General features: G+C 44.3%; 3 protein-coding genes across 3 annotated transcripts in view; all 3 read left to right on the top strand.

Moving 5' to 3' along the window:
* The window catches only part of LOC121560370 (guanylyl cyclase-activating protein 2-like), a 5038-nt gene extending 4669 nt beyond the window's left edge, over nt 1-369 (top strand). Inside the window, exon 4 of the mRNA XM_041873373.2 lies at nt 1-369. This exon is cut by the window's left edge and continues 114 nt beyond it. Coding sequence (XP_041729307.2) covers nt 1-8 — 8 coding nt within the window. The 3' untranslated portion in view covers nt 9-369.
* A 3212-nt stretch (nt 370-3581) lies between these two features.
* Nucleotides 3582-9652, top strand: LOC121560367 (guanylyl cyclase-activating protein 2-like). The gene is made up of 4 exons (XM_045225391.1): nt 3582-4167; nt 4739-4888; nt 5600-5705; nt 8979-9652. Exons 1-4 carry the CDS (start codon nt 3967-3969, stop codon nt 9128-9130), a joined length of 609 nt encoding a protein of 202 aa, XP_045081326.1. The 5' UTR covers nt 3582-3966; the 3' UTR covers nt 9131-9652.
* A 3495-nt stretch (nt 9653-13147) lies between these two features.
* LOC121558392 (golgin subfamily B member 1) lies at nt 13148-71062 on the top strand. The gene is made up of 28 exons (XM_045225081.1): nt 13148-13294; nt 16860-16922; nt 18225-18392; nt 19911-20066; nt 20281-20394; nt 23814-23984; nt 24395-24583; nt 24946-25068; nt 25428-25541; nt 26478-26802; nt 27038-27153; nt 27458-27575; nt 28381-28472; nt 30216-30366; nt 33116-33231; nt 33681-33816; nt 34600-34733; nt 35997-36106; nt 36520-36688; nt 36777-36881; nt 37118-49159; nt 49438-49550; nt 51181-51385; nt 51538-51678; nt 51938-52038; nt 52418-52531; nt 54277-54391; nt 70173-71062. The coding sequence occupies exons 2-28, from the start codon at nt 16878-16880 to the stop codon at nt 70329-70331; spliced, it is 15642 nt and encodes a 5213-aa protein (XP_045081016.1). The 5' UTR covers nt 13148-13294; nt 16860-16877; the 3' UTR covers nt 70332-71062.
* The last annotated feature ends 656 nt before the right edge of the window (nt 71063-71718 follow it).

Raw genomic sequence — 71718 nt, 5'->3', positions numbered from 1 at the left:
TGACCTGAGCCCTCCAAACTAGGTCTCCCATCTACACAGAGAGGGGTTGTGTCTCGCAAATGACATCTGAGTTTTGTCTTTTTCGCACGAGAAACCTGATGCCTTGGGCCTTATGGTCTGGCTCTGCCTCCATGTTTGCTGCTTGCGATGGTTCAGACATATGCATGGAGCACTCTTCTCTGTATCACTTTTCCTCCGGTCATTGTTCTTTTAACATGCTGTCCATGCACTTTGATGCATGTCGGAACAACAGGCGTTCTCTTTTTGAGAGCTGACCAGCTGACAGGATGGAGTCTCATTCAGCAGGTGACTGTCATAGCTCACTGGAACTCGAGTTCAAAGCTCATATTGTGTGATATGATATTACAAAGGGTCACTATCTGCAGTTTGAGTATTTAGGTTACATTCAAGTTTAAAAGGTTATGGAATTCTATACTCAGTAATATTGTGACGATGGTTATGAAATTTTCTTATTAAGAATATTATGTAATCAAAATATACACAGTGATTATTTCACAACCTTATACTTTCAAGTACGAAGTAATCAACTATTTCAAAACATTATATCAATGCAAATATCATACCATTAGTAGCCTAAATGTGATATCATGTTATCCATATTTATTTTACCTATTATAATGTTTAAGGAATTGATATCACATCAGAGAACTTGGAATGGTGTATTATTCAATGTCAAGTACTTCAAATCCTTTAGTCATTTTACATTTTAATCATTTAGCAGACGCTCTTATCCAGAGCGACTTACAGTTAGTGAGTGCATACATTTTCATACTGGCCCCCCGTGGGAAACGAACCCACAACCCTGGCGTTGCAAGCGCCATTCTCTACCAACCGAGCTACAGGGGACCTGTTAAAAACAATTGGGCATCACAAAAAAACTTTAAGAACCTATAAATATCAGCAGAGTTTAAACTGTGTTGGTTGCCATTGTTGCCAGTTCCCAAAGAGGTTATTTTCAGTATTTTATGGTAATTGCTTTAATGTAGCCTACATTTTGGAATATCTTTACACATTTTTAAGCTTTACTATTATCCACACATCAAGCTTCCACAAATTGTATTTGAGATACTTACATTAACCCTTTGATGAAGAATGAACCTTTTGATCAAGAATGAACCTTTTGATCAAGAATTAACCTTTTGATCAACATCTAGTCAGCAAGTGGTGTGACATTTGATCCTAGTAATGACTAAAGATAACACAATAGATCACTCTAGATAGAGCAATCCTCATACCAAAAAAATATCATTTTGTATAGAATGCATTCAACTCATTTACTCCAAATATCTATATTTCCATTTTGTTTGATCTAATGCAAGCATGTCCCACTAAGTGGTCTCACCATAGCAACCATTCTTTGTTTATTTATTTGTCAAATGATACACCCATCATGACAAACCACAGTCTTATTTTTGTCACATAGATGAGAGGTGTACCTGTAAGTAAGCATTTCATTGTACTGTGTATGTACACCATGTGTATCCTGTGCATATGACAAATACACTTGATTTGATTTGCAAAGCCACCCAGCCATGTAGGCATACCTCAGGGAGAAATAAGCTTTCCACTAGTATTTGCATGGGTGGGGTGGCCCCATGGAAAAAGCTCCTTGCATCCATGACAAGGGTTCCCAGCATTGGTATTCATGTAGCCTACCACTCTAGGGTATCAATATCCACATCAATAGTCAGAGTGCCGTTATAAGAGTGGTTAGACTGAAAACCTGCATGCAAGGGGATACTGATGGACCATTATTTTGAACTCTTGATCCCCTCTGTTACATGATACTGTGATACATAACTTTTCTACGCACAAGGCATCGTTGTCTCAGAAGAGAGGTGTTTGTTCAAACAGTAAGGCACAAGAGTCCATGTTATATCATGAATATAGTCACAGGTAAATAGCGTTGTTCGTCCCGATGTGCTAGCAGAAGGTCTTTCAATCCATTTTTCCTGTGACTATATTCATTATAGTGTAGTGTCACGTGCCTTACTGCTTTTATAAAATGGTCACAACATGCATACAAATACTGAGCAATCAGCATCCAGGATCCAATCAGCATCCAGGATCCACACGACCCGTTTTATAACAAGAAATCCCACCCAGCTGTCTGATTCTCTGTGAGGATGGAAGAGTGAGAAAGAGGGGGAAGTGAGAGTTCAGGGTTCATGAACTGACTTCTCTATGCTCTCCAATGTGTGTACAGTACATTCACTGTCAACTTTTCAGATGCTCCAGATACACTGTATTGTGCGCTTACTTGTGATGACTTACTGTATTAAAATGCAATTTTATATGGATTCTCCGCCATGTCTCTCTTTATCCATATGTTTAGGGCTGTATGTCCATATGCAGAATGTCAAATGGATTTAGGTCACCTGTAGGTTTTTGTTTTTGATGACCACATTCTATTTTTATTCATATAATTAATTCCCTCTGCAATTAATGAAGGGATGTATCCTCCTAACACATACATACACACACGCATGCACACACACATTCTTATGCAACATGTGTTGTGTGTATTAAGGTGTTGTGAGACACCTCTGTAGCTTGGGCCTTTTAGGGGAAATGTCTGTCCGTCCGTCCGCCTGTCCGTCCGTCAGTCCGCCCCTAATCTGTTTCTTTAGGTGAATGATTCCCCTGAGATTAACTGTTCTTTTAAGGCCAGACTACAGAAGGTTGATAACTTGGTGAGAGGTGAGTGTTCAGCTAATACCTTAACTGGATCCCACAGCTATGGCTAATTATTACACAACACACACACACACACACACTATATTTTTTCAGTGTTGCTGCTAAATGCATATATGGGAAACAACGACTACTTCACATTTGTTTTTCTTGAATGTAAAGTTGGAGGCTTTGCCTTGTTCAGGTGTCAGTGAGCACAGGTGTGAGTTACATGATGACCCAGGGCACACACCTAAAGTGAATGAAATGCACTAAGTCAATTAGTAAATTAACTACTGGAAACTCTCTGAAACACACATACAAAGTGCTTGCTTATGCTATTCAATCATCTCAAATTTTTTATGAATGAATACAGTCAATTAATCCTAGCTATTTACCCTCATACCAGGTCATTGGCTTGTGGTATTCAGTGTTTAATGAATACATCCACCTGCTTAAACATTTATCTACTCAGGTCTCGCTTGCAAAATAGATTTATTCCAATGAGACTTGCCTGGACATAAATTAAGGTTGAATAAATACCAAGCAAATAAAGCGTCACGGTAGCTTTGGTGACTTGTGTCAGATAAAGAGCAGAGAGGCAAATTTGGAGTGGGTGACATAAGGCTAATTAAATGACTTCGACTTTGTGGTCTGAGTAGGCTATACCCTCTTAGAAAAAAAAAGTGCTATCTAGAACCTAAAAGGGTTATTCGGCTGTCCCCACAGGAGAACCCTTTTTGGTTCCAGGTAGAACCCTTTACACTGCGGGTTCTACATGGAACCCAAATGAGTGCTACCTGGAACCAAAAAGGGTTCTCTTATGGGGGCAGCCGAAGAACCCTTTTGGAACCCTTTTTTCTCAGGGTAGGGAGAGCAGTTGAGGTTGTGTGGCGAGTCGGCCGTTTGACTTCACTAGTCGTTAATCTTGGTGAGGTCCAGTGTTAAATAATCCCCTCAGATATCCAAAGAATGGAATAGTACCTGATCTAACACGGGCTTTGGCGCTTGATGCATCTTGATTTGTTCCGCCTGTCTCGATTGGATTTTTTAATAACGGATCTAAAATATTGACTAAAAATATCAACAATCAACAGTAGGCTAAGCCAAATGTTAGAATGTTGGGTTAATCCTCAAACTCATTGACTTGAGCGCAAACCTGTTTTGTGGTCTCTGAGAGCGTGGAAGGAATGGGTGTTGTAGATAACTTTTACCAGTTATTCGTTAAGAACTTCATAGACCACCTTTAAACGGACCTGGATCTGCTCAACCATGGGTCAATCACACAGTGAGCTAGACGACGAGGTGGCCCTCACACATATCCAGGAACTATACCGAAAATTCGCCAGCGAGTGTCCCAGTGGCAACCTGCATTTACACGAATTCAAGAAAATCTTTGGAATTAGCAGCGACTCGACGGAGGAGGAATCTGCATACATGGACAACGTATTTCGATCGTTTGACGCGAACCATGTACGTGTATATGTACCTTTGTACTGATTTATTAAGCTAAGCATATTTAGAGGAAGGGATAATGGACATAAGTAGGCTAGTAGCCTTTGCCAGAAGCTGAGACAGTTGTAGATTATAAAACAATTAATTCATTGTGATATTATCTTGGTTATATTGCCTAGAGAAATACACATTAAAGCTATGAATTAAAGGTAGGCAGGTAGCCTAGCTGATAAGAGCGTTGGACCAGTAACCGAAAGGTCGCTAGCCTGATTCGAATCCCCGAGCTGGTGAAAAATCTGTTGATGTGCCCTTGAGCAAGGCACTTAACCCTAATTGCTCTTGTAAGTCGCTATGGATAAGTGACTAAAATGTAAATGACTCAAATGTAAACGTCTGCCCTGGCTTATACACACGTAGATACACCCGCGCGCTGTCCGTGGTGCTGAAACGCTCAAATACGTAACAGCAATCAACATTCTCCGTGGTTACACACAAAAGGGACAATGATGTCTCCACATCACACAGAGATCATCACCTACATTACATTCGTTGGTGTTTAGTTGATTTAATTCCTTGTTTTTATCCATAGGACAACACACTAGACTTTATGGAGTATGTGGCAGCAGTGCACCTCGTTCTTAGAGGAAAGCTCGAGGACCGACTGAGGTGGTCTTTCAAATTATACGACAGAGATGGAAACGGACACCTCGACAAAAAGGAGCTAAAACAAGTTGTCAAAGTAAGTGTATAGATGCTTGTTGTTTAGATGTGTTTTTTCTCAATTTATTTTGAAGTCCTGACCTAAACACGTGGAAGCCTGTCAAATATGTTACTCTACAAACTGGCCTCCCGATGTTCTTGCTGGCTTTGTGTGGTTATAGGCCTACGTGTCGCCCACCCCGTGAATGGCCATACTAGCATTATATTTAAAGGAGCTTAATCTTGTTTAGACTATGGATTTGAAAGGTTTCCAGGAAGACATAGCCTAGTTTAGATAGTCACGTCGACCGATTAGATTGTCGACTTCTAGGGGATCAATTGTCAGAGACATTGTGGAGGGAGTTGGCTTGGAACATCCCGTATAAGTGCCCTTAAGCTAAAAAGCCTTGTATGCTGCCAGAGATCCCCTCTGAACATGATGTATGTAAACAAGATACTGGGTATGACCCTCTCATCAAATTGAGATGCCTTAACATTTTCCCATGCTAATTGTACTCCTTTTTAATGCACCATGCATACCAAAACTATATAGCCAGTAAGCCTAATTACATGCAGGGATATGAAACTATACGTTTGATATGAGATGACATACAGCATATTGAGCCATATAAAAAAACACCTTTCTGTCTGGTGTGCCATCCCCTGCTTCAATCTATACAACATGTGTGTACATAACCTGCTCCCACTCACCATAGTCAATCCATTTTCTCATGTCTTCCTCTCTCTGCAGATCATCTACAATATCAAGAGGCATGGGAACCCATCTGAAACTGACAACCTGACCCCTGATCAGATCACTGACCGGATCTTTGACCTGGTGGATAAGAATAAAGATGGTAAGTCTGTGTGAGGTGTCTGTCTTAGACATGTAGTATCTGTGTAGGCCTGTATGTGTGCAATATACTCATTACATTGTGGGTGTAGTAAGGTAGTACTAAAACATTTCAGCAAGGCAAATGAAGGTGTATGTATGCGCAGAGCCAGCATGTTGAGAAGACGAGAGCGCAAACGTTTCTGCCCACCATTGGTGTGTGTGGCCAAAGAGCTCTATTTTCATGCCATCTGACCATAGCACCACCAGGAGTTTGCTAAACGGCATTGGCACTTGGATTGGAACGGGTGCTATGGTCATATGACACGAAAATAGAGGTATTTGGCCTCGCTCACTAACGGTGGGTTTGGCATTCGAAAGAACAATGCAGAAAATACCTCATCCCTACTGTAAAATATGGTGGTGGGTCTTTTATGTTATGGGTCTATTTAGCTTCCACTGGTCCTGGGGTCCTTTAAGGTCAACGGTATCATGAACTTTACCAAGTACAAGAACATTTTAGTCAAAAACCTGGTTGCCTCTGCCAGGAGACTGAAACATCAAATAAAATAAAATTTTATTTGCCATATGCGCCGAATACAACAGGTGTAGACCTTACAGTGAAATGCTTACTTACAAGCCCTTAACCAACAATGCAGTTTTAAGAAAAATAAGTGTTAAGTAAAAAATAGATAAGTACAAAATAAAAATAACAAATAATTAAAGAGCAGCAGTAAAATGGGGTGGGGGGACAATGCAAATAGTCCAGGTAGCCATGATTAGCTGTTCAGGAGTCTTATGGCTTGGGGGTAGAAGCTGTTAAGAAGCCTTTTGGACCTAGACTTGGTGCTCTGGTACCGCTTGCTGTGCAGTAACAGAGAGAACAGTCTATAACTAGGGTGGCTTGAGTCTTTGACAATTTTTAGGGCCTTCCTCTGACACCGCCTGGTATAGAGGTCCTGGATGGCTGCAAGTGGATGTTCCAGCAGGACAATAACACCAAGCACACATCAAAATCCACAAAAAAGTGGTTAATTTACCACAAAATCGACATTTTGCATTGGCCATCTCAGTCTCAGACTTGACCCCATTGAACCTAAGGTTTGCATTGAAGAGGGCAGTCCATAAGCGCAGATGAAGGATATCAAGGATCTGGAAGGATTCTGTGTGGAGGAATGGTCTAAGATCCCTCCCAATGTGTTCTCCATCTCATATTTTTTGTTGTTGAAAAAGTAGCATTATCCTCTCAATTTTAAGGTATTCAAAGGTTTTGAAAACAGGGGTGTGAATAATTTTGACCCCTACCTTTTTGAGAAAAAAATATTACTTGTTAAACAAAATCGTTTTCTCTGAGCAATTATATTTCCCAAATGTTCTCTAGCATACAATCTAGCTCAGTATTTGAATTATTTATTTTATACAGTAATTTTTGCTCATCTTTATCGAGGGTGTCAATCATCACGGTACCCACTGTATAAATAAACTGAGTGTACAAAACATTAAGAACACCTGCTCTTTTCATGACATAGACTGACCAGGTGAAAGCTAGGATCCCTTATTGATGTCACTTGTTAAATCCACTTCGATCAGTGTAGATGAAGTGTAGCAGACAGGTTAAAGAAAGATTTTAAAGCCTTGAGACAATTGAGACATGGATTGTGTGGTTTGTGTTAAGAACTGCAACGCTGCTGGGTTTTTCACGCTCAACGGTTTCCCGTCTATCAAGAATGGTCCACCACCCAAAGGACATCCAGCCAACTTGACACAACTGTGGGAAGCATTGGAGTATTAGGTACACCCATCTAGTACCGGGTTGGACCCCCTTTTGCCTTCAGAACAGCCTGAATTCTTCAGGACATGGAAATGTTGCTCAATTGGTACTAAGGGACCTAACGTGTGCCAGGAAAACATTCCCCACACCATTACACCACCGCCACCAGCCTGTACCGTTGACACCAGGCAGGATGGGGCCATTGACTCATGTTGCTTACGCCAAATCCTGACTCTGCCATCAGCATGAGGCTACAGGAACAGGGATTTGTCGAACTAGGCAATGTTTTTCCACTCCTCAATTGTCCAGTGTTGGTGATCGCGTGCCCTCTGGAGCTTCTTCTTGTTTTTAGCTGATAGGAGTGGAACCCATGTGGTCGTCTGCTGCACTAGCCCTTCGTGACAAGGACCGACGAGTTGTGCTTTCCGAGATGCCGTTCTGTACACCGCTGTTGTACTGCACCGTTATTTGCCTGTTTGTGGCCCGCCTTTTAGCTTGCATGATTCTTGCCACACTCCTTCGACCCCTCATCAACAAGCTGTTTTCGCCCACAGGATTGCCGCTGACTGGATATTTTTGTTTATCGCACCATTCTTGGTAAACCCTAGACACTGTTGTGCGTGAAAAGCCCAGGAGGCCGTCCGTTTCTGAGATACTGGAACCGGCTTGCCTGGCACCGACTATCATACCACGCTCAAAGTCCCTTAGGTCACTCGTTTTGCCCATTCTAATGTTTAATCGAACAGTAACTGAATTCCTCGATACCTGTCTGCTTGCTTTATATAGCAAGCCACGGCCACGTGACTCACTGTCTGTAGGCGCGAACCATTTTTGTGTACCTAATAAACTGCCAACTGAGTGTATATACGGTATATACAGTACCAGTCAAAAGTTTGGACACACCTACTCATTCAAGGGTTTTTCTTTATTTTTACTATTTTCTACATTTTAGAATAATAGTGAAGACATCGAAACTATGAAATAACAAATATGGAATTATGTAGTAACCAAAAAAAGTGTTAAACAAATCAAAATATATTTTATATTTGAGATTCTTCAAAGTAGCCACCCTTTGCTTTGATGACAGCTTTGCACACTCTTGGCATTCTCTCAACCAGCTTCATGAGGTAGTCACCTGGAATGCATTTGAATTAACAAGTGTGCCTTATTAAAAGTTAATTTGTGGAATTTCTTTCCTTCTTAATGCGTTTGAGCCAATCAGTTGTGTTTTGATAAGGCAGGGGTGGTATACAGAAGATAGCCCTATTTGGTAAAAGACCAAGTCCATATTATGGCAAGAACAGCTCAAATAAGCAAAGAGAAATGACAGTCCACCATTACATTAAGATATGAAGGTCAGTCAATCCGGAAAACTACAAGAACTTTGAAAGTTTCTTCAAGTGCAGTCGCAAAAACCCTTGAATGAGTCGGTGTGACCAAACTTTTGACTGGTACTGTATGTACAGTATATATCTATACACACACATATATACAGGTATTCCTTTCATTCTCTCTCTCCGTTTCCAGGCCAGATTTCCTTGGAGGAGTTCATGGATGGGGCTCAGAAGGACCAGTGGGTGCTGGACCAGCTCAAGCTGGACGTGAGACCCTGCGGGTGGTTCCTAGAACAGCAGAGGAAGAACGTGGAGGAAGAACTGCAGAGGAAGAACAACAAGTGACCTTCAAGGGATTGGATTCCTACAATGATACTGTATATAATAGACAATATATTGATATGGACGAAGGCCCGATGAATTAACAAAACGTGTATTGGCGTATCGTACAATCCTGTGAAAGAGATGAGAGACATGTGGCCGGTTTTAAATTCGAGATGACGTGAAGATTTCCCCCTTTTTCATGACAATCAACTGCCAAAAGTTCTGCGTGATTTAAAATGATGGTAGGGATGACAAAATGGAGGTATGCAGAAAGAGCTGTCCCACCACCGACAGGTCATGATGTGTGATAGATGTTATTTGGAGGTCTCAATTGTTTCACTAAAGGGATCTCAGATCTACCCCACTTCAAAGATGGACGCACAAAATGGTGGCCAGAGACACTGAGGCCGAATCCCAAATGTACCCCTAGACACTACACCAGGGATCAGCAACTACATTCAGCCGCGTACCGATTTTTTCTGGAGCAGATGGTCAGGGGGCCGGAACATAGTAAAAAATCATTTGTAGACTGCAAAGCCCAAACAGATATAATGTTTGACTAAAACATAATCATTTCAAACCTTGCTTACATTTGAATACGATCACGTGTCTCTCTATTATTCATGGGAATATTTGGGAACAGATTTCTTAAATTAAAATCACTTGGAGCTGATTTCCTGGTGTTTTTACAGTATTATGTCCAACAATGAATATTCCACACAAAGAAATAAAAGTTTTTTTACTCAGAAAACTTGGGGGGCCAAATAAAACCATGGCCCGCGGGCCGCCAGTTGGGGAACCCTGCACTATGCTCCACGCACTTGTGGAGATCTGAGAGGATTTGACAGGTGTAAGTAATATGGTCAAAAGGTCCACCTTGCCCTCTGATTGGCTAGGTGTAAGTTTCACCATATTGCTTATACCAATCAAATCCTTTTTCAGATCTCCACAAGTGCATAGGGCGTAGGGTCTAGGGGTCCATTTGGGATTCGGCCTGACTGAACACTTGACACATGTCAGCGTATGCGTTCTATGTGCACTTCAGACACCTTGTGAGTGGAAAAAGGTTTCAACATCCTTTGGTTAAATGTTCTCCTCAGCATTATTAGAATCAGTTCTGTGAGGGATGGTCAGGGGGTAGGAAACCAGCTCCTTGAAGCCTGATTAGCTATCTTGGCTAATGGTCCCTGTCAAAACAACAAGGAGAAACTATAAGGTTTTTAGCTGAAGAGTCTTAAGAGCTGAATGCCTAAGGCCTCAGTGAGGAATAGGCATGGGTCATATTCATTTGAGCACACTGTAGCAAAACGTTTCAAAACCGTAGTGCAATGTTAAACTAAAATTATTTTAATTCTTATTGGACAAGTTCAGATAGTATCTCCAGGTTTCACTCTGTTTCTGACCATTTTTGTCCCGTTCCGTGACTGGTGAACAGGACCCTGGCCTACCACTAACCACTGGCTAGCCACTCAGTCTCAAAGACCAAGAGATGAACAAGGGAAGCAACTGAGGCTTACTATGTAAGAAGAGGTTTAGGGCTTTGACAATGTGTGAGCTACCGATCTCATGAAAGGTGACTTTTGAAACATTCCACAGGGTATCCACTTTTTCCCAGCTTTCTATGAGTGTCTTTGTCTTCAGTACGGTGTGTGTGTCTGTGTGTGTGTAATTGTTATGTTATTGTGTTTGGGAGCCTCCTTGTGTGTGTATCATGAAAATGTTTCACAATGCAATATCCCTTGTTTAGAATACTGTATATCTGTAGTAGTAAAGGAATAAAATGCCTTGAAAAAAATAAACACTCTCGATATTGCTATGAAGTTGCATGTTTAATGGCAAGTGAGATTCTGGCCACATTCAGTGTACACAAACAGCAGCATCTTCCCGTTACATGACTGGCTCTTATTCCTGTGTTAAAATATAAACAACAACAAATATTTAAGGTAAGAAAAGTAAGGAAGCTATCCTAAGCTCTTCCAAGTATAAAGAGAGGCATTACACTGATGTCCGACCAAAGCTGACCAACAAGGAAGAGAAGAGAATGGCATTTTTCTCAAAATGTAGTTATTGACATAGCTTTGTTCAGTTCAATGTTCTCTCCCTATATAGTACTGTAAATACTCCAATTCATGTTGTTAAGTTCAAAAGAATACAATATAAAAAAATCGCTGACACCATTCAAACCAATGAGGGGTCGTAACATTAAAGCCAATTATCTCAGAATCCTCTTTTTGCAGATAAAACCTCAGACCCAAGCTCTCGTAATGACACACATTTACTTTTCAAAGTCAAATATAAAACATAAAAACAATTATAAAAAATAGAATGCAATTATAACAAAGATATCAGTAGCAAAAATATAAACAATGGAGACATGGGTCCTTGTTTTCTGTGTGTGGTTATAAGAGAAATTCCACGGTAAGGGAATTATGCTGAGACTCCAATTTTTCACTTGAAAATGTATGCCAAACAAAAAACATTGATTTAAAAGTTTAACAAACCATACAACTATGCACAATGACTACTTTGACCAATTTATTCAGTAAAAAATAAGAATATATTTAGTGGGAAAACTGCAGATGGTAAATTTGGTTACAGTAAAATCTCCCTCAGTTTTATTATGTTACCAAACGTTGTATCTGCACAGTTCTTCCTGTTAATGTTTTCTTGTAAAATGTTCTGTGTAAATTGTTAAAAGTAGTCATTGTGCATAGAGCTCGATAGCTTGTTAAAAGGATACTTTGGGATTTTGGCAATGAAGACCTTTATCTACTTCCCCAGAGTCAGATGCCATTTTTATGTCTCTACCACAGGAGGTTGGTGGCACCTTAATTGGGGAGGACGGGCTCGTGGTAATGGCTGGAGTGGAATAAGTGGAATATTTGCGCCGTTCAGGTCATTATTATGAGCCGTCCAACCCCTCAGCAGCCTCCACTGGTCTCTACATCCAGTATGAAGAAAGTTAGAGGTAGTTTCACGAGCCATTGTTAATTAGCGTTAGCACAATGACTGGAAGTCTATGGTATTTACTAGCATGTTATCAGTTACCAAAGACTTCTAGTCATTGTGCTAATGCTAGTTAACAACTTCCTTCAAACTGCATGCAGAGACAAATGGTATCCACGAGTTCTTCTGACTCTAGGGAAGTAAAGGGCTTCATTGCCAAAATCCTGAAGTATCCCTTTAAACTTTGAAATCAATGGCTTTTGTTCAGTATACATTTGAAAGTAAAAAAATCGCAGTCTCAATGTAGGACGATTGTAGACTCCATCAATTTGGAATCAAATTCTTGAAAATCATACAATTTTAATTTGTTAAAATGACTGAAGATCTACAGTCTTCAGGTTTGATTTATTTCCTCCAACTTGAATTGATAGATTTTACACTGGGGTCTCGACTTACTGTTAAGAGTTAGAGTGGTAGAATACAAAAGGTGCAATTTCAAAATGTTGTTTGTTCATCAGCAGTTTTTCTCATCTTATGTTAGTCACTAATAGTCAGTCAATTAACCCATGTCAGCAAAACAAATTGGGATTGCTAAATTAGTTGTTTTCATGGTCGAATCATGGCTGGGGGGTCCCTATTGATTTTGTTAGTCAGTCTCACTCAGATATCACATTAAAAACTGCAATCATTTCACTCCATCAAATGGTAAAATGTGTACAACTGCAGGAAATGAACTTTTAAACGTTTATTTTTATTTTTTATCTCTGCTGTCAAGAGGGGGGCCACTAAAATGTTTCGCTAACAATGTGTTTGTGGGTGGTATTGATGTGGGTAAGCAGACCCGCGAGCAACTGTGGCCCCTCATGAGGAGTTCTGATTTTTTGTGGCACCCAAAGTTGCCCATCCCTGGGCTACACCAATGACTCACTGTATATATTATTATTATTAATAATTATTATATTATTATGAAGGGCTACACATACTGTCCTCCCTGATACATACCTTATTCGTGGGCACGCGGACCTCGGTGAAGCGCACGCACCATCGCAGTAGGAGCGTCGTTGCCGGCCTTCACAGCGCAAGCGTCGCTGTTATTATTCACCTGACGAACATGGCCGCTGATGATTGAAGGATACCTTGGATCTCTTGTGATTTCTTAACTTGAGCAATAAACATGCGCTTTTTGAAGATTTCATTATAGAATATGTGAACGAACATCTTTATGAAGCGATAAATTGGGTAAGCGTTTGGGTTTTGCTGTCTGACCAGTGTAAGCAGCTGCTAATGCTCGCTGAGTAGCTAGCTAACCAGCTAGCGTTAGCAAAATTGTCAGCTGCCAACTGGCTTAGATAAGGTTCCTAACCATTGACGTTATGCAGCTGACTTTAATTATATTATAATACACATTAGGTAGCCTTTAGTTAAATCGTGTAGGCAACGTTGTAGAACAGGTTTTGCATGCTGATACATTTGGCATGTCAAGTCGAGCTGGCTAACGTAGTTAGCTAAAATGTAAATTGTCATAACGTTAGCTAGGTACTTGGGGGGGCAGCCAACGTAAATTAGCTGCTGTGTCACAGGCAGTGAGTCGCTCTGGATAAGAGCGTCTGCTAAATGACTAAAATGTAAATGTAGTTAACAAGTGTAAGCCCAAGGAACGAAAATGAACAGAACAAGCACCATCATTTCAGCTAGTTTACAATGGTTTGCGGACATGTACAAACGGTCAACCGGCTATCTTTCGAAGCCATAAGTAAACCATTACTAACTAGCATGCTACTAAGGATGCAAAACCAGAAGCAATAAATAAAATGACTATATATACAATGGCGCAGGGTGCTAATATCGAGATGTCGGATGACATTCAGCGTGCGGGCGGCTGATAATTTAATAAACCTCGCAGGGCTAACCCTGAATTCTTCTGTTTGGGATTATAAACGTTGTTCTGTTACGGGCCAGTGGAACCGAGGAATGAGACAGGGCGATTTGGGCAGCTGGGCACAGAGGGAGTGGCAGGACTTGCTGTGGTATGCATGAGAGAACTGGTTTGGCCTGATTTTCTCCTGGCTGTATGTCATGTGACATGGGCTTCAAACAGCTAAGTGCTTTTGGCTGCCAGAGTCTCAGGGCACTCAGTTAAATGACTGGCTTCCAGCCCTAGTAGTGCAATATAACAACAACTCACCCTACCTGTCTAAATTGCAGAATCAAGCATTTCCCTACACCCGCAATAACATCTGCTAAATATGTGTATGTGACCAATAAAATGTGATTTGATTTGAATCATAAACAACACACTACCCATTGTCATAAGTAGCATCCAGAATTGAGTGATTCCTCACTCTTCTCCACTAACATGACCTGGGCCTGTATTGACAAAGAGTCTCAGAGTAGGAGTGCTGATCTAGGATCAGTTTAGCCTTTTCAGTCATAATGAATAAGGTTATATGGACGGGGGGGGTCCTAGATCAGAACTCTTACTCTGAAATGCTTTATCCCTGGCATGTAACAAGATGTTAATGGAGCAGGCTAGTCTGTGAGTGGGAACCAATGTAGCCTCACTGTGGTGCACTCGAAGGTGCAGTAGCCCAACAAACGGGTGTATTCATTAGTCGGATTCCGTTGAGAAACATTGTCTGTTGCAACAGGAGGTGAATACCATAGGCCTATGTCTTGTCTTAGTTTTGCATTATGTCAGTTAGGCTATTTGACACCCTAGTGCAGGTGTGCAAATTAAAAAGCAAACAGATTTGTTTTCACAAGAACAAAAAAATATATACACTACCGTTCAAAAGTTTGGGGTCACCTAGAAATTTACTTGTTTTCCATGAAAACATACATGAGATGAGTTTGAATAGGAAATATAGCAAAATGCATAGGAAATGTAGGTTAGAAATAATGATTTTTAATATAAATAATAATTGTGTGCTTCAAACTTTTCTTTCGTCAAAGAATCCTCCATTTGCAGCAATTACAGCCTTGCAGACCTTAGGCATTCTAGTTGTCAATTTGTTGAGGTATTCTGAAGTGATTTTACCCCATGCTTCCTGAAGCACCACCCACAAGTTGGATTGGCTTGATGGGCACTTCTTACGTACCATACGGTCAAGCTGCTCCCACAACAGCTTAATAGGGTTGAGATCAGGTGACTGTGCTGGCCACTCCATTATAGACAGAATACCAGCTGACTGCTTCCTCCCTAAATAGTTATTGCATAGTTTGGAGCTGTGCTTTGGGTCATTGTCCAGTTGTAGGAGGAAATGGGCTCCAATCAAGCGCTGTCCACAGGGTATGGCATGGCGTTGCAAAATGGAGTGATAGCCTTCCTTCTTCAAGATCCCTTTTACCCTGTACAAATCTCCCACTTTACCACCACCAAAGCACCCCCATACCATCACATTGCCTCCACCATGCTTGACAGATGGCATCAAGCACTCCTCCAGCATATTTTCATTTGGTCTGCATCTCACAAATGTTCTTCTTTGTGATCCGAACACCTCAAACTTCGATACGTCTGTCCATAACACTTTTTTCCAATCTTCCTTCTGTCTGTGTTCTTTTGCCCAACTTAATCTTTTCTTTTTATTGGCCAGTCTGAGATGTGGCTGCAACTTGCCTGATCACTCCCAGTCGCCTCTTCACTGTTGACGTTGAGACTTTTTGCAGGTACTATTTAGCTGCCAGTTAGGACTGTGAGGTCTCAAACGAGACACTCTAATGTATTTGTTCTCTGCTCAGTTGTGCACCGGGCCTCCTCTCTTTTATTCTGGTTAGAGCCAGTTTGCGCTGTTCTGTGATTGTCACGCAGATCTTCAGTTTCTTGGCAATTTCTCGCATGGAATAGCCTTCATTTCTCAGAACAAGAATAGACTGACGAGTTTCAGAAGAAAGTTATTTGTTTCTGGCCATTTTGATCCTGTAATCGAACCCACAATTGCTGATGCTCCAGATACTCAACTAGTCTCAAGAAGGCCAGTTTTTTTGCTTCTTTAATCAGCACAACAGTTTTCAGCTGTGCTAACATAATTGCAAAATGGGTTTCTAATGTTTAATTAGCCTTTTAAAATGATAAACTTGGATTAGCAAACACAACGTGCCATTGGAACACAGGACTGATGGTTGCTGATAATGGGCCTCTGTACGCCTATGTAGATATTCCATTACAAATCAGCTGTTTCCAGCTACAATAGCCATTTACAACATTAACAATGTCTACACTGTATTTCTGATCAATTTGATGTTATTTTAATGGACAAAAAAAAGGCTTTTCTTTCGAAAACAAGGACATTTCTAAGTGACCCCAAACTTTTGAACGGTAGTGTATATTTTCAGAGTTTGCTTTAAAACATGTAAAAATCTACTTAAAGTAAGCTTGCGTGCTTGTTTTCACACACAAATCCCACACTACTCACAATACCTAGGCTAGTATTGTGTCCCAGAGCCTGGGGTCCTCTTGGGGGACATTCCAACATTTGTGTGGACCGGGATATGTTTGGTGTTCCCAAAAGAATTATAATGTGCCCCAGGCCTTCAAAAAAGATCCAGGATCTGAAACTGACATGTGGGCTGTTTCCAACAACAACATACCAAAGACAGCTCAGCGACTCAACTTCTGATGCAAGACCTTCAGAGCTTCACTGAAGCTTGAATTTGAGAGACCGCTTAAGTTTTAGCCTAGCCGCAGCAGTGCTATCCAGAATGTCATTGAATGTCCCGTGTTAGTTGTCATGGTGTAGGGTAGCCTGTTTGTTAAATGGTTCGCTTGTGGACTAAATGTCCCTCATTTATATTTATTTTATTTCAGAAAGTAGCACTCTAAACCATGCTGAAGTGGTTTTCCAATGAAGAGGGCGGGCCTGGCCAGGGAGTAAGTATGAAAAAAATGTTTTGTCTGTTTATGAAGGAATGCACCTGTGGTATGTACATGTAGTATGTGTGTATCTGTTCTTCCAAAGCCATCAGCCCAGAGCCCCATACAATTCATCAGGCAGCCACCTAGCTACCAACCTACCCACGGGGATGAGGCAGGCAGGCTGAGACGGGAGGTAGGGCAGGGGGGAGGTATGAGGGGGAGTGCTGAGCACACAGCTTTAGACTGTGATGAGGATCAGAACTCATACTTCCTGTACTGAAGCCCCTGCTAAACCCCCCCAACTCCGCCCCAATTCATGGCCGTCAACCCCTAACAGCAACCCCACAGACTTTTCCTTTCAGTCCCTAGCCTAGCCTATTCTCCTTGCTCCTATCCCCTAGCTGTTTGGATAATAAGCTTATTGGAGTGGGGCTATGTTATTAGCTGAAACCTATCCAGTCCTCACACATCTGGAATCCCTCCAAACATTATCATAGTGACGACATGGAGATGTCCCCCTGTGTATACCCCATCTCTTTCTCATCCATACTGTGCCCTCCTCTTTCCCAGTGAAGGCTAGCTTTCTGTTTTCATTAACATATTGTCTCTCTCTCCCTCACCTCTTCTCTCTCCCTCACCTCTTCTCTCTCTCTCTCCTCGTCTCTCTCTCCTCGTCTCTCTCTGTCTCCTCGTCTCTCTCTCTCTCTCTCTCTCTCTCTCTCTCTCTCTCTCCCTCGTCTCTCTCTCTCTCCTCGTCTCTCTCTCTCCTCGTCTCTCTCTGTCTCCTCGTCTCTCTCCTCGTCTCTCTCTCTCTCTCTCTCCTCGTCTCTCTCTCTCTCTCTCCTCGTCTCTCTCTCCTCGTCTCTCTCTCTCCTCATCTCTCTCTCTCCTCGTCTCTCTCTCTCTTCCCCCGTCTCAATCTCTCTCTCCTCGTCTCTCTCTCCTCGTCTCTATCTCTCTCTCTCCTTGTCTCTCTCTCTCCTCGTCTCTCTCTTTCCTAATCTCAATCTCTCTCTCCTTGTCTCTTTCCTCGTCTCTCTCTTTCCTCGTCTCAATCTCTCTCTCCTCGTCTCTCTCTCTCTCTCTCTCTCCCTTGTCTCTCTCCTCGTCTCTCTCTCCCTCCTCGTCTCTCTCTCTCTCCTCGTCTCTCTCTCCTCGTCTCTCTCTCCCTCCTTGTCTCTCTCTCCCTCCTCGTCTCTCTCCCTCCTCGTTTCTCTCCCTCCTCCTCTCTCTCTCTCTCTCCTCGTCTATCTGTCTCCTGGCTCTCTACTATCTCTCACTCTCACTCTCCCTCCCCTCCCCCCTCCTCCTCTCCAGGCGCTCGGTTCCCCCCAGGGTGGTGGTGCTGGAGGAGGAGAAGGAGGCCAGTCAGCCCTGGTGGAGGTGGCGGAGCGGCTGGCCCAGACAGAGCAGCTGGTGGCCCAGCTGAAGGAGCTGATCCGGGAGAAGGATGGCTCACTGCGCACCAAAGACGAGCAGCTCAAGGTACGTCCCATGTGCTCCTGGTTGATGATGCCCCTAGACACTCTCCCGAATGCCTAACCCTAACCATTAGGAAGGGATTTTGTTTTACTGACCTTCAATCAGTTCTTACCAGCTGCAACATTGGGGCAGTTCAAGGCCGTCCTAAAGCCACAGGGATTGGTGACGGACAAAGCAGAGGCATTTATCAGGAAGCGCAATGCAAACACGGCCGCCCCAGAATGAGGCCCATCTACTGTCAGTTTGTTTTTAATTCAAGCCAATAGAATCACTCATCCTGTTTCAATGGCAGGGAGTGGTTTAGTTACTTTTGTCTATTCATTTACAAGTCAAAGTCCACTCACGCTGCACAGAGCGCTGACACCATGGCTGCATCCCAAATGGCACCCTATTCCCTATATAGTTCACTACTGGGCCCTGGTCAAAAGATGTGCACTATATAGGGAATAGTGTGCCATTTGGGATGCACCCCATGTCTACAAGAGGGCTGCTGAGGTATTTACAAAACATTATTTTTGTCCAATGGAAACACTGTGGTCTACATTTACATTTACATTTTAGTCATTTAGCAGACGCTCTTATCCAGAGCGACTTACAGTTAGTGAGTGCATACATTCTTTTATTTTTGTATTTAATTTTTATATATATATATATTTTTTTTCATACTGCCCGCCCGTGGGAAACGAACCCACAACCCTGGCGTTGCAAACGCCCTGCTCTACCAACTGAGCTACATCCCTGCCGGCCATTCCCTCCCCTACCCTGGACGACGCTGTGCCAATTGTGCGCCGCCCCATGGGTCTCCCGGTCGCGGCCGGCTACGACAGAGCCTGGATTCGAACCAGGATCTCTAGTGGCACAGCTAGCACTGCGATGCAGTGCCTTAGACCACTGCGCCACTGCACCACTGAGACTACAGCCATAGATGGCAGGCCATAGCCTATCACGAGTGTCTACCTGAGAGGCTTCATAGACTGTAGAGTAAAACAGGATTGGAGTCCAAAGGGAATAGTGAAGGCTACTATCGCTAGCTCACAGTCCAACCAAGGTGCATGAATGATCATTTTTACATTTTAGTAATTTAGCAGACGCTCTTATCCAAAGCGACTTACAGTTAGTGAGTGCATACATTTTTCATACTGGCCCCCCGTGGGAATCGAACCCACAACCCTGGCGTTGCAAACGCCATGCTCTACCAACTGAGCTACACGGGGCCATATATGTGAGGTATTCAGGCAGTCTGAGATCACAGCACGGTGCGTCACAGCACAGTACAGTACAAAAACACAGCTCACAAATGTAATGAAATATGGCCTTTTTAAGGCATAGTAAACCCAAATGAGTTTTTACAGTTATGCTTATTAAGATTTGATGCTGAAGACACAATTACTCCAAAGAGTAGGCTACCCCTCCAAATCGGAGCGATGAACGCAGTGAAAGAGTGACGCCCCTAGCTTTAACTAAAGGTACCATGTCTCTGTCCTCTCTCCCTCTTCCTCTTCCTCCTCCGTGTCTACACAGGCAGAGAAGCAGGCGTGTGAGGCCAAGCTGTCCAAGATGCGTCTCCAGAACAAAGCCAAGGTCACCTCCCTCAGCGCCCAGCTGGAGGAGCTGAAGAAAGGAAGTGCTGCCGGGGGTGGAGCTGGGGGCCAGGGGACTCCCACCCATGGCAAGAAGGTAACACGCTCACACACACACGTGCACATACATGCACATATGCTTGCACGCACGCAGACAGACACATCCACCCACCCACCCAAGTTCAGTGAGAAAAAGCAACAGGAAACCACAGACACGCAGGCCCCTGAACTTCCACCAAGCTGGTTATAATTTCAAGTTGCATAACCCTTTTGACCGTTGACCCTGTTTTCCCCTGGGTGTAACCCTGTAGGGAGGTGCAGAGGGAGGCGAGCAGGCCAGCCGTGGGAAGATCCTCCTCCTTAGGAAGAAGGTGGAGGATCTGGAGCATCAGCTGTCACAGAGAGATGAGGAACTGGGAGTCAAGGTACTACCTACACCCTCACCTAAATCTCATTTATTCCCTTTTTAGATTGAATTTTGAAGCAGCAAAATGTGAAGGAAGTTCAAGGGGGTGTAAACTTTCTATAGGTACTGTACATGCATTCCTATAAGCATTCATACTAGCTTTGTAATGCATTATGAAACTTGGTTTGGTTTAGGGCATGTACACATTTGCAGTTTAAAGCTTAATTGCTATATACAGTGCATTTGGAAAGTATTCAGACCCCTTGACTTTTTCCACATTTTGTTACGTTACAGCCTTATTCTAAAATTGATTAAATTGTTTTTTTCCCCCTCATCAATCTACACACAATAAATCATAATGACAAAGCAAAAACAGGTTTTTAGATTTTTTTGCAAATAAAAAATTAATAAACTGAAATATCACATTTACATAAGTGTTCAGACCCTTTACTAAGTACTTTGTTGAAGCACCTTTGGAAGCGATTACAGCCTCGAGTCTTCTTGGGTATGACGCTACAAGCTACAAGTATTTGAGGAGTTTCTCCCATTCGTCTCTGCAGAACCTCTCAAGCTCTGTCAGGTTAGATGGGAAGCGTTGCTGCACAGCTATTTTCAGTTCTCTCCAGAGATGGTCGATCAGGTTCAAGTCCGGGCACTGGCTGGGCCACTCAAGGACATTCAGAGACTTGTCCCGAAGCCTGCGTTGTCTTTGCTGTGTGCTTAGGGTTGTTGTCCTGTTGGAGGTGAACCTTCGCCCCAGTCTGAGGTCCTGAGTGCTTCATCAAGGATCTCTCTGTACTTTGCTCTGTTCATCTTTCCCTTGATCCAGACTAGTCTCCCAGTCCCTGTCGCTGAAACACATCCCCACAGCATGATGCTGCCACCACCATGCTTCACCGTAGGGATGGTGTCAGGTTTCCTCAAGACTTGATGCTTGGCATTCAGGCCAAAGAGTTCAATCTTGGTTTCATCAGACCAGAGAATCTTGTTTCTCATGGTCTGAGAGTCCTTTAGGTGCCTTTTGGCAAACTCCTAGCAGGCTGTCATGTGCCTGTCAGAGTGACCATCGGGTTCTTGGTAACCTCTCTGACCAAGGCCCTTCTCCCCCGATTGCTCCGTTTAGCCGGGCGGCCAGCTCTAGGAAGAGTCTTGGTGGTTCCAAACATCTTCCATTTAAGAATGCTGGAGGCCACTGTGTTCTTGGGGACCTTCAATGCTGCAGAAATGTTTTGGTACCCTTCCCCAGATCTGTGCCTCGACACAATTCTGTCTACTGACAATTCCTTCGACCTCATGGCTTGGTTTTTGCTCTGACATGCACTGTCAACTGTGAGTCCTTATATAGGCAGGTGTGTGCCTTTCCAAATCATGCCAAGAGTGTGCAAAGCTGTCATCAAGGCAAAGGGTGGCTATTTGAAGAATCTCAAATATAAAATATATTTTGATTTAACACTTTTTTTGGTTACTACATGATTCCATATGTGTTATTTCGTAGTTTTAATGTCTTCACTTTTATTCTACAATGTAAAAATAAAGAAAAACCCTTGAATGAGTAGGTGTGTCCAAAATCTTGACTGGTAGTGTATGTAAATAAGGTATTTTTGTTTTTTATTTGTAATACATTTGCAAACATTTTAAAAACCTGTTTTCGCTTTGTCATTATGTGGTATTGTGTGTAGATTGATGAGGAAATGTTTTTATTGAATCCATTTAGAATAAGGCTGTAGGAAAAGGGAAGGGGTCTGAATACTTTCCGAATGCACTGTACATACGTAACTACAATACACAAATAAATAAATACTGTGTTACTAAGCGAAGACCATAATTTGTGTTCTAGTGGACTTTAGTGTGTCATAACTTAAACATTCCACAGTAAAAAGGCTTAATACTCAGTGTATGAGTAGTATAGGACATGGCTTTCATCAATCCAGTGTCATTGTGAACTAACCTTTTAAAACAGCCCTTAATTCTTTACCCACATAGCCTACATACCGGTAGTAACAAGAGAATGTCACCACTCAAAACAGAAACATCGCCTTGTTCCTGAGCAGAAAGCCGAGGTGCATGTTTCCGTAGCCAGCGGACAGATAAGGGAAGCCAATATCCTTCTGCAATGTGAGGAATGAGTTGGTGTAGTGTTATCTCCTGCAAGGTGCCCTCAGGCCACAGCTGGGTCATTTTCAAGAGGTGACTTCGGGATGCTGACCTAGGCAGAGTTGCAAAGAAAAAGCCATATCTCAGACTGGCCAATAAAAATAAAAGATTAAGATGGGCAAAAGAATACAGACAATGGACTTTTTCTTTGCAAATCTGCCTAGGTCAGCATCCCGGAGTCGCCTCTTCACTGTTGACGTTGAGACTGATGTTTTGCGGGTACTATTTAATGAAGCTGCCAATTGAGGACCTGTGAGGCATCTGTTTCTCAAACTAGACACTCTAATGTATTTGTCCTCTTGCTCAGTTGTGCACCGGGGCCTCCCACTCCTCTTTCTATTCTGGTTAGAGCCAGTTTGCGCTGTTCTGTGAAGGGAGTAGTATACAGCGTTGTACGAGATCTTCAGTTTCTTGGCAATTTCTCGCATGGAATAGCCTTCATTTCTCAGAACAAGATTAGACTGACGAGTTTCAGAAGAAAGTTATTTGTTTCTGGCCATTTTGATCCTGTAATCGAACCCACAATTGCTGATGCTCCAGATACTCAACTAGTCTCAAGAAGGCCAGTTTTATTGCTTCTTTAATCAGCACAACAGTTTTCAGCTGTGTTAACATAATTGCAAAAGGGTTTTCTAATGATCAATTAGCCTTTTAAAATGATAAACTTGGATTAGCAAACACAACGTGCCATTGGAACACAGGACTGATGGTTGCTGATAATGGGCCTCTGTACGCCTATGTAGATATTCCATTGGAAATCAGCCGTTCCAGCTACAATAGCCATTTACAACATTAACAATGTCTACACTGTATTTCTGATCAATTTGATGTTATTTTAATGGACTAAATATTTGCTTTTCTTTAGAAAACAAGGACATTTCTAAATGACCCTAAACTTTTGAACGGTAGTGTATCTTAGGTCAATCTGTCTATCTTAGGTCAATCTGTCTATCTTAGGTCAATCTAGCTATTTTAGGTCAATCTATTTTAGGTCAATCTATTTTAGGTCAATCTATCCTAGGTCAATCTATCCTAGGTCAGTCTTGTAGCCAAGGCTATGTAGCCTACTCTGTTAAATAGAGAATACGTCTTTAGTCATGTTCGTGGTTCAGGGCTTTGTCCAGCAAGTGTGTATGTATAGTGTGTCTGTCTTTGCATACTTAGTTGTACTTGATCGAGTAAATTGGTGTTCGGAAAATCTATTTTTTTTGTGTGAATTAGTATTTTTTGTTGTTGTGTGCACCGATGTGCATCTGACCGTGCCCGCGTCTTTCCCCCTACCAGTCACGAGAGCTGGAGGCCCAGAGGCAGCGTGGCGCAGACATGGACGCCATGCTGGTGGAGCGAAACAGGAAGCTGTCAGAGAAGGAGGCCTACATAGTCCACCTGCAGACGGGCATGGCCACCGGAGAGCAGACGGCCACGCCTCCAGCCGAACCCGACACGGAGCAGAAGGTAAATACAAATTCCAGAAGCTTTATTGTCCTTGAAATATACATAACATGGAAAATTGGCACGACCCAACAATGATGCTATTGGGACACAACGGTTTTCAGAGAGAAGTTTGGGGTGGGGGTAACAGTAACAGTAGTCCCTGGTCCTGGAGATACATGGGGTGAAGCTTTTTGTTCCAGACCAGCACAGTCATATTACCCTGTGCACGACCTCATGCACACAACCGAATACGAGGTATCCCACCACACAACCTCTAAATAATTGAGCGTCACTGGACCCACCTGGTACTGCCTCACTCTTTTATCTCGTCTCTGGACATGGTTTTGTGTTCCCGCATGTCCTTAATGCAAAATGTAACGTGAAGGTAATGTCGTGGAACTTTAATGGAAAGTTTGTGGATGGTTTTCCAGGCGTTGCCGGAGGAGAGCGGAGCGGACTCCCTGGCGGAGCTGCAGCTGCTGGTCCTAAGCCTGACCAGGAAGGTGGGTGAGGGTGATGAGCGCTACAGCCTGCTGCAGGAGCAGACCGAGAGCCTCAAGGAGCTTCTAGTCACAGAGAAGGCTGCCTTCGAGGACAAGGAGAACATGTACAAGCAAAACGTAGGTTATGGTGAAAATCACAGGTTTTGCTGATATATCAGCAAGTCTGATTCTGACTTTATATGTGTTTTCTATAAGAGATATGTACACTTTTTTTCATCACAATGTTTATCGTCACGTTTATTAATGACAGATAAACGTTAAAACAAAAAAAAGAATCAAGTTCCAACTCCACTCCTCCGTCCCTGTAAAATCACCTTGTTCATGCTTGTTGTGTCATGGCCAATCACATCATTGGTCACCTCATCAGCTGAAGAAAACGGAAACGCTCTATTTCACTGTCAGACCAGCCGTGACCAGCTGTGTATTCAAGCTTCACAAATGTCTTCTGAATGAACTGTCTATGTATGTTGACCTTTCAGATCCAGACGTTTAAAGACATCATTCTGCAGAAAGACAACAAGCTAACAGAGGTCAACCAGATGCATGAACAGGAGCTCTTCAAGTTGGCCGCCAAGTCTGACGCCAGCGCTGATCTGGAACAGGTAAACTAGACTAGAGGATTTACAGCTGTTACTTTTGTTTTACCATTTAAATGAACAGTAAAATCAACTATGAACCCACTTTAAATTGTCCTCATTCCATGAAGTTACTCTATTCATTCTGAACTCTATAACCCGGCTCCATGCTAGCTGTTGATACACTATAGATTATCCTTTCTTAAGTCATTGGAAGGAACATTCTGTTTCAGATCAGTTATACATCCAGCAAATTGCACCAAATGTTTAACATTTCCAGTTACAACACGCAATGTCCTAGTGTGACCACAATACCAAGTTCTGATGTGTCACTGCTGTGCACTGTGGGTAGTGTAGTTGCTGACATGGCTGTCTGTCCTCTCCAGCTACTGAAGGCTCTGAAACAGAAACTACATGAGAAGGAGGAGGTGCTGCAGGGTAAAAACCAGGTGATTGATGTCCTCCAGGGGGAGGTGGACTCCAGAGACCAGCAGATCAAGGTGAAGGGTTATTTAAATAGGTCAAACTATTTAAGGTGAACTATCCCTTTAAGGGGCCCTCTTTGTGGCTCACTTGGTAGAGCATGGCGCTTGCAACGCCTGGATCAGGGGGTTGTTTCCTGTTGGGGCCACCCATATGAACAATTGATGCACACATGACTATGTCGCTTTGGATGAAAGCTTCTGCTAAAAGGCATATATTATTATCATCATATATTATAAGGAACCACATGGGTGTTAACAACTATACCCATTGGAATGGTGGGCCAAAGCAATATGGGCTACGTCCCAATGTTCTACTCTTATCCCGAAGTGTGCACTTGCACACCTTCCTGCATTCATTTAACAATGACGGGAGCTCGATCCAGACACTTCTTACACCAATCCAATGCCAAGCGTGCAAGTGCACACTTCTGGAAAAGGGTGGAGAATCAAGAATACAAACTAGGTGATGGCCCCTTCTATAATTAATAATAATTAGGTGGGTGCTTATATTGGTCCTATTTCATACATGTACATGTGTGTATTAATACGCCTGTGTGAATTGGAAATGTGTTTTTTGCATATCCCATCTCTCCGGACACCCTCCGAGAGTGGGGTCACGGCCAGGGTCTGCCACTATCAACGGTGACCCTGGAGCGATTCAGTTCAGATGAGGGAGACCAATCCCCTTATGATGTAATCTCTCGCTGTTTTGATTAGAAAGTGCTTCCTGACAGCGTAGACTAGGCACAATATTTGACATCAAGCAAGACCATAGTTCTCTCTGCTTTGTTTTCTTTCCTGCCATGGTAACTTGAGTATCGCAGTATCGTGATACTGGTATCGCGACAACCCTAGCCTAGAACAGTGATCACAAATGGTCCCTCCTTCCCTCATCCATCCCTCTCTGTCCCCTCCTCCTGCTCTCCCCTGATTCCTCCTTTTCTCTCACAGGACCTGGTGGAGCGGGCGCGTCGGCTGCAGGTGGAGCGTGAGAGCCTCGGGTCCAAGATGGAGGCTGAGAAGCACGTGATGCGAGCTCAGCTGCGTGACCTCTTGGAGAAGCATCAGGGCGAGCTGCGCCGTGCCGCCGAGTTCCACGAGGCCCAGCTGGCCGAACGGGAGCAGGCACTTCGCGGGCAGCTACAGGAGGAGCTGGGAAGGACCCCTGCTGCTCTGCAGTCCCAGACGCAAGCAGGGAGTGGCGGGGAGGCGGTGGCCGGAGAAACGCCGCCGGTGGATTCTCCAGCCACTGTCCAGAGGATGAACGAGCTGGAAGGTAGGTAGTCGGTATAGATGTGGACAGATGCACATTCTACAGACTACAGGATGGTTATATAATGTTAATGGGCTTCCTGGGATGTTAAGCTCTTCTTCAGGTCTTGTGAAGATCTGATGATCTGCTTTTCTCCTGTTACTCTCCTCTCTCTCTCTCCTCTCGCTCTGTCCTCTCTCTCTCCTCTCTCTGTCCTCTCTCTGTCCTCTCTCCTCCCTTCCTTTCTCGTCTCTCACAGCACAAGCCAAGCTGAAATCGGAGGAGGCCAGTCAATCGGAAGCCAAGTTCCTAAAGGTGAAAGCCTGGTCCAAGTCTCGTATCCGACAGCTGGAGGACGAGCTGAGGAAAAGCCAGGTAAGAGATTCAGTTATATCTAGCAAACTAACTGGAACATTTTAAATAGGCGGAATGAGTCAATTATAATCTGCAGCGTGATCAATGTTGTAACTTTTCTGTAACAATGGTCTGTGAGAAGAGGGCAATTATTTTAATTCAGAGCTCCCATCTATTTAGACTTCTACGATTAGTATGCTCAGAGGGATCTTTGGGAGAGGGAAAATGTTGCCATGAATGTATGTTGTACACCTTTAGTCTCATTCAACAACCAGACATGTTGCGCTGAGCTTTCCTCGACCTCTGAACTTTGTCCCTCCTCCAGTCTGGCAGCGTGGGCCCTGACGTGACGTCCCTGCGGAGCCGCATCACGGATCTGGAGGAGGAGCGGGAGGAGACGCTGTGGAAGCTGGAGCAGTATGACGAGATCAAGGCCAAGAACGGTGAGGAGAGCCTTCAACTTTCATCAATCACCTGACTACATTTATCTGGACCATGGTGTAATGAACTTATTGTGCTAGCTAGTTTTGTAAGTGTTATCTTATTGAGGACTTCCCCAGGGTGTTGTCACTTATAACCATTTAAAAATGTGTTTACTGAATATTTAGCAAACCCCCCTGGCTAGCATTTATGGAGAATTTAGCAACGCTAGAAAAATTAATAATTCAAAGTTAACTATCCCTTTAACAAAAGGGGCGTACTACTGCAGATGTTCTCTATTTACATGTACTGCAACTCATCGTTGTGTAGTCTGGTGGTGATTTACAAGAGGATTGTAGACCCATCTAAATTAGTAACGGCTCCCCATGTTTACAAGTGATCTGTTTCAGTCTTGTACATCTGTATGTTGTTTTGGTCACTTGTGAGGTTTGATCTTTGACAATGTACCTTCAGCGTGTTATTCAGGATCTGTGTGATCTTTGTCAATGTACCTTCAGCGTGTTATTCAGGATCTGTGTGATCTTTGTCAATGTACCTTCAGCGTGTTATTCAGGATCTGTCTACAGTGTGTTCTGTCTCTAACGTCCTCTGTCCTCATGTAGATGTACTGGAGGTGGTTAACATGTCATCTGTCCTCATGTAGATGTACTGGAGGTGGTTAACATTTCCTCTGTCCTCATGTAGATGTACTGGAGGTGGTTAACATGTCCTCTGTCCTCATGTAGATGTGCTGGAGGTGGTTAACATGTCCTCTGTCCTCATGTAGATGTGCTGGAGGTGGTTAAAATGTCCTCTGTCCTCATGTAGATGTGCTGGAGGCCAAGCTGGTGGTGTACGAGGAGCAGCAAAGGAAGATGGCCGCCGACCTGGAGCAGGTCACCAAGAGGGCCGCCTCTCAGGTCAGACTTCAAACCCCACCAGCCGGCACCCCCAACATGCACTACAACGAGGAAGTACCACCTACATCGCGGCATGCAGTGCAGTAGTGTTGTCTAGTCATTGATACTCAATGTTGAGTAAAACAGTGAGGGGAAGATGTGTTCATCTATAAATGCATACCTTGACTGTCACGCAGGGTTTCCGTTAACGAGTAATAGCTGACTTTTGTCCCCCCAGAAATGGAAAGGCGATAAATAAAATTGTCCAGGAGAAGAAAACTCCCATTGCAAAATAAGAATTTTTAGCATATTGATTGATGGAAATAACAGTCGCTGGAAATACATTTGACCGGTCATGCTTATCGGTCGATAGGTTAGCTTGCTTAATTTAGTGTGTTTTCGTTAGGCTACATAACGACTATCTTATTTATCAAACGCATACAGATACAGAGCCTTTGAGCAAAAATCTGTCAGACAGCGCGAGAGCTGCTGCTACAGCTCCTGTGCTTTTATAAGGCCAATAATTGTAAATGCAATCGCATGTTAAAAACAGTTTTGATGGCTACGATTAAAAATAGCTACTATTTTTATTTCTCAACTGGTAATTGAAGGAAGGCTTCAGCGTGTCTCACACCACTTTGCAATGAGCTGGAGGCAGCAGGCATTTTGAAAACATATTCTTAATTGTTTAAAACCCTGAACTTTTTACTTCATATTATGAGGCATGTCTTACCTTGCATCAAAGGAGCCTAGCCAAAAGTATTTTATAAAGACTTCCATATGCCTATTCCATTGAAACCAGCAGCCTATTTCTCTCATGTTCTATTGGTTTTCAAATCAACTTTCTTTCATTGTCCAGTAGACAGACTTCAATCCTAGTCATATTAGCAACCCATGCTAGTTGTTGCATCTTTAGATCTCCCCTCCTAAATTTCCAACAAATATTTTAATCTCTGTCTTGTGAAACCGCTTGCATGTGCGGTGCGCTTTTGACAGTGGTGTTTTCCTGCTAACTGCATTATGGAACAAACATTTGTGTGTAGCCTACTGCCTTGTACACATTGCTGCACTTATAATGTGAAGAAATAATAGTTTATCAACATTTTAAGCTAAACGTTCTGATCTGTTGCATCAGCCTCCAAACTGTCCCGGAGTCTGTTTGGAATAGGCTGTTTCTTTCTCGCACAGAACGACAAGCTGACCAATAGAATAGGTCAACCTTTTTACTATGGGGGATAGTAGATTGACATAGGCTAGTGGTTTTGCTGTTCGTTACTCGTCTTGTTGACTGAGGAAAAGTAAATGTGGACAGTTATTCTAACATCTTCAAAGTGCACATTGCAATTCGGTAATACATCCTCGAGTTGCATGTTCTGTTAAAATGAATTACCATAATCTAAATTTGATTTCTGTCATTCTGAGCACTGTGGGTGGACGCTCTAATCAGGTTATACACCCAATGCAAATGGGTCCGGTAAATTAAAATGCTGCCGGTCAAATGTCCGGCATCATATTTTCCTGACGGAAACCCTGCTGGCACGGTACACCAAACACATCAGACACAGCCATCCTATTGACAACTTCACTTCTCTGATGGAAAGCCACTTGTCCTCAGATGAAATCAAACACCACATTCTCCCATGTTGAGTAATCTCTGTCTGAGAATAAGTGAACGCCCCTGGCCCTTATCTCTGGACCCAATACTTACTCTACCCCCAAACCAATATAATACTTTTCATGTCTTTCTGATCCCATATACACTAGGCCAGCGAGTCGGGCAGCGCCGACGACGCCCAGAGCCAGGTGCTGGACTGGCAGGAGATGGTGTCGGAGGCTGTGACGACCAGGGACCGTGCCCGCGAGGAGAAGGCCACCATGGCCCTGCGCATGAGCCACATGGAGGAGGAGAGAGAGGGTAAGGGCACCGCCACCGCTGGGGGGTGATACACACACAGGGCACACTGGCCCTACCACAGGGGGCTGACACACTGTGACACAACACACCACAGACACTAAACCTCACCTCAGACCGAAATGTAACAGTTGTACCACCCAACAGCCGCCAAACCGCCTCCCTCCACGACACATAGTACACAGCTACCACTCCGTCCAAACCTTTTGTTTAACACTGTCAAACAGCATACATCGCTTTCCCAATTCTAGAAACAAGTTATCTGTTACAGTTCAACATGTCTTCTGTTGTTGTTATTGTTTGAGAGCCCCTCACTGTCCGACTGAGCATGTTTATTTTTTGTTTAAATTTTTTTCCTCCAACCATCTGTCCCCGGCGAGCTTTTTGGTCTGGTCCTGCCCCCCCACCCCTCCCACCATGTCCTGCCCCCCACCCCCCTCCTCCTCCACTCCCTGCTCCTGGGATGGGGGCAGCCAACGAGAACCTGTTTCCCATCAGTTTTGTGCATGCAGGCCCCTCCCCCCTCAGCGAAGGCCTGCCTGTACTGTCCTCAGTTTCCCAGGATCCTTTTCACCTCCTCCGGGGTAAATTGGGGGCAGTACAGTGGAGGCCTGTGCTTTTTATTAGTCCCGCCATCCTTCTCCTCCATGTAGTGTTTCTTTCTTTCTGTATCTACCTCTCTTTTTCCGTTTCCTTTCCTCCCACTTTCCCCTCCCTCTCTCCTTCCTTCCGTCTCTCCCTCCCCCAACTTTCCCTGCCCCTTCGGACTCCTTTATGACTTCACAATGACGCTGTCCTTGAACAACTGATCTGCAAAACATATTAACACAACAAAATGACAAGGCTTCTATGGTGGTGGGAAGGCTAACGCTAACACTGGAATTAGGACTAACTGAGGACGGTGCTTATATGGAAAACATAAATAAACCAATGATACTGACTGTAAATCGCTCTGGATAAGAGCGTCTGCTAAATGACTAAAAATGTAAATGTAAATCTTCTTTATAAAAAAATAAATTAACCAATGATCTTGTTTATAAAGAAGAAATAAACCAATCAAAAGAGCCCAAGAGGACTCTCCTCTAATAGAATAATGAAATATCCTTATTGTTTAATCTATAGAAAAATGAGGCTGTATCTAAACCACTAATAACACTAAAGTGAAAATTCTAGGCTACAGTTGTGATGTCATTGTGTGCATAGTTACTTGACAGATGATGTTGACAGTGGACTGGAATTATATAATATACTGACATAATAGCTTGAGGGAGCTTTAGGTGTTCTCCTAACAAACACACAAACACACACATGCATGCACGCTCTCACACTGCAAGGGGTGCTGTTTTTCAACGCTTTCGTCCTCTCCAATCATCTATCCATCTTTACTAACGCTTGCTAACCTCATTGCTGTCATTTGCCTTTGTAACACTGCCACCATTGCTGCTTTTAGTTGTTGAAGTAGCTAACTGTTGCAATATCTGATTGGTGCATTCCTACTCAAACTTGGTTTCCGGAGCTCATCTTAACATCTAAACAACAACTGGCTGTCAATTTAAATATTGTCATGTCCATTCAATGATTGCTCATCACTTAATAAATTATATGGAGTCAATGCCATATCAGTTCGTTCAAGGAGATTCATTGGAATTCCAATTCAAAATGACAATTTTGATTTTGCTTGGCTACATTGATCACTTTGCACTATCACATCTGCAATCCTTACCCAATGAAACCCTTTTCTCTGTCACCCAATGAAACCCTTCTCTCTGTCACCCAATGAAACCCTTCTCTCTGTCACCCAATGAAACCCTTCTCTCTGTTGTCACTCTCTGCTTTTAGCTAGACCTCCCCCACCACTCCTCCTATCTACCTGATATCACAAAACAGATGGGAATGAGTTTTGTGCACATTGTTGGCCCTGATTGATCAATTTGACATACATGTGATTGCTGCCCCCTCCCCTTCCCCTTGATGGTGCAATTGCTGACTAGTGACCACTGATAATAAAAAATGTAGTGACCTCTGATCACGGTCCAATCACAATGTGGGCAGCTTTCAGTCAAAATGGCTGTGACCTCCCTGCTTTCCAGTATGCCAAATCACCAAAATGGCTGTGACCTCCCTGCTTTCCAGTATGCCAAATCACCAAAATGTTGCTGCAGTACAGTCTCCTTGAGCCGTAAAGACAGTCGCACCAACGTCAGACGCCCCGGCCCGCCCCCCTTCCGTCCTCCTCGTGTTTGGTTGCAGCCTGTCTCCCTCCCTGTTAGTTGTGCATGGCTTTGACCAGAAACGCTGCTTTCAGGAAAATCATCACACACACACACACACACGTATGTAAAGAACACACGCTCCCAGGAGTCTGGAGTGCCTCTAGCTCCCGTTCTCTCTTCTATGTGGAGTGAGGCTGCACGTTTGCTTGTGTGCAATGCTGCTGTTGTGTGTTCATCCGTTGGGTGAGCATGCTCTTTTGCAGTCTTTCCCTCTTGTCTCGCCCTCTCTCTCACACTTCTCTCCCTATCCATTCTCTCTGTCTCATTCCCTCCATTCCCTGTGTCATCTGTCTTTCTTCAACCACCCTCTCTCTCCCTCTCCCTCTCCCTCTCCCTCCCCACCCACCCCCATCCTGTAATGCATCTCTGTGGGTTCAACTCTGTAACCCATCAACACACCCCTTCATCGCTCCCTCCCCTTCCCTGTGGCACAAAACTGATTGAGGATGACTGGTTCTTTCCCGGCTGCTCCGATCCAGCGCTGGCCAGCCGGCAGCAGGAGTTGGAGGAGGAGCTGGTGCAGGCCCGGGGACTCACAGGGCTACATAGGGGTGGCAAGAAGCTGGGAGGCACCGCCCACCAACACAGCCTGCAGGTACGGAGTAAGATGGGGAGAATGAATGATGGAGGGGGGAGGGGGGACGGGAGGTGGCAAGATGGGTGAGTGAGTTGGTAGAAGGAGGGGGGGTGTGAGGGTGAGTTCACAGCTGGGAATTGCTACCTGGGAAGGAATAAGGTAGCAATAATAATAATTTGGTGGGTGCTTATATGTGTCCTATTTCAAGTACAAGTGTGTATTAATACGCATGTGTGAATTTTTGCATATCCCAACCCTCCCTGAGCCACCCTCTGAGAGTGTGGTCACATGGTCACGGCCAGCAAGGATGCCTGTAGATGATCAGTATACCAACAAGATGTGGGAGATAAAATGTTACTGTAGTTCTGTTTGACGTGAGATTTGTACGCTATCCTCTGTAACATCCCAGACAAAATGTACTTCAGTCACTAGACTAGAATGCGTATTGTCACCCCACCCCCATGCAGGAGGACTTTGAGTTTGATGGCAAGCAGGCGTTCCACCAGGACCCGCGCAGTGGCGGATCTGAGAGCACCACCCCGATGGAGGAGGAGGGGGAGAACATGGGAGGTTGGTGGCCTGAGTACACTTCCCCCAACACAGGTGTGAGACCCGCTAGACAGTTTACGCTAGCATGCACGTTGTCGCCTTTGTGTATTTTTCACCCACCACCATTTTGGGAGCTTGAGATGTTGTCATTTGGGTTGACTTTTTTTGTCGTTTTGTCAACGTAGGCCTAACACTCTGCCATTTTTGTGTTTTAAATTTGGGTGTTTTTTTCTCTCCAGTCTAACACATTCAACCCCAGAGTGGATACATTCCCTATGGTTGACTCATCTGTGGGTTTTTGTGTTATCTCATCACAAGTTGAGGTGCTTATTATTTGAACATGTGCATGCTGGTTGAACTGGCTAGTATTTGGCTCGCTACGATGTTGGTCCATGTCGAATGCATTGAACTCTTGTCAGTTCATATGAATGTAGGTGGAGAGTTTCCCCCGTCCGTGGTAAGTGTTTGGCTTTTTTGCTGTTTTGCCCTGTCTGTTCTTTTCCCCCCTCTCATCTCTCCTTGTGTTTGACACATTCACTGTGTTGAAATGTTAATGGTTTTTAATGGGACAAAACAAAACAAAATTACATCCAAAAACCATTGATCTTGCATGGGGCAAGTAGTAGGCCAACTATCCTAAACATTGTAATCCATCACAACAATATGTTTGCATGGAAATGTTTCAATTGTGACTGAATAAAGTGCAGTTTCTATGATTACAATTTGCCTCCATTTTCGCTAATTATTGTTTTTGATGATGATGATGATGGATAACTACCAGATTTCTCAACCACTGAGTTGATCGTCTCTTTCTTGTCGATACGACTGCCCTGGCAGGTGGCCTGCGGTCGGTAGTGGAGGAGTTGGAGCTGGAGAGGAACCAGCTGCAGGAGCAGATCCTTGGGCTGGAGGACCGCTGTCAGGACCTGGAGGACCGGCTGCAGCTGCAGGCTCGCATCGAGTCGCTACAGGTAAACTCTCACGTCTCACAGACCTGGTTGGACCCTCATATCTCACACCTTGGAGCGCTATCAGACCCACATGCACCTTGCAGAATGACACACTGTACCAAGATAGCCTCCATAAAGACACTTAAGGCAGGGGTTCTAAAAATGTTTTCACTCAGGCCCCCACTTCCAGCATTGGGGAACATCCCACGCCCCACGTCTGTTTCTATGAGCAGAAGCACTGTTCATGACACAAACTGTTCACACAGCTCTGGTTGGCAGAGCGAACATTTTGCAGGTTTAAATCTTATTTCCTGCAATTCTACACATTTTGGCACCCCACAGTTTAGGAACCACTGACTTAAGGGACCATTCTTACTCCCCTCTCACACTTCCATACCACTCACCATAGATGACCCGCTCATACCCTCCTATACCTCCTGGTCTGTTAATAAAAAGAAACACACAAAACACAAACACAACTGACTTTGGGTTTTACTTACCTGTGCCAGTTCCTGAGGTAGTGGAAATCTAACCCAGTATATTGTAACTTTGTCAGCTGCTCCCATTATTAACATTTTGCATCTTATAAGTTCTCCTTTGTGTTTGGGAGTTTGTTTTGCCTTTGCTTTTGGATTGACTATTTACTGAATTAATTTGTACTATTCAGTTAATTGCATGTTTCCTCCCGAGGACTAGGATTTTGTAACAAACCCCTCTAACACAGGTGACGTTTGATGTAGATGAAGAAAGGCGGCCATTTTGGGTTTCTCAGGTGTGTTAGTGTGTGTGTGTGCGCTAGAGAGAACACCTCCGGCGGTGAAGGCTAATCCTTTGGCTTGTTTGTTTTGGAAACCCACTGTCCTGTGTTCACGGCTTGTGAGCAGTCTTCTAATAAGCGAGTGCTATGTTGAGGATATTTTGGCCACCAATTCACTGGGTGTGGAGAACAAACTCACATGGATGGTTAATTGTACAACCATCATAAAAGGAGCATACAAAAGAATATGACAATTCTAATCAGGCCAAGTTCAAAGCATTTTTCACCCTAAGAAAGTCAAGAGAGATAATAGAAATGATACTAAGCCAAAATGTCCTGAGAAAGCTGAAATGTGTTCCTTTTATGCTGTGTTGTTTGGACTAAACCTAAGACTGTGCATAGAAGAAAGGGAGTACAACTATTTTGGTGCAATATGTGTGCAGTGAGATGGTGAGCTTCCTACCGGCTTTACTCTGAGCTTTTCTCCAAACCATGTTAAACCTTCCCTCTCCTGCCCCTCCCCACAGAACGAGTCCGAGAGACTACAGGGTCAACTGGCCAGCCTCCGGAGCCAGCAGAGCAGGGATGCAGAGAAACACCAGCTCCTGGTCGCCAGCCTCAACGAGCAGCTCAAAGGGTAAGCCCACACAATTCATCCTCAATCAATGTGCTAAACCAAAAAAGGTCACGGGTCACACAAATAACTAGTCAACCGGTTCATTTCCCAAATGTATATCCAGAGCGCGGTACTCATTTAAGGGTAAAAGGATTGTAAGGTTTTTGTACTGAATAGTCCAACTCCATGCAGTTAACATTTTACATTTTAGTCATTCAGCAGACGCTCTTATCCAGAGCGACTTACAGTTAGTGGGTGCATACATTTTTCATACTGCAGTCATATGCAAGTTATTAATAAACAAATACCATCAAGCATGGGTAAAGTTGTACACTGATGATCATGTGTTTGTGCTATTGTTGGAGAATGTAAGATTATCACCATGTCCTCATTTGTAACCTTTAAACTTCAACTTTCTCTTTGATGCCTTTTAGACTGAGCGACACCCAAGAGTGCCTGGAAACGTCGCTTATAGAGAAGGAGAACACATTAGTCAAGACCTCTGTGAAACTGGAGCTCATCGACAGCCTCCGAGATTCTCTCAAGGAAAAGGAGGCGAAGCACAAAGAGGTCTCTGACAAGCTGCTTCAGTCTGAGGACAATGTAAGGACAGTAGCCTGTTTTGGCGGTCAATTAATAGTCAAATCTGTTTTATAGTAAGTCATAAATATGACACCTTTTCATCTTTCAGCTCACTGAAGTTTCCACAAAATGCAATACCATTGAAAGACAGTGTTCAGAACTGAAGACAGCGGTTGCAGATCTCACACATAAGCTGAGTGTGCTTAAAGAGAAGGTAAGGTTTTCAGGATATGACTACCATGGCTTACTTACTGTGATGATATATAAATAAATATTAATTGGAATTGAGGTTAGAATTTTTGCAGATAAGAGATGTCTTCTGGTTTAGCTCCGATTTTAATAGTTTAGGCAAACTATTACCTTCACACTCATTAAATAGCAATGATATTGACAGTACTGTAGAAGATTTCTGCCTCCAGTAACATATTTGTATTTCTTCCAAACCCGTAGACACAGAAACAAGAGGCCACAATAGAGACTCTTCAAAACGACCTGGATCAGACGAACGATGAACTGGACAAGTTGAACACCACACATCTGGAAGAAAGGGCTAAGCTGATCCACGACCTTCAGAGCTGCGAACGGGAGATCGATAACCTCAGAGACGTCCTCTCCGACAAGGACAAGGAGATCTTAGCCCTTTCGGGCAACATGGCAGAGCACGCAGAGCAGATCATGGTGCTGAAGCAGGAGATCAAGCTCAAGGAGGAGGACCTGGTTCGCATCGAGACAGCCCTCATCAAATCGGAGCGGGAGGCACAGATCATCAGAGACTCTCAGAACTCAGACCAGCAGGCTCTGAACAACAGGACGGCAGAGCTGGTGGAACATCTGAAGGATGCAGAGACTGAGCTGAGCAAGGCCAAAGAGGAGAAGGATTCGAGGACAGTAGAGGTGGAGGACCTGAGGAAGCAAGTGGAAGAGGACAAGCGGACCATCCTGGAACTTCGCGGGGAGATCCAGAAGCAGAACGTGGGCCATCGTAATCATCTCTTGGAGTGCGAAACTCAGATCTCTTCACTAAAGGAGCAGGTGACTGTTGCTTCCCAGAAACTACAGGAGTCCGAGGGTCTTGTCTCTCAGTTGAGGGAAGCAAGTACATCCAGCGAGACACTGAAAGACCAGCTCCAGGATAAGGAGCAGACATATGAGAAAGAACTCAAATCCGTCAAGGAGGAACGGAACAAGCTTCTCGCAGAGGTGGCCAAACACAACGATGACCTTAAGACCCTGTCCAAACAGCTAGAGAAGCAGACAGAGTGTCAGGAACAGTTGAAAACACAGGTGCAACATAAACTGGAGACAATATCCTCTCTTGAGGAAAAACTCAGGGCCATCCAGGAAGAGGCCGAAGTCGAGCAACGGAAATTTAACACGGAACTGCAAGCCAGAGATTCTGAAAAGGAGAAGTTGGCGAAAGACCTGCAGGTTAAATTGGAAAATATCTCGAATATGAAGAAGCTCTTGAAAAACATGAAGACTGAAAAACAACAACTGCAAGCTGACCTGAAGGAGAAGGCCGATGAACTTAAGTCTCAAAAGCAGCTTGTAGATGAGCTTAATAAAAAATTTACGGCAGCTCTTGATCTTAACAGCAGTTTGAACTCTCAAACAAATGGCTTCAGAGAGGAGAATCAGAGATTGCAACAGGATGTAGCTGGAAAGGAGAAATCCATTTCAGAGATGACAGATGAAAGGGATTCTCTGAGAAGCAAAGTCTCTTCCTTCGAAACACAGCATTCTGAAAACGGCAAACTAATTGAAGGGCTTCTGAAAGACAAGGAGGAGCTGATTATTAGAGCCAATGAACTGAACAAGGTCCTGGAGCAAAATAAACAGTCAATTTCCGAGAGTCTATTTGAGAAAACAAATGAATGTAGTCTTCTAACTAAAACACTTGAGGAAAAGGAGGAGGCGGTTGCACGTTTACAGACACACATTGACAGTTTGAACACTCAGGTGGAGCAGTTCCACCAAAGCATGGCTGAAAAAGAGAAGTCTGTCACAGATCAGAACTCACAAATAGAGGCACAGCAGAGCCAGCTGTTGCAACTCCAGGAGACAATGTCTTTACTGCAGGAGCAGGAGACTGCCCTGAAAGCTGGGCTCACTGAGAAAGACACCGTGTTGCAGCAGAAATCGGAGGAGTGCAGCTCTTTACAGAATAAACTTGGGCAGCAGAAAAAGCTTCTATCCAAGCTGCAGGGTGAGACTAAATCACTTAAAGGGCAATGCTCACAACTGACTCAGCGTCTGGAAGAAAAAGAAGAGACCTTCAGACAAATGACACAGGACTGTGAAAACCACAAAGACGAGCTGAACAAGAGGAACGAGTCATTGAAGTCACTAAGCAGTCAGCTTGGTGTCATGAACGAGAGCAGTGCGAAGTTGGAGTCTGAAAATACAGAGCTGAAGACCATTCTGGAGAACCATGGAGCAGAAAACAACAAGCTAAGGGAAGAGATGGAACAGAGGCAAGCTGAGGTGGTTGGCCTCCACAGTCACATCCAGGCACTGAGTGAGCAAAACCAACAACTCCGAGCTGTTTATGAGATCAGAGAGAAGGAACTTGCCCAGCAAATGCAGGTCGCATCTGAGCTTGATAGAAGGGTAAATGTGACTGTTGAGCAGAACACAAACCTGAGCTCACAACTGAAAAGTATGACAGAGGAGAAGCAGAAACTGCAACAGGAATTAGCTGTACAGTCTGAGTCCATTTCTGAATTAACAAAGGAGAAGAACTCACTTCAAGATAAACTTTCCAACTTTGAAATGCAACATTCAGAAAACCGCAAAATTATTAAAGGGCTATTGAAAGACAAAAAGGATCTCAGTGTAGCAGTAGAGGAACTCAACAAGGTCCTAGAGCAAGATAAACAGACCGTTTCAGAGAGTTTGCTGGAGAAAACAAATGAATGTAGTAATCTCACCAAATTGCTTAGAGGGAGTGAAGAGGCACTTGCACGTTCACAAGAGCAAGTTGACAGCTTGAACACCCAACTTGATCAACTGAACAACAACATGACCGAAAAAGAGAAGGCTATCAGAAATCAAAACTCACAATTACAGGCCCAGCAGAGCGAGTTGTCGCAACTCCAGGAGACATTGGCTCTATTAGAGGAGCAGGGGACCGCACTGAAATCTGAGCTCACGGAGAAAGACACCATGTTGCAGCAGAAAGCAGAGGAGTGGAGCTCTTTACAGAATAAACTTAATCAACTGCAGGGTGAGACTAAATCACTTGAAGGGCAATGCTCACAACTGACTCAGCGTTTGGAAGAAAAAGAACAGACCTTCAGACAAATGACACAGGACTGTGAAAAACACAAAGACGAGCTGAACAAGAAGAACGAGTCATTGAAGTCACTAAGCAGTCAGCTTGGTGTCATGAACGAGAGCAGTGCGAAGTTGGAGTCTGAAAATACAGAGCTGAAGACCATTCTCGAGAACTACGCAGCAGATGGCAACAAGCTGAGGCAGCAGATGGAACAGAGGCAAGCTGAGGTATTAGATCTTAGGGACAACATCCAAGCGTTGAACGAACAGAATGTCAGACTAAAAGCTGAACTCAAAAACTCTGTCACAGAGGCATCCAAGACACTTGAAGAGATTTCAGTTCTCAAAGCAGAGATCTCTAACAGGGACAGTTATGTGTCTAATTTAACAAAGCAACTGACAGCAGCCTGCTCAGACAGGGATAGCATAGGTTTGACCTTGCAGCAGAGAGATGAGTCCCTAAAACAGCAGGAGATGTTTATTAAGCAGTTACAAGCTAAGTCAATAGAGGGTGAGGGTCAGATGACCCAGGACATCACTGAGCTGCAGACACAAGCTCAGAGTCTTCAGAAAAGCCTTCAAGACAAAGATGTATCGCTGCATGAGGCAGAGAAACGGCTGAGTCTGCTCAGAAAGAAGTTCACCTTAGAATCGGAGGATTTCAAAACCCAGCTGAATTCAAATGTGGAAACCATGAAACAGCTTCAGGGCGATCTACGTAATGCGGAGGAACAGAGTAACCAGCTCAGTGGGAGGCTTGAAGAACAAGAGGCACAGCTTAAGCAGAAGGTTGATGATTATGTGAGTTTAAGGACATATGTTTCAGAGCTGGAGGATTCCACCACGCAGCTCAGAGGTCAAGTTGACAGCCTGACCTCTGAGTCCTCCCTGTTAAAAGAGACCCTGAAAGAGAAAGCCCAGGTCATCCTTGAGGCCCAAAGCACCTCCTCAGCTGTTAGCGAAAGCCTAAATTCAAAACTCAAAGCCAAAGATGCAGAATGTGAGAGCTTAAAAGAGCAGCTTTCGCACCTCAAAGAGTCTGTTTCAAAGCTCAATAGTAGCCTCAGTGCCCAGTCCTCTGAAATGTCAAGACTTCAAGAAGCCTTAGACGAAAGAGGGACTGCCGTTATGGACCAGTCAAAGGCCCTTCAGGAGCTGCAGAGAAGGGCAGATGAAGCAGCCCTCTTCAAAACCCAGTTCATGGAGAGCACGGAGTTGGTGTCACAACTGCAGGGTCAGATTCAGGAACTCTCCACTAAGTCTGCAAGCCTCAGCCAGTCAGCCGAGGAGAACCAAAGTGCCTTTGTAAATCTTCAGGAGAAGTATGCTGCTCATTTAGAGGAGCTCCAGGAAGCTCGGACGATGCTTTCTCAAAGGGCAGAGGAGATGTCCAGTCTTAATAAGGCCCTCAGTAACAGCAACGGGGCAGTTCAGGCAGCAGAAAGCACCATAGAGGCGCTGAGGAATGAGTCTTCCTTGCTGCGTCAAGACCTTCAGCAAATCCAAACACTCAATGTCGACCTTTCAAAACAAAAGGAAGATGCCCTTGCTACCCATCAAAGGAGCACCTCAACATTCACTGTCGAAATTGAGAGACTCAAATCTCAGTATTTGCATGTGGCTGCTCAGGTAAATGCACTGACAGAGAATCTTGAGCAGAGAGAGTTGTCCCTTCTTGCCATTAACAGTCAGTACACAGCCCAGGTGAAACAGGCAGAGCACGTAGTGTCAGAAATGCAGAAACTAGAAGATCAAAATAAGAAGTTAAGAGAGGAGATCGCTCTGTCAAAGCAAGAAAACCAACAGCGGCTGGATGCAGCAATCAGTGAAAGAGAATGTCTGCAACAAGAAGTTCAGAAACTCATCATTGAGAGAGATGAACATGGCAGGAGCTACAGCAGCCAGATACAAACAATGCAGGAGCAGTTGCATTTCCAAAAGCAGCAGCAGTCTAGCAGCATCAACGAAGTCATGGAGAAAATGGTGGCTGAGAAGGAAAGACTACAGGTTGAGGTTAGTGTCAAAGGTGAAGAAATCACCGGATTGAAATCAGACATTCAAAAGATAGGGCAAACTCTTCAGGACTCTGAGAAGGAGTGGCTATCGGTCCTGGATAGAGAGAGACAGGATAAAAATCTCATTGCGGAGCAGTTGAAAAGTGTTGAAAATGTAATGAAGTCAAAAGATTTTAAAGTTCAAGCATTGAAACAAGACCTAGATAGTTTGCATGAAAAGTTGGCAGAGGCAACAACAGCAATTAGACAGGGTTCAGATCAGCTAAAAGCGAAAGAGGTAGAGGCATCCGCATCCAGGGTTCAGATTGAAAATATCTTAGTATCTGTTCAGGAAAAAGACAAGCATAATATTGAATTGAGGCAGGCTCTTCAAGATCTGGAAAGTGAGTTAAGACAACTGGAGGTCAGCAAAGAGTGTTCTGACAAAGATTTATCTGTATTGTCACTAACCATGTCTGATAGATTAGTTGCTTTAGAGGAAGAAAAGGCCTCCCTACAGACTATGATCAAACAGTTGAGAGAAAGACATCAGTGTGAGGTAGATTCTTTGAGAGGTGAATTAAATCAAGTTTCAGAATTGTTAAAACGGACAGAGTGTACCCTTAATGATAAAGAAATGGGCTATCAAGGTGAGAATCAACAGAATGTTTTATTGCAAGAAAAGATACAGCACCTTCTTGCACAGCTCCAAACTGAGACTGAGATTCGGAGAGAGGCAGGTATTAAACAGACAGCTCTAGTTAGGGAAATCCAAACGAAAGATGAGCAGGTCAGCTGCATGACCATCCAAATAAGTCAGCAGAAGGAATTGCTAGCAGGTCTCAGTCAACAGTTGAGGGAGAAAGATGCTTCAGTAGCACAAGTAATTGAATCTGCCTCAAACGAAAGGATGAAATACGCTGAGGAAAATAGTAATTTCCTTTCACAGCTGGAAAGCTTGGAAAATGCACAAAGTAGCTCTATGAAACAGCTTGAACATATTTCCTTGCAACTAGAAGAGAGCAAAGCTCATCTGTCACGCTCTCAAAGTGAAATTGAGACCAAGGATTCAGAGAATGGAGATTTGGTTAAAGAAAAGGATAATCTCAAAACTCAGCTCGCTAAGTTAACCAAAGAGAAAGAGGTCATGAAAAAGAAGCTCCAAGCTGCCCTGGTTGTAAGGAAAGATCTATTGAAGAAGCTAGAGGAGCATGAACATCAAATAGAGCAGAATGTGAATAAAGGAATTGAGATTTCAGGCTTACAGGATCGGTTACAAGAACTCACTTTACAAGCTCAAGCTACTACAAAAGAGCACGAAGACATTGTTGCAGATATTAAACGGCAAGTTCTTCAGAAAGAGGGTGAACTCCTAGAACTGGCCAAGGTCTTATCAGTGCGAGACAGTCTTGTAGAACAATTTGAAATAAATATGCAAACTTTGCAAGCGAAACTAGATGAACAAGAAGCAAGTTTGACAACAGCATTGCATAATCTCAATGAAAAGAGCATCAACATTGATCAACTTCATTCCAACATGTCAGAGAAAGAGGAGGCCTTTGAACAGGAGAGAAGTGGTATGATACTGAAGTTAGAGAAGCTTCAAGATTATATGAAAATGAGCGAGGAGAGTTGGAAGAAGGAAATGTCAATCTCCAGTGCTACAGCTGTTGACATTGAAAACAAGTTGGCAAAGGTGAAGCAAGAAAAGGTAATGATGCAGAAAAAGGCTCAAGCTGCTTTACTGGCACGAAAAGAGACGATAAAGAAGTCTCAAGAAAGTGAGAAAAAGTACACCCAAGAGCTCTCAGATTTAAAAGATTATTATAAAGCACTCCTGGAACAACACTGTCAGCAGACCAATGACCTTAATGCTGTCCAGTTAAGTTATGACCAGAAGGTCAAGGAATTCGATGAAATCAGTCAGGCCTCAGTCTCTCAGCTAGGTGAATTGGAGACCCTGAGACTGCTTGTACAGGAACGGGATAAAACTCTTCAAGACCTCAACATGTCCCTATCAGAGAGGGAGAGTCAAGCCTGTGCCTCCTCATCATATCAAGCAGAGCTAGAAACCCTTCACTTCAAACTGGAAAGCATGTCCTCTGAGTTGGCAAATAAGGACAAAGCTCTCATAGCACTGGAACAGAAGTCCAAAGCATTATCTGAGAGAATGAGCTGCGCAGAAAATCAACTTGAAAAAGCCCATGCAGAGATAAAGGAGAAGATGGAAGAGCTCGCAAGACAGCAACAAGCAGTAGAGATGGCCGAGCAGCAGCACCAGCAGGAAAAACAAACTATGGTAGATGACCACCTGGTGCTGCAGAACCAGTTGGGCACATTACAAGCCACAGTGGAGGAGCTAAAACGCGCCTTAGAAGCACTTGTTGGTGAGAAAGAATCCCAGTCACACACATTTATAAGTGAAAGCAAAGAACTAATAGAGGACAGGGACAGAATGAAAGGAGAGCTGGAGAATGCACTCGCCACCATCGCCCAGCAATCGTCCGAACTTCAAATCCTCCAAAACACTTGGGCTGAAACTCAACAGCAACTCAGTGAAGAAAAGGAACAACTAAAAGTGGAGCTTGAAAAAGCACAGTCACATTGTGTAGAGTTGCAGGCTGAAATGGAAAGTCATAAGCTGCACATGGAATCACTACAGCAGGAAAAAGAAAGCACCTTCATGGTCGTAGAACAATTAAACGATGAAGTTGCCATGCTGGATGCTCAGCTAAAGGAAGCTAGGAAAGGAAATGAGGTTCTTCTTCAAAAGATACCTGGTTTGCAGGATAAATCCTCTGAACAGATTGGGGTTATTGGGAAGGAGGAGGTCCAGTCTCTTAAGATATCCCCTGAAGAACATGAGATGAGTCTCAAGGAAAGAGATGATGCCCTGTTGATTTCTCAGGCTCTGGCCACAGAAAAGGAAGAGCTTATTGCTGCCTTGGAACAGCAACTGCAGCGGCAGATTCACATTCACGAAGTTGCCATGGAAAAGATGAGGACTGAAGTTGATGAGCTTCAGCAGAGGTCTCGAGAAGATGCCAGCCAAGCAAAGGATCAGGACAACCAAACCAAAACAGCACTTCTCACCAGGAAGCTTCAAGCAGCCTTAGTTTCCAGGAAAGAAATCTTGAAAGAGAATGGCTCTCTGAAGGAACACTTGCAGATACTCTCAGCTAAAAATGAAGAAATTGGGACTTCATCCATTGTACTGGAAATGTCTGTTGCCAAGTTGAAACTACAAAAAGAGGATCTGGAGAGTTCTGTATCATCCCTGAGCAAGGAGAAAGAGAAGCTCATTGCTGAGAATGATCGCATCATCAATGATAATCACAATTTATCTGCAGCCTGTGAAAGCCTCAAACTCACTATAGAAAATATCACCCAACAGAAACAGGCATTTTCGTGTCAGCTTGAGTCCCTGAAAGACTCGCAGACTGATGAGTTGTCGGAGTGGAAATCTAAGCACACAGAGCTGAAACAGGAGTATGAGTCCCTTTTACAAGCTTACGAGAATGTCAGTAGCGAAATGGACAAGATGAGACAACTATTGGAGGGGGCAAGAAGAGAGAGGCAGGAAGCACTCTTTAAAGCACACAAATATGAATCTGAGAGGGAGAATCTGGAGAAGCAAGTTGGGGAGATGGAGGATGAAAATGAAAGAATTAAAGAGAAGATGAGAAAGTTTACTAAGGCAAAGCAGCAGAAAATGGAAGAGCTGGAGGAGGAGAATAAAAGAATCAGAATAGACTTGCTTGAGTTTGATGATAAGCAGAAAGCCACAGTTGAAGAGTTGACTATTAAAAACAACCATTTGGAAGCAGAGATCCACAGTCTTGTAGATTCCTCAGAAGCGTTCAGGCGGAATTTAACAGAGATGCAGCTCAACAATGTCAGTCTGGCAGAGGAACTCAAAGAAGCAAGCTCTTCGTTAGAAAAGTGGCACACCGAATCAAAAGCATGTGAGCAAAACATGCAGCTTAGACTAGATGATGCACTCGTTTTGAATAATTCACTGACTGCCCAGATTGAGTCACAGAAGACAGAACTTGTTGCCCAACAGGAAATCAATGACTTGATGCAAAAGGAGAAAGAAACTCTCTCTGAAAGAGTTAAACAAATGCAGAATGAGCATGAAGCGGAATTGGGAGAAAAAGACGATGCCATCTCAGAGCTCCAAGAAATTATCAGCAGACACAGCCAAGAGACCATCAGCCTAAATGAGAAGGTCAAGATCTTGGAGGACGACAAGTCTATATTACAAGAGGAGCTTGAAAATGTCCAAGAGATCTCGGACAAAGTAAAAAATGAGAATGAGTATTTGGAGATGGTGATCCTCAAAAACTCTGAAAGAATTGATGAACTGACAGAGGCGGTCAATGTTCTCCAAGCCCAGAACACACAGCTCTCCTCTCAATTGACTGCAAGCAAAGAGAAGGCGACTCAGGTTTGCCAGGAGGAGGAGGAACAACAGCTGAGGTTAGTCAAGGAGTTTGAGGAGAAACTCAAAATGTTCCAGAGAGGCAACGAGGGCTCCAAAAATATAAAGAAGGAGCTACAGGAACTGCTGAAAGAAAAGCATCATGAAATCAATCAGTTGCAAAATGACTCCATCAAATACCAGGAGCTGATTTTAGACCTAGAAAGGTCTCTGAAGGCTTCAGAGTCAGCGCATGAACAGGTGGAGAAAGAGCTGAAGGAAACGACCAAGAGAATATCTTGTCTAGAAGAAGAGAGGAGGCATCTTGAAGCTGAGCTTACCACACACAAGAACCTTCTCAATGTGGCAAAGAAAGATTTGACAAACATTAGCTCTGAAAAAGACAAATTGGTTGAGTTAGTATCAGAAAAGAACAATCAATCAGAATGTCAGGTCATGGAGAGAACTAAAGCACTACAACATGTAGCTGAGCAGCAAAAGAGTATTTACATGGAGAGGGAGGTCATTTTACAGCAACATATAGAGGAACTTCTGGGTTCCAAGGAGAAGGAGAATCAGGTAGTGTTAGAATTGAAGAGGAAAATAGATTCTCAAGATTTACAAATGAATACTCTGAAGAGAGAGGCTGACACAAATTTGGCTAAGTTAGCAGCCCTATCCTCCACTCCTCAGGGTGCCGATGCTGTAAAACAGTGGAATGATATGTTCCTAAATACCTTGCATGAGAAGGACAGCCAGCTTCTAGAACAGGGCTTTGTCATAACGAGATTCCTTGAAGACATTCGAGTGAAAGAGAAGGAGGTGACTGAACTGCAGGTAACCAAGTCGAGGCTCGAGAGGGCACTTGGTGATTACACAGTAGCTGCCACAGCTCAGCAGAGGCAGTTGTTTATAATGGGTGCCAGCAATAGAGAGCTTAACGAAACCGTGGAGCTCCTGAATCAACAGTTGCAGGAACTGAGTGAGCAGGTTGAGAGATTAGAACAGGATAAGAGTGCACTGAACAGACATCTCACTGGCAGTGTAGATTCCACATCTAAAATGGAGTTCGATCTCCAGCAGCTGGAAAATACACTTTTAGACACAGAGTCCCAGCTACTCCTCTCGCAGTCTCACAGTGACATGCTTCAGGTTGATTTTGAGAAACAGAAGGCCATTTCACTGCACCTGAAGTCACTCCTGCAGAACAAAGATGCAGAAATCTCCTCTCTGCTGTCCTCCAGAGATGGACAGATGTCAGGGTATCTAGAACAGCTGCAAGCCAATCACCGTGCCCAGGTTGAAGGCTACGAGGACAGACTAACTGCCTTGTACTATGAAAGGGAGAAAGCTGACAAGGAGTTCAGAAGGCTGGAGAGCAAAGTCAAAACCCTTCAGATGAAAGTTGACAAGTCCATTCAGGAAAAGGAACAAATGGCTGCTCAGATGGAAACATTCAGGAACTCCATGGTCTCCTTGCAGACAGAGCGAGAGCGTTTGATGTCAGAATATAGGATGTCTGAGGCAAGGAATCAGACTGGAATGCAAGGCAAGGAGGGCTCAGCTGAAGGAGACCTCAATGCAACCAAGGGCCTTAAACACGAGATTAGGACTCTCCTTCATCAGATGGATGATCTGAACTCGGAGAATGCCATGCTCAGGGCGCAGCTGATCAGATATAGAGAGGACTTGAATCAGGTCTTGTCCTTGAAGGACAGCCAGTTGAAAGAGTTGCTCAAGAAGCAGCAAGACGCCATCAAAAACCTGGAAAACCAAAAAGTCACAGCTGAAAAGCAGAACCGGAAGACCCTTCTGGAACTCGAGAGGGAGGGAGAGGCAAGCGATGCCTTAAAAGCTGAGAATTCCAAACTTCAAACTCGGGTCACTGATCTGGAAGCTAACATATTGGCCCTGAATAAGGGAATGCAAGAAACTGATAAAGGCAAAGTGATTGCCGACTTGCAGCAGGCCGTGGCAGCCAAAGCTTTGGAATGTAACGACCTCCAGCAAAAACTGTTTGCTCAGAAAGTGGCAGCGGACGACTGGAAAGGCAGCCTGCAGCTCCTGGAGCGCGAGACTGAGAAGAAACTGGGAGAGGCAGAGGACAAGTACAACAGCGAACTGGATGCCTTTGAACAAGAAGTCGAACTGATGAGAAATGAGAGTAAGACTGCCGACCAGAGGGTGGCTGAGGTGGCCAGGGACCTGATACAAACAGAGCAGCTGCTGACCAATGCCAGAGTCCAAAGCACGGACCTGAAGTCTCAGAACGAGTCTCTGGGTAAAGCCATGGCCGCCTTGCAGAACGACCGCGACCTGCTCATCGAGGACTTTAAGATCCTCCGGAACCGATACGATGAGGAGCTCCGAGAGACCCAGGGGGCCATGAACAAGGTGGAGAGACGTCTAGGGGACGCCACCTCAGAACTGGCCACCTTGACCAAAGAGAGACACATCCTGGTACAGAAACTCTCTGCTCTAGAGAGCAAAGATGCTCCCTCCCAGCTCACTTCACTGGTAGACGAGCTGTCCGTGGCCTTGTCAGAGAAGGAAGGGCAGCTCCAACGGGTTTCCCTGGAAAATGACACATATAGCAGTAAGGTGTTGGCCTTCTCCAGGTCCATGGCCAGCCTCCAAGATGACCGAGACCGGCTGATGGAGGAGCTGGCTGAGGCAAAGAGGACATTCGAGTCCAGGCAAGGATTAGGTCCAGAGGCAGTAGACATCGCGAACACGGGGGAGTCAAATAGCCATAGAAGCAGTGGTATGCAGGCCCTTCAGACTGGGAGAGATGGGCTGGTAAGTCACCAGCTGTGACTCAAAGCTTGTTGTTTGGATGTCATTTGGTTGTGTTTTGATTTAGGCTTTTTTCGCTTGGCTGTGTGTGAACTTGCTGACAGCATGCAGAGGACCAGTCAAAAAGCTAATCTACCTGTCATGGCTTTGGTGTGTGCAAGCATGACAATTTGGTTGTGTCGCAGGAATGCAGTTCTTAGTTAAGCGTTCAAATGAGTCTCCTCAATGTGCATTGTTGTTGTTGTTTTTGTCTCTCTAATGGTTTGTTTTGTCTATTGAAGGAGACGAGACAGAGGGTGGATGAGCTGCAGAGCGCCTTGCAGCAGGCTCAGGCCTTCAAACTGCAGACTGAAACAGAAGTCAGCGGGTACCAGGCAGAGCTGGCTGAACTGAGGTAAGATCCTAACTGCACCTAGAAAGATTTGAGTTGGCCATTCAATTGTATTACTTCTGCCAATTGGGTTACTTTTGCACATTGGTGAGGTGAATGCTGTAAATCGAAAGCACTCGATGTGTTCTGAAAGATGAGACGTCGAGGATTATAATGAATATGTCTTTGATGTCATACAAGCAAACCACATACACGGGAGTCCAAATGTGCACTTCACATTTAGAAATTCACAGTATGGACATGTATGAGCTCTATGTTTATGTAGAATTACGAGGATGACATGGCATCATACCCTGGGTTGTTCTAAATAGAATGTTTGCTTTATTGTGAAGAAAATTAGCCGTGGAACACGCACCTGAAGGCACTCACGACTCCATTCTTTGCTCACCAAAATGTCTGTGTTTCTCTGAAGTGCCTTGGGAAATCCTAACGCTGGTATAATCGTATTTTAGAACTTGGCTAGTCATGTTGGCAACAGAATGATCATGCCCACCTGCCCTAGATTGCGATTTGTAATGGACTGTAATTTTGTAATGGTGGGGATGCAGGGCTGTGTTCCAAACCAAAAACGACCACTGTGCTTGCTTCACTTCCTCAATTGCACAGCTTGAAGGCTCTTTCTTTGAGTGATACGTGTATTGAAATCACTTAGGAACTGTGCACAGTTTGGAGAGGTGTGTGGCCTCTTGGAGACATCAGTCAGACCTCTCACTCAAACCCTTGTATGTTTTTGTCTGATGTGGTAACTACCCCAAATTCTGCGTGAATATTCTTATCATGTTACTGAATGTTTACCGAGTATTTCCAGATGTCGTTATCAACAAATGCTGAGAAAAGTACAGTAAATGTAAAATGCACATAAAATCAACAGGTTTATGTTTGGATTGGGTCTTGTCAGGTGAAATGTTGTCTCCTCACCTTTGTTCTGATAATTTCCCCATAATCTCCAAGGTGTTCCCTTTGAACTGCTACCATGATTATACATAGGCCCATGCTTCTCATATTGATATCTGTTAGAAAATTGACTATATGGGCCAATTCCCCTGAGTGTAAATGGTAAACGGATGCCCCTCTTCACATTTCACAAAAAAAATAGCTAATTACATAATTGCTATGCAACAGATGGCATCTAGTTACCACAGTGGAAACTGTGTTGCTCCACCAGAATAAGTCTTTAACTCACCAGCAGGTGACAGCCCATCTATCTGTCCTCATTGTGTCCCATCAGGTTGTCTCCCCACCCACACAGAGCCCTGCCAGGGCCCACTCGCTCACATGCCCTGGCAGGTCCCCATGGTCAAGCACTAAATGAGTTGTCTCGTGATGACAATCCCCTTCAGCTGCCAGATCTCCTGCCAACCCCATCTCCAATACAAACCAGGGCTCAATTCCATTTTAATACGCCTCTTATATTGACTGTATTTGAAATGGAATTGGAATCGCCCCTGACCCACACCTCCATGTGTCTTCATTGTTTTGCCCGGTAGTGGTTCAATGCTTACTGCAGCCATACAAGTAGCTTGATTGTCCGCTACTAAACAGAGACCACTGAAGAAACCACACTACCAACTGTGTCCACCAGTGGGTCACTCAAGTGTTGAGGCGATGACCTCTGACCTCTGTTCTTCCCCAGGTCTGAGAGGAGCAGGCTGGAGGCTGAGTGCCAGCGTCTGGCTGGGGAGAGGAAGGAGACCATGGCCCTGGTGGGGAAGGATGTGTCTGATGACCCGTCGCTGACCCAGCTCCAGGCAGAGAGAACTCAGCTGCAGAGTCACCTGCAGCGCTGTCTCTATGAGATCCAGCAGAGAGATCTGCACTGCCAGCAGCTCAACGCCAAGGTAGTGAACACGCACACAGCTCAACAACCTGTGCTGAACACAGAAACTAACGCAAAGGTATTGAAACAGTTTGCACCAAGTTCACCATATTCAACACAAATCTTCTCTCCTCCCATCCTCTCCTCTGTCCTCTCCCCATCTCCCTATCCCAGCTGCAGCAGGCGGTGGAGGAGAAAGGGGGTTTGTCGGCCCAGCTGAGGGCAGTGTCTCAGACACTGAGGGGCACCCAGAACCGCTGCTATTGGCTGGAGAACCAGGCTTCGCCTAACCAGCACCACCAGGGCCTTGCACAGGTAGAAGTCGTGTGTGTGTGTCTGTCAGGTTTGTCTGGTGTCAGAATGACTACAGTGTGTGTGTGTGTTTGTCTGGTATCTGTGTCTGACTGTGTGTGTATCCTTGTCTGCGTGTGTGTTGTCATGAATAATAGCCTGGTGGTACTCTTTCTCAGTAGGTTACGATATGTTTGTTTGCTTGTGTATATAACGTTGGACACGTGCTCATCCTACTGAAGTGAATCAGCTCAAGTGTCCTGCTGTTTGCTCTCCCGTCCAGCAGGGGGCGGTGTCTGTAGAAGTGGCTCCGGGAGCTCCCCAGGAGAGGAGCAGTGCTGTGGTAGACATGGAGGCACTGGAGGCCGGCGAGCTCAGGACCAGGTGACTCTCTCCGTCCCTTCGTCTCAGTCTCTCTCTCAAACTCTCTCTCTCTTGGTCTGTCTCGCTTTCTTTCTCTATCTCTCTCTCTGTTACGTTCTCTCTTTCTTTCTCTCTCGCTCCCTGTGTCCGTGCATGGTTAACCTGTTTCCAGATGTGTTTGTGCTCTTGCCAACCATTGCTGTCAGTGTCAAGCTAAACAGTCTGGCAGTCTTCATATAATTTATATCAACAACCAAATAGTGACCTCTCATAAATCCGGCTTCATAGTGAACGTTGAGAATGCTGTGATGCCAGACTGTTTGGCTTGACAAGGAGTGTCAGAATGACTACATTGTGTGCGTGCGTGTGTGTGTGTGTGTGGTGTGTCTGTATGTTCCAGGCTGGTGGAGGTGGAGCAGAGCGTGGTTCAGCTAAGTGAGAGTCTGGCTGAGGAGAGGACCAGGAGGGAAGCAGCTGAGGAAGCCCTGGGACTGGCCGAGGACAGAGCCAAGAGGTGACACACTCACTAATGCAGGGTTGAGACATGCCTAGGGGAGGGGTGTAGTCTGAGGAGGAGGATAATATGTATTCTGTAGTGCTGGGATAGGTTACGAATTTGCCACAACTGGACACACACAGACACACACACACACACACACACACACAGGTATTCTCACACTCTGTATGAGTGCCAGTCTATTTGGGTTACCATGCCAACTCATTGTCATGCCAGACAGCAGTCTAGACTCACGGCATTCTCAATGTTCACTACAGCCTTCAATGTCCACACCATCACTGGCATTAGTGGAGACACCAGGAAATGTAGCCAATAAACTTTGTGACCATTAATAACATACACACACAATCTCTCTCTCTCTTTCTCTCACTCTCTAATACACACGCACAAATTCACTCAGAGGCTATTCTCGTTGACGAACATTTAAGGAGAGGCAGAGTGAGGAGATTTCAATTTACATAATATGTACATAAACTTCTCAATTTGCCTTACCTTTTGTTTTGGCTGGCAACGTGACATTCTTGCTCTGCAGCTCGAAATTTACCGTAAATATCAGTATCGCAATAGCCACTGACTAGCCAGTAAGCTTTGAAACTATTCAACAATGCCAGCAACTTTTCCTCTAAAACATATTAGCTACACTCTTGAATAATACAATAATTCACAAACGTGTGCTGGCAAAGGGTTTATTTTCTCCTTCGTACACACATTAGCTAAATGCAGCTTGCAAGATGTAGCTTGCAAGGGGCGGCAGGTAGCCTAACGGTTAAGGGCGTTGGGCAGGTAAGCGAAAGTTCGCTGGTTCGAATCCCAGAGCCGACTAGGTGCAAAAAATCTGTTGGTGTGCCCTTAACCCTAATTGCTCATGTATGTCGCTCTGGATAAAAGCGTCTGCTAAAATGATTAAAATATAAATGTAAGATAATACAGCTAGTCAGCTATGCTAGCTAGTAACGTTAGCATATCAAACATGAATGTTTACCCCTCTCATACGAATATAAAAGTATAGTTTCAGCGTATTAAAGTCACGTTTCAACAAACCAGGCTTCATTTTATCAATATCACAGAAGTCATTATATTGCGACTGAAAACGTTGATAATTCCTCTGGTGAGTTGATCAGCTGCGTGCTTCTTGCCTGGACGGAGGCTCAGAGCAGCCAAGGGAGGAAAAACACTGTTGAGCGTCACTTTCTTAAAGATACAGCGATCATTTTAGAATGTAACAGGCTGCTACTGCAATTTGAGGTGAAAACTCAATAAAACAAGTCTTAAATATGACAATTATGTTTACACTGCCCTGCTTAGAGGGGTGCAGCTGTCGGGTGAGTGTCGTGCGCGAGTGTCACTTACATTACAGTAATGTCTCTCGAGAATCGATACCTCTCGAGAATCTCTCCAAATTCTCATCAATAAGAATAGACCCTTAGCCCCCACCCTCGAGAATCGATACCTCTCGAGAATCTCTCGAAATTCTCCTTAATTCTCGTCAATGAGAATAGACCCTTTCTCTTTGACACAGGTGCTTTTTAGATAGACGTGTCAGTAGTTGTTATGCTGGTAACGGTTCATGATGATTTGATAATGATGTGAATGGTTGTCGCTGTGGTTTGGCTGTGGTAGGCTGTCATGTTGGGGTTGTTTTGGTTGTTGTTGCAGACGCGCGTGCATAAAGTAATTGCCGCTCGGGGATGAATAAAGTTATTTGAATTGAATTTACACGTGCAAGTCTCTTTTCTCTCCAGTGTTGACTCCAGTCCATCCAGGACGACCCAGAGAGACTTCAGCATCCAGCTGGATACAGAAGAGGAGTGGGAGGCCCTCATCCTCAACCCCAACGAACCCCTGGTCACACGCAAGGTCAGTGTTACTCACTCACATACCGTAAAACTTCAATTAACCCCCTAGAGTCGATGTCGACGACACCGTGGAAATCTAATTAGCATAATAAAAAAATCCCCATCAAAATCCTAGAGATATCTGTTTTTTGCATGGGCTGCATCTCAATCCACCGCATCCGCCAATGGGGGGAGGCCTTCCGCATCTGCGGTGGAAGGTGGCCAGGCTACAGCAGTGTTTGTCAGAACATGATACATTCAAAAAATCGGTCTTCTCATGAAAACATCTGTAGCGTCCGAACGGTTTGGCCACTCTATGGAAAGATGAGACTCTCATGAACACCATTTTGCTACACCAGCCCCACAAGCGTCAAAGGACTCGTCTGAAGTTGGTACCGCTGATCTGCCAACTTCTGACTGTAGCGTCACGAACAGTTTGGGCTGCACACTAATATAACCCCTGTATGGAAAGGTGAGACTCTCACCAACACATACATGCTCTAGGACGCCCACAAGCCTCAAGACTCTTCTGAAGGTAGCCCGGTACCAGTTTAAAGAATAGAAGTGAAGTAAATTATGTATGTATATATATACACTGCTCAAAAAAATAAAGGGAACACTTAAACAACACAATGTAACTCCAAGTCAATCACACTTCTGTGAAATCAAACTGTCCACTTAGGAAGCAACACTGATTGACAATACATTTCACATGCTGTTGTGCAAATGGAATAGACAACAGGTGGAAATTATAGGCAATTAGCAAGACACCCCCAATAAAGGACTGGTTTTGCAGGTGGTGACCACAGACCACTTCTCAGTTCCTATGCTTCCTGGCTGATGTTTTGGTCACTTTTGAATGCTGGCGGTGCTTTCACTCTAGTGGTAGCATGAGACGGAGTCTACAACCCACACAAGTGGCTCAGGTAGTGCAGCTCATCCAGGATGGCACATCAATGCGAGCTGTGGCAAGAAGGTTTGCTGTGTCTGTCAGCGTAGTGTCCAGAGCATGGAGGCGCTACCAGGAGACAGGCCAGTACATCAGGAGACGTGGAGGAGGCCGTAGGAGGGCAACAACCCAGCAGCAGGACTGCTACCTCCGCCTTTGTGCAAGGAGGAGCAGGCGGAGCACTGCCAGAGCCCTGCAAAATGACCTCCAGCAGGCCACAAATGTGCATGTGTCTGCTCAAACGGTCAGAAACAGACTCCATGAGGGTGGTATGAGGGCCCGACGTCCACAGGTGGGGGTTGTGCTTACAGCCCAACACCGTGCAGGACGTTTGGCATTTGCCAGAGAACACCAAGATTGGCAAATTCGCCACTGGCGCCCTGTGCTCTTCACAGATGAAAGCAGGTTCACACTGAGCACGTGACAGACGTGACAGAGTCTGGAGACGCCGTGGAGAACGTTCTGCTGCCTGCAACATCCTCCAGCATGACCGGTTTGGCGGTGGGTCAGTCATGGTGTGGGGTGGCATTTCTTTGGGGGCCGCACAGCCCTCCATGTGCTCGCCAGAGGTAGCCTGACTGCCATTAGGTACCGAGATGAGATCCTCAGACCCCTTGTGAGACCATATGCTGGTGCGGTTGGCCCTGGGTTCCTCCTAATGCAAGACAATGCTAGACCTCATGTGGCTGGAGTGTGTCAGCAGTTCCTGCAAGAGGAAGGCATTGATGCTATGGACTGGCCCGCCCGTTCCCCAGACCTGAATCCAATTGAGCACATCTGGGACATCATGCCTCGCTCCATCCACCAACGCCACGTTGCACCACAGACTGTCCAGGAGTTGGCGGATGCTTTAGTCCAGGTCTGGGAGGAGATCCCTCAGCAGACCATCCTCCACCTCATCAGGAGCATGCCCAGGCGTTGTAGGGAGGTCATACAGGCACGTGGAGGCCATACACACTACTGAGCCTCATTTTGACTTGTTTTAAGGACATTACATCAAAGTTGGATCAGTCTGTAGTGTGGTTTTCCACTTTAATTTTGAGGGTGACTCCAAATCCAGACCTCCATGGGTTGATCAATTTGATTTCCATTGATAATTTTTGTGTGATTTTGTTGTCAGCACATTCAACTATGTAAAGAAAAAAGTATTTAATAAGATTATTTCATTCATTCAGATCTAGGATGTGTTATTGTAGTGTTCCCTTTATTTTTTTGAGCAGTGTATATAATCTATATCATGACTCTGTTATGCAGACCAGTGGAGGCTACTCACAGGAGGAATGGGAGGACCATACTACTCAGTGAATTTGATAAAAATAAAAATAGTGAAACATAAAAAAAGGGATCCTTTTTAGATAAAACTATTGTCATGTGAATTTTTATCTCTAATTCACCCTAAGCTTGAATCATTACCAGAGGTTGTAAGGCTCTGGTTTTAATCATCAATGATTCAAGGTCCACAACTCACAAGTCTTATCTGTATTTTTATTCATGGCGAGAGCTCTGGGGCCAAAAACACAAACATACTGTTTTTATACTCCTTGACAAACAAAGACACTATGCTCCTCCCACCTTTCTTAAACAGTTCCCGCCTTCCCCCTTGAATGGTTAGTAACGCCCCTTCTGTTAGTGGGTTGACACTACATGATAATTCTAACATTTATACTGTGTTTGGGGTGAAATTCTTTAGTCATTATTCTTAAAATCCAAATTAATCTAACAATCCACCCCTTTGACTAAATATTCCCACATTCAGGATAAATGTATTTTACAAGCATGATTAATCTCAGAGATCACATCAGAACTAATAAACATTTCATCCAATTGCGGTCTTTCAGGGTCCAAATCCTCGTCATCCACCAAGCCTGGAGGATTGTTTTTCACATTCCCCTGGTCAGAGTCCGGAGTCAGTCCATCTCTCATCATTGTTTAGATACTGCATTTCACCAACGCCTGACTCACCAATCCTCGTACACAGGGAACAAGACAACAACCACATAATACAAGAATACCCATACAAACACTGATCGCTCCTAAGATGGTGGCTGCTAGGGTTTTCCATTTACCAAATATTTCATCAAACCACCCTATCCACAATGTACTAACTTCTGAGTTCAGTTCATCCTTCACTCAGTGCAGTTAATTCTGTAAGAGCTCTGGTGACTGTCCCATCCAGTGTGGTGTTGTTAGGGATAAATATGCAACAATGGCTTATCTTTCTATAGACACCGGCCCTTTCTGCCTGATCTAGAACCAACCTCTACTAAGTTATGAGCAGGATGGCGGATAATCGCTCAGAGATCCCCTTTACTGCATCTCTAGTCTTGTCAATAAATCGTTGTTGGTTGTAATAGATATAATTTATCCAATCCATATTTTTGTTTGTCCCCCACCAGAAAAATGTTGTAGTAAAACTCTCCCATATTTGATTTATAGCTTTGTATTTGTCTGGAACACCCCTGGGGATGCCTATACCATCTATCCAAATTGGGCTATTTCCTTCCTGACTTATTTATTTTTCTCCTAATTATTCTTCCTGTCACTGGTCTTTGATGACCAATTCTTACAGGTTGGACCGACAATACTGGTGCACAAGTACCCACCCATCCCTCTGGTAATGTCTGCCGAATGCTCCCTTTTTTAGTGCATGCCCACCACACATCAGTCAAAGGGATGGTTAGGTTCCTAATTTTTTCTCCCTTCCTTCCTTATCTAAATCAGTCACATTAATTATCTCCTTACAGCCATCAAAATCACCCAAGTTACGGGTGCCATTTCTATGTCTGTAACACTGGTATTCGCCAGGAGTTAAAGTGAATCTAGGTGGGCTGGCCGAGTATGTCAATTTTGCCAGCCCAATCCCTCTGCAATTTGGCTCTTTTTGATTGGACCCCAGGTCTAATACACAGGGAAACATTGCCTTTGGCATTGGGGCGGTCAACATTGTTGGTCGCCCAATGGAGCATGCATAACAATTGGTCTCCCCCAAGGCCCTAGTGGTGTATTTCATCCACTTTAACCAGAGATTCTCATCAGGGACCCCCTCCACTTCCCCATTGTTCCATTCCTGGAGGAGAAAATCTTTCATAGTGGACGGGTTAGTCAAATTGACTCCGTCATCCCTTGACTGATTTACTCGGTCTATTGTCATCAATGGATTAATGCCAGTACCTGCTCCCTCTATATCTTTTGACTCCATTAAATATAATCTTAGACAAGTATCCCGTCCGTATACGTCCGCGCAAGCCCAGTAAGTTCTTTTCATGTCCTCTTTAGTGACCTTTACTATTGTTACTACCATCTCCGTGGGGATGTCGTTATACCTTCTTATCCTCCATCTGGACGTCCAGCCCCCCCCCCCGTCTCATATCTCCTTCCCCCAGTATGTCTAAATACCTGAGCCCAGGAACAATTCGCTGAGGGGGCTGAACATAAATACAACGGGATCTTATAATCCCATGTTGCTTGCTTATCCGCTCTGATAAGATCCCTAATCATAATTTTGAATCTTACTCCCCACCCTTCTCTGACTCCTATTTTGTAGATCACTCGCCCTTGATGGTCAGTATGTCGGGTCGCTTTCCCTTTATTTCTTAATAATGGTAAGGCCATAGCGTAATTGGTGTGAGGTGGTGGTGGATTTTGACCTACCACGACTATTGCCGAGACTATGATGCAGCTCAGGGTCACCCATATTCCCAACAAAAAAACCCAACCCTCTCCTGTCTTGAGTCCTTCTGCTCGGTACCACCCCATACTCACACCCTAGGAACACACTACAGTGATGATAGGTCTGGGTAGGAGATCTTCGTTGACAGAGGTGACCCCCGCACCCTGTGGCGCAGTTCCGCTCGTCAACTCTGCGTGTGCTAAGCGGTGCTTGTATGTGGTCTTACCTTCTTGCAGTGGGTAACATGGACCCAGGTTCCTCTCTCTGCTATTCTAATGGCCAAGGTGGTTACCAACATAACCTGATAGGGCCCTTCCCAACAGGCCTGCTTCCAGTTTTCCTTCTAGTGACTGGATGCTCACCAGTCACCTGGTTAGATAGTGGGTCACCTTCTCCTTTAGTTCACATTTACATTTACATTTTAGTCATTTAGCAGACGCTCTTATCCAGAGCGACTTACAGGAGCAATTAGGGTTAAGTGCCTTGCTCAAGGGCACATTAACGTCATTTAGCAGACGCTCTTAGCCAGAGCGACTCACAAATTGGTGCGTTCACCCTATAGCCAGTGGGATAACCACTTTACAATTGGGGGGAAGGATTCCTTTATCCTATCCCAGGTATTCCTTAAAGAGGTGGGGTTTCAAATGTCTCCGGAAGGTGGTGAGTGACTCCGCTGTCCTGGCGTCGTGAGGGAGCTTGTTCCACCATTGGGGTGCCAGAGCAGCGAACAGTTTTGACTGGGCTGAGCGGGAACTATGCTTCCGCAGAGGAAGGGAGCCAGCAGGCCAGAGGTGGATGAGCGCAATGCCCTCGTTTGGGTGTAGGGACTGATCAGAGCCTGAAGGTACAGAGGTGCCGTTCCCCTCACTGCTCCATAGGCAAGCACCATGGTCTTGTAGCGGATGCGAGCTTCAACTGGAAGCCAGTGGAGTGTGCGGAGGAGGGGGGTGACGTGAGAGAACTTGGGAAGGTTGAACACCAGACGGGCTGCGGCATTCTGGATGAGTTGTAGGGGTTTAATGGCACAGGCAGGGAGGCCAGCCAACAGCGAGTTGCAGTAGTCCAGACGGGAGATGACAAGTGCCTGGATTAGGACCTGTGCCGCTTCCTGTGTAAGGCAGGGTCGTACTCTCCGAATGTTGTAGAGCATGAACCTGCAGGAGCGGGTCACCGCCTTGATGTTGGCGGAGAACGACAGGGTGTTGTCCAGGGTCACGCCTAGGCTCTTCGCACTCTGGGAGGAGGACACAGCGGAGTTGTCAACCGTGATGGCGAGATCATGGAACGGGCAGTCCTTCCCCGGGAGGAAGAGCAGCTCCGTCTTGCCAGGGTTCAGCTTGAGGTGGTGATCCGTCATCCATGCTGATATGTCTGCCAGACATGCAGACATGCGATTCGCCACCTGGTTATCAGAAGGGGGAAAGGAGAAGATTAGTTGTGTATCGTCAGCGTAGCAATGATAGGAGAGACCATGTGAGGATATGACAGAGCCAAGTGACTTGGTGTATAGGGAGAAAAGGAGAGGGCCTAGAACTGAGCCTTGGGGGACACCAGTGGTGAGAGCACGTGGTGCGGAGACAGCTTCCGCCACGCCACTTGGTAGGAGCGACCGGTCAGGTAGGACGCAATCCAGGAGTGAGCCGCGCCGGAGATGCCCAGCTCGGAGAGGGTGGAGAGGAGGATCTGATGGTTCACAGTATCAAAGGCAGCAGACAGGTCTAGAAGGACAAGAGCAGAGGAGAGAGAGTTAGCTTTAGCAGTGCGGAGAGTCTCCGTGACACAGAGGAGAGCAGTCTCAGTTGAATGACCAGTCCTGAAACCTGATTGGTTTGGATCAAGAAGGTCATTCTGAGAGAGATAGCAAGAGAGTTGGCTAAAGACGGCACGCTCAATAGTTTTGGAAAGAAAAGAGAGAAGGGATACTGGTCTGTAGTTGTTGACATCAGTGGGGTCGAGTGTTGGTTTTTTGAGAAGGGGAGCAACTCTCGCTCTCTTGAAGACGGAAGGGACATGGCCGGCGGTCAAGGATGAGTTGATCAGCGAGGTGAGGTAGGGGAGAAGGTCACCGGAGATGGTCTGGAGAAGGGAGGAGGGGATGGGGTCAAGCGGGCAGGTTGTTGGGCGGCCTGCAGTCACAAGTCGCAGGATTTTATCTGGAGAGAGAGGGGAGAAAGAAGTCAAAGCATAGGGTAGGGCAGTGTGAGCAGGACCAGCAGTGTCATTAGACTTAACAAACGAGGATCGGATGTCGTCAACCTTCTTTTCAAAGTGGTTGACGAAGTCATCCACAGAGAGAGAGGAGGGGGGGGGGATTCAGGAGGGAGGAAAATGTGGCAAAGAGCTTCCTAGGGTTAGAGGCAGATGCTTGGAATTTAGAGTGGTAGAAGGTGGCCTTAGCAGCAGAAACAGATGAAGAAAATGTAGAGAGGAGGGAGTGAAAAGATTCTGGTTTTCAGATTCACCTGTGGGGCACAAAACCTCTGACATACGGGTGTGGTTAATAAACTATCTTCACACATGTTCAGATTAATGTAACAATTTCTGACTGCATTCTCTTTTTAGACTATCTAAAAAATGTTTTTTTTTAAAAAGTATTTTGTCCTCTCCTTCGAATATTATCTAATACAATTAGTCTCTTCCCCCCTCTTGACACATAGTTCTGCTTATGTGTCAATTTTTTCCACCTTCCTAAACATTCCCTTAGGTTATTTATCAACCAATTGCCATGCCTTTCATTTTTGATATTCTTTTTTGCTTCTTTATTGCTCCTCCCACTTCCTTTGTCTTTATGGCGGCTAAATTCGACTTTCATTCAGTTCAGAATCAATTAGTAATCCAATCAAACAATCTCTTATCTTGTAAAAACACTTATGTTTAGTTCAACCTCTGTTCTACCCCGGCTCTCCCGGGCTTGACCTGAAGACTGATTGTTGGACATGACAAGTCTATTTTTTAAGTCACCTAAGTCTTCTGTCTAGCAACAAAGAATAAAAATATCTATGTTCATGATTAACCCAGTTATATCTAATAGCCCACCAAAAAACTTCATCATCTTTAAATCACTACCAATGTCATATCCCTCGTTACTCTCTACCATTTGGATAACATCCCTGATGTATATATGCCTCCTTAGAGTTCCAAATTACTTTACCATGGGCTACCATTGCCTTCTCATAGATAAGATCACTTAATTTACCCGTATGCAGTACATAATGGAGTACGCAAACTTTACAGCACTTTATCATTACCAATAAGCTCATCATTTGTTTTTTGTTTTAACGGTTTTGGCGCTTCAAATATAGCAGTTTTCCTGGATGAGTTTAACATTCGCCCCTCCTGTGTTATAGTGTGTCCTAGGTAAATGACCTCTACCAAAGTTGAAGTTTCTTTTTGCTCACTTTGTGTCCCTGTTCTGCCAGGAAGGTTAACAATTGGATTGTATCCCTCTTACATCTCTCCTGGATGGGATTAGCCAATAGAATATCATCTACATAAACTAACATTTGCGTCCTTCCCTATGTTCAAACTTTCCCAAATTCCTAGTTATAGCCTGGTCTAAGATTGTAAGACTTTCCGAGTAGCCTTGAGGCATCCTAGCCTAAGTCCATTTCCTTCCCTGAAAAGTAAAGCCAAACCACCCCTGACTATCCGGATGAACTTGGATACTAAAGAAAGCATTAGCTAAATCTATCACTGTAAAATAGGAGTTCTCTGGTTTCAATTGGTTCAGCAATGTATTTCAGCAATGATATTTCTATTAACCCCCTGCAAGTCCATGACCATCCTCCAGTCGGCGCTAGGTGCCTCCTTTCTAACAGGAAAAATTGGAGAGTTTCATTGTACCTCATCTCCAGGAATTATCACCTCTCCCTTAAGTAAATGCTCAAATGTAGGTGTTATCCCTTTTATTGCTTCTGGTTTCATAGTATATTGCTTTTGGTATGGTCTATTATCGAATCGAGGAATCACTTGTACTGGAGCTACCCCCTTAATTAGTCCTACATCTGCTGTCCTTGTGACCATAATTTGAACGGAATTGCTTCTAACTCAGCCTCCTGTTCCTGAGTTAAGAAAATCTATTCCTGTCATCCGTTAAAACTTATCTCCAGATGGACTCTGGGCTGGGTTTTTTTGCTCTCCAATTTAACTTTCTTCTATATCTCCCAGTGGAGTGGCCATACTGATCCCCATTTGGTGTATTCTGCCAGTCAGTAATGTTTTCCCCCTGTTTTATCCATTTACCTAGTGATAACCATTCCTCTGAATGTCCTTTCACTAGGGCAACATGGGGGCTCCACCTTTCTCTGTACAGCCTCTGGCTTTGTGGTCCTAACTCCACCTCTATAGCTGCCCGTTTTTTATCATAGTGAACCCATTTTAACCCAATTGTTTTTTCTGTGGTTTTTAACAATTCTTCCTCATAATCTGGGTTAGGACCTGGGTGCTCATTACACCATAATGTACAGTGTAAGTCATCTACCGTCATCTTGGTTGATCCAATCACTAACTCATTACTCAGGTCCATTAGTGATTTTGGTATGTCTGTGAGTCCCCCTCTTAGCAGATCCTGGCTATACCAATAGCATGGTTTTCCCTCCCCGCTCAATACCATATTATCTCTTACGACATATGCCTTCATACCCCTTAGCGTTGGCTTTACAGCTACGTTTAACTGAGTCATGGCATCCCTTCCTAGCAAATTGACCGGACACAGGCTTGATACAAGTACAGGTATGCATACCTCTCCCCCTGAATCTTCATGTTTTAAAGTCACCGGGGCCGATAATCGCTCTATAAATTGATGGCCCGAGGCCGAGCGTACCATGATTTTTTCCCCATTAATTCTAATTCCTTTGGGCATGTCGGCTACACAGATCGCTGTGCGACATGCCCCCGTGTCACACAAGAATTTTATATTTTTTTCCAATATTGTTAAGGTGAGGTATGGTTTCTGTTCTTGCTGCAGAGCCAATTCAATCGTTTCCAATTCAAACACTTCACACCCCGTATCAATGGTATCCTCTGACCCCTCTCCTTCACTATCTGTCTTAGTATCTTCATCTTGCTCTAGTCATGCCTCATCTTCCTCTTCCTCCCTACCGGAACTGGGTGGTGGGTGTTTGTAGGCCCTTTCTCTTTTTCCCGCCAACCAGAGCCACAAATCATTCTCCTTGTCCTCAACTCTCAACCCTCTACTTAATCGCTACTTCCCTCCTATCATTACTGAATCAATGATAATACATTTACATTCTAGTCACCCAGCAGACGCTCCTATCCAGAGCAACCTAGTGAATACATTTTTATTATTTTAATCTTTATTTTATTTTTTTACTGGCCTCCCCCCGTGGGAATCGAACCCATAACCCTGGCGTTGCAAACACCATGCTCTATCAACCGAGCTCCATCCTTGCCGGCCATTTTCCCCCCTACCCTGGACGACACTGGGCCAATTGTGCGCCGCCCATGAGTCTCCCGGTCGCTGTCGGCTGCGACAGAACCTGGTTCCGAACCAGGATCTCTAGTGGCACAGTTAGCCCTGCGATGCAGTGCCTTAGACCACTGCGCCACTCAGGATAATAATAACTGCAATAACTATCAATAATAATTATAATAACTATTACGAATTATATTGTCCTTTTTCTGATGTTCCAATTGTAGTCTATTCATTTTAGTTTAAAATATAAAGTTATTTATAACAAATCCAGAACCCACCACAGGCTGGCGCTATTCCCCCAGCACAACAGCCAATGCCACTTGCTTCCTAACCAAAATAAATTATCGTTTTAAAATCGTCCAATTATTCTGTATTTTCCCGCTAACCCATTTCAGTTCACTATTCAATTTATTTAACTGTTCTCTCTGATTAGGCCCTCATTAATAAAACAAATACTTGCTATCGTTTATCAGCATACGTTTAATGACATTCCTACCATTTGAACGATGTCCTGTCTCTCACTCCCCCCCTCTCCTGCTCCTTCCTACATTATGGGGGAGGCGCGGGAAACTTCCCTACAATTTTCCTTCTTAGGAAATAATGTCATTAGTACGTATAACATATTTTCATAGACATATCTAGAATATTACTAAAGCTATCTAATGCAACTTTTAATACACGTAAAAAAACTCTCTCTCCACCCATTCCTTTTTGAATAAGTGCGTCTTCCTAGTTCCTCCATAACCACGCCTCAAATCTTTTATTTAGCATTTAACCAACCAAATACTAAGTAGTATCCGGTTATCATTCATACCCGCCGTTGAATTTCCTCATACACACATATTTCATCTTCTGCCATTCAAATGCCCAACACGACAGAATAGTTCCATGCAAACCTCTATTGGCTCTTCAAGTCGCTCCGGATTAGAGCGTCTGCCAACTGACCAAAAACGCAAATATTCTCCACCCTCCAACCCATTACGTACGTCTACGTTTGAGTGCGAGAGTCCAGACACACGCATAATAATATGCCATCTAGCAGACGCTCCCATCCAAAGCGACCTACAGTCATGCGTGCATACATTTTTTATTATGGGTGGTCCCGGGGATCGAACCCACTACCTTGGCGTTACAAGCGCCGTGCTCTACCAGCTGAGCTACAGAGGACCACATCGTTGGATTTTATAGGTACCTCTCAAATAATCGCTTTGTGGTGTTTTTAGCCAATTCTTAATTGACACGAATCATTTTGTCAAACATTTGTTCGAACCAAAAATATTGACTGTTATTCTCCTTTTTATCCCCTGCAGTCACGATAGTTAAATATTCCTTTGTCCCCGTTAAAGCATTTTCGCGCTTAAAAAAAACACACTCCCTGTCTTCAGCCCCTCCTTTCGCTTTTTTTCCATCTAATTTTATATGCATCTGCCTACTAACTTTTTTACTTCGAGATGCCCAATAAATTCATACCTCTTCTCCCAAATGGACCCATAAAACATATTTCTCCGATCCCTCCCTAACATATATATTTCATCTCCCGTTAATTCTCGGACTTGTTTAGAAGATGTCTTTCCCATCGTGGAACAATAAGAAATCCCTCCCCCCCTTTTTGTTTTTTAAATAATTCACTCCCGAATTATTTCCGTAGGAGCCAATCTCTTAGTGCGCCTCTTGCTTTTGTAATTAACCCTTTAAAATTATTTAACCCCTAACCCAGAGTTTCTATTTAAAACTCCGGTTTCAGGAAAAGAGTAAGTTACCCAATTTTCCTCACGCGACTTATTTTTTCCCCCCACCCCTGAAATAATAATCCCGTCTCCCGAGGGATTCAGTCTCACACACATATGACCTTATCATCTGTTAAACTTGTTTGCACAGTTCTAGCAAATGCCCAGTCGCATATATGAACTCCCGACATATCCCTCTCATACGATGATAATTATTTCCCTGTTTATACTGAACATTGCAATTCGTACAATGACAATATTAACTTAGTTTACATTTGTGATTGCAATTCACTACCATGTCATTTCGGACTAGTTTTTTTTTGTAATAGCTATTTACCTCTAGGATCAATTGCGGACCCTCCCTGTCGTAATAATTATTACCTTCTTTGACTTTGGTAACTAAGTTCAACTCATTTTACCAAAATTCCATGAATAAAAATTACTGACCTTTTCCTTGCAGTCTGGATTAAAATGCTTTTTCAAACTTGTTAACGTCTTTATCGTTCATAAAGAGTAATCACCGGCCTGTTTATTAACCTTAACGTGGAAGGCCAGGACTCTCTAACGGTATCACCCGCCCGTGCACGGATTTCGGTGTCTCTAGAACGATAAAGATGTATTAAGCTCCGCTTCGAAGGACCAATCTGTCATGTGAATTTTTATCTCTAATTCACCCTAAGCTTGAATCATTACCAGAGGTTGTAAGGCTCTGGTTTTAATCATCAATGATTCAAGGTCCACAACTCACAAGTCTTATCTGTATTTTTATTCATGGCGAGAGCTCTGGGGCCAAAAACACAAACATACTGTTTTTATACTCCTTGACAAACAAAGACACTATGCTCCTCCCACCTTTCTTAAACAGTTCCCGCCTTCCCCCTTGAATGGTTAGTAACGCCCCTTCTGTTAGTGGGTTGACACTACATGATAATTCTAACATTTATACTGTGTTTGGGGTGAAATTCTTTAGTCATTATTCTTAAAATCCAAATTAATCTAACAACTATACTAAATATATTCACTTCACCAAATAACTGATTAAAACACTGTTTTGCAATGAAGGTCTACAGTAGCCTCACCCTCTAGGGTAACACCATGGTGCAGCCAGAGGACAGCTATTTGTTGTCCTCCTGTGGGTACATTGACTTCATTACAAAGCCTAGGAGGCTTATGGTTCTCACCCCTTTCCATAGACTGACACAGTAATTATGACAACTTCTGGAGGAAGTCCTCCAACCTATCAGAGCTCTTGCAGTATGAACTGACATGTTGTCCATCCAATCAAAGGATCAGAGAATGAATTTAGTACTGAAAGCATAAGCTACAGCTAGCTAGCACTGCAGTGCATAAAATGTGGTGAGTAATTGATTTAAAGAGAGGGAAAGACAATAGTTGAACAGTTTTGAACAAATTTATTTATTTAAAAATTAAGGAGACGCAGCAGAGAGAGAGAGGGAGCGAGAGCTAGCTATATTTTGTAGTATTTTTTATTTTCTTAGTTTACCTTTCACTTACTTAGCTAATGCAGCTAATTTAGCCCACTCAACAACCTGATTCAGAGAGGAATACTACAGTGAGGGAAACAAGTATTTGATCCCCTGCTGATTTTGTACGTTTGCCCACTGACAAAGAAATGATCCGTCTATAATTTTAATGGTAGGTTTATTTGAACAGTGAGAGACAGAATAACAACAACAAAAATCCAGAAAAATGCATGTAAAAAATGTTATAAATTCATTTGCATTTTAATGAGGGAACTAAGTATTTGACCCCCTCTCAATCAGAAAGATTTCTGGCTCCCAGGTTGTCTTTTATACAGGTAACGAGCTGAGATTAGGAGCAAACTCTTAAAGGGAGTGCTCCTAATCTCAGCTTGTTACCTGTATAAAAGACACCTGTCCACAGAAGCAATCAATCAATCAGATTCCAAACTCTCCACCATGGCCAAGACCAAAGAGCTGTCCAAGGACGTCAGGGACAAGATTGTAGACCTACACAAGGCTGGAATGGGCTACAAGACCATCGCCAAGCAGCTTGGTGAGAAGGTGACAACAGTTGGTGCGATTATTCGCAAATGGAAGAAACACAAAAGAACGGTCAATCTCCCTCGGCCTGGGGCTCCATGCAAGATCTCACCTCGTGGAGTTGCAATGATCATGAGAATGGTGAGGAATCAGCCCAGAACTACACGGGAGGATCTTGTCAATGATCTCAAGGCAGCTGGGACCATAGTCACCAAGAAAACAATTGGTAACACACTACGCCGTGAAGGACTGAAATCCTGCAGCGCCCGCAAGGTCCCCGTGCTCAAGAAAGCACATATACAGGGCCGTCTGAAGTTTGCCAATGAACATCTGAATGATTCAGAGGAGAACTGGGTGAAAGTGTTGTGGTCAGATGAGACCAAAATTGAGCTCTTTGGCATCAACTCAACTCGCCGTGTTTGGAGGAGGAGGAATGCTGCCTATGACCCCAAGAACACCATCCCCACCGTCAAACATGGAGGTGGAAACATTATGCTTTGGGGGTGTTTTTCTGCTAAGGGGGCAGGACAACTTCACTGCATCAAAGGGACGAAGGACGGGGCCATGTACCGTCAAATCTTGGGTGAGAATCTCCTTCCCTCAGCCAGGGCATTGAAATTGGGTCGTGGATGGGTATTCCAGCATGACAATGACCCAAAACACACGGCCAAGGCAACAAAGGAGTGGCTCAAGAAGAAGCACATTAAGGTCCTGGAGTGGCCTAGCCAGTCTCCAGACCTTAATCCCATAGAAAATCTGTGGAGGGAGCTGAAGGTTCGAGTTGATAAACATCAGCCTCGAAACCTTAATGACTTTGAGAAGATCTGCAAAGAGGAGTGGGACAAAATCCCTCCTGAGATGTGTGCAAACCTGGTGGCCAACTACAAGAAATGTCTGACCTCTGTGATTGCCAACAAGGGTTTTGCCACCAAGTACTAAGTCATGTTTTGCAGAGAGGTCAAATACTTATTTCCCTCATTTAAATGCAAATAAATTTATAACATTTTTGACAAGCGTTTTTCTGGATTTTTTTGTTGTTATTCTGTCTCTCACTGTTCAAATAAACCTACCATTAAAATTATAGACTGATCATTTCTTTGTCAGTGGGCAAACGTACAAAATCAGCAGGGGATCAAATACTTTTTTCCCTCACTGTATTTATGTTAGTTAGCTAGCTGGCTAAGGTTATCCAACACTGCAACTCTTCCAAGTCAAGGTAAGCTTTCGGTTGTATTAATTTATTACCACCGTGGCCCGCTGGTGTAACTGCTAATCTGCTTGCTGTACACTGTATTGCGTGATTGTACACATGGATTGGATTGTGGGTTTACTAACGTGTTAGTTCTAGGTTGTTGACTATAACGTTAATATGGTGACAATAATGTAGGCTGTGTAGCGGTTTGGCTTGGATACGTTTTCTTTTGCGCCTGGTCACAGACAGCAGTTGTGTTGTGCACTGAAGTCCACAAGTGAAGGGACAGGCGAAGGTCGAGAGCCATGCGTCCTCCGAAACACGACCCTGCCAAGCCGCACTGCTTCTTGACACACTGCTCGCTTAACCCGGAAGCCAGTGTGTCAAGAAGCAGTGCGGCTTGGCAGGGTCGTGTTTCGGAGGACGCATGGCTCTCGACCTTCACCTGTCCCGAGTCCGTACGGGAGTTGCAGCGATGGGACAAGACTGTAACTACCAATTGGATATCACGAAAAAGGGCTAAACATTTTTTAATTAAATTAAAAAATTATCAAGCTAAAACGTGTGTTTTTGGATGTGTGCACCCTCATTCTACTATTTGCTCTTGCCAACTCCATTGCAAGCCAAACATGTTTGGCACGACAAGGAGTTGGCATGATAGCACAAACAGACTGGCACCCAGGCTAGGGCTGACTGTTCCTCTTGACTCACCAATCATCAATCACATGTATGATGACCAATGGCAACCAATGACTCTCCCCCGTTCCTCTCCACCCCTCCCTCTCCACCCCTTCCTCTCCTAACCAGGTGAAAGGTGGGATGCTGGCCTGCAGGCGCTGGCTTCGGGGACGGAGCCTGTACTGCTCCAAGCTGCTGACGTCACGGGCCCGCTCGCGCTACCTCTTCCTTGGCTACCTGCTGATGCTGCACGTGGCTGTCCTCATGTGCCTCACCGGCGCCCTCTAGTGCCGTGGGGGTGAAAACAATAGAAAATTGCAAATAGAAATGTAATGTATAGAGCAGACTGAGGCCCGTTTCCTCCATGAAAAAGGTCTGTTCTACGCATTGTTTTTCTATGTAGTTCAGTTCACGCTGGGGGTGTTAACATTGCAGATAGAAATGTAATGTGTAGACCAGACACCATGGCCCGTTTCCTACACGATAAAGAAGAATGTCCCTTCTACTCAATTAATTTCTATGTAGTTCACAATGTGTTTTTTTCCGGACCGTTCTGCAAAACGTTGCACCTTTCAGAATAAGCTGCAGGTCTTTGTCTAGTATGCAGAGTTTTCCTAAGAGTGAGGGCTTTTGGGGTGCGTCTCAAGTCTTACTTTGCTTCCTCACCTCGTCTCCTTCCCTTGGTTCTCACTGATCTGAAAAGGAAATGGACAGCTGAAAGTGGATCGTACCTTGTTGTTTTCAACCATCCTTTTCCTGTCAGATCAGTGCAGATGAAGGGAAGGAGGCAAGGGGAAGAATACAGTTTTAAACTATTAAGACGCACCCTTTGGAGTGTCTCAGGAGAATGTGCCGTTTGGATCCTGTCTGTTATGGGTTAAAACCTGAGAGGGCACAGAAAGATCCTGTCTGTTATGTGTTAAAGCCTGAGAGGGCACAGAAAGATCCTGTCTGTTATGGGTTAAAACCTGAGAGGGCACAGAAAGATCCTGTCTGTTATGGGTTAAAGCCTGAGAGGGAACAGAAAGAGCCTGTCTGTTATGGGTTAAAACCTGAGAGGGAACAGAAAGAGCCTGTCTGTTATGGGTTAAAACCTGAGAGGGAACAGAAAGAGCCTGTCTGTTATGGGTTAAAACCTGAGAGGGAACAGAAAGATCCTGTCTGTTATGGGTTAAAACCTGAGAGGGAACAGAAAGAGCCTGTCTGTTATGGGTTAAAGCCTGAGAGGGAACAGAAAGATCCTGTCTGTTATGGGTTAAAGCCTGAGAGGGAACAGAAAGATCCTGTCTGTTATGGGTTAAAGCCTGAGAGGGAACAGAAAGATCCTGTCTGTTATGGGTTAAAGCCTGAGAGGGAACAGAAAGCCATATCCGTTCTACATGAACGCTAGCCTAAGACGTTTGTGTGTGTTTGTTTGTTTGAAACACATTTGTGTGCGCAGGTGTATGTGTTCATTTTCACGTGTGTACAAGAAAAAAACACTAGTCCACTGTAACCCCATTTAGATCTCACCTTGGAGAACAAAGACTAGTGTAAGTCTAAGATGATACATCAACAACATGATGAAAATGCCCCACTCAGACTGATGCTGGTGTCTGGCAAGACACAGATACGGTATTTCAGGAGAGAAGGTTGGGAAAAGCCCACACTACTATTTTTGTAAAGATGCCTATGT

This window comes from Coregonus clupeaformis, chromosome 15 (genome assembly GCF_020615455.1).
Source record: "Coregonus clupeaformis isolate EN_2021a chromosome 15, ASM2061545v1, whole genome shotgun sequence".
NCBI lineage: Eukaryota > Metazoa > Chordata > Actinopteri > Salmoniformes > Salmonidae > Coregonus > Coregonus clupeaformis.
The sequence above is the reverse complement of the archived record's forward strand: the minus strand, read 5'-3'. Positions and strand labels throughout refer to the sequence as shown.

Coding starts and splice junctions, on each gene's coding strand:
- LOC121560367 (XM_045225391.1), top strand. CDS start 3,967: ATGGGTCAATCACACAGTGAGCTAGACGACGAGGTGGCCCTCACACAT. Junction 4,168..4,738: donor GATCGTTTGACGCGAACCAT/GTACGTGTATAT, acceptor TTTTATCCATAG/GACAACACACTAGACTTTAT. Junction 4,889..5,599: donor AGCTAAAACAAGTTGTCAAA/GTAAGTGTATAG, acceptor CTCTCTCTGCAG/ATCATCTACAATATCAAGAG.
- LOC121558392 (XM_045225081.1), top strand. CDS start 16,878: ATGCTGAAGTGGTTTTCCAATGAAGAGGGCGGGCCTGGCCAGGGA. Junction 30,367..33,115: donor CATGGAGGAGGAGAGAGAGG/GTAAGGGCACCG, acceptor GCTCCGATCCAG/CGCTGGCCAGCCGGCAGCAG. Junction 33,232..33,680: donor CCCACCAACACAGCCTGCAG/GTACGGAGTAAG, acceptor ACCCCCATGCAG/GAGGACTTTGAGTTTGATGG.